We start from the raw sequence: 72,089 nt of genomic DNA, 5'->3' as shown, positions 1-72,089 counted from the left end.
TAACTTCTCCCATACCTAGGAGTGGTGAATCTTCTATCAATCCACCATAGTCTTGATACACTTCTTGATGCAGCCAATCATTACCGTATTGACAGCTCTGAATAGAACTGCATTGGGCTAGTGTCAAACTGCACCAATCGGTGCACAAGACGCTCCAGTGATCTCAAGTCTAAGGATCACATGCACCATCATTCGTTAGAGGATTTGTTCCATAGACACTAGGGTTACCATCCATATAGAATCCTCTGGTGGGTCAGTCTAGTGAACTTGCCTATAGCAAGCACCCATGTGTTGCACTAGGTTGTCACCAAACAACCTTGACAAGTCAGGTCAGTCACTGCCTTTCAATAGAGTCATTCAACACTATGATAGTCTTACCGTATTGTCTATGCCCTCACTTCAACATAATACTAGGGTTACGAACGTTTCTAGAATGGCCACCATATGTGCTCATAGAGTTCTCACTATCAAGATTTGAAACACTTGATACCCTCGTCACGGTTCTACCATTCTAAGGACATATATCAATACATACAATGATGATTTACGCGATATAGAATAAAATGTCTTTTATTGATCAATGAATATTATTATAAATAGTCAATTCTACAATAATTAATTGGCTCTAGGACACCTACTCTAACATGCTTATGAAAACTCATATAAAGCTCATGCAAATATTGAAATGATACTTGGCTTATTTATTTTCCCACTTTGTGTGCGTGTAGCACACTTGCATTGGCTTACCGGTCCACTTCTTGTGAGCTGCACACCTGCACGGGCCATAAATCCTATACGCACGAACAGGATAAGTAACTGACACCCATGTTTAAACATAATACATTGCATTCTCATCCAAGATATGCTCATGGTAATAGGTAGGAAACCATATGAATGCGATCTTAGCATTTAAACACTCATATTAATACATAGGAAACCATATAAATGCAGAATTTTAACACTCATATTAATATATAAGAAGCCATATGACTGCAGAATTTTAACACTTAAAGCAAAACTAAAGAACAACTTTCCACCACCACGGCATTCAAAAGAAATGCCCAACAATTCCAGCGATTAGCATGCCGCGGCACTGCAGTTTCTTTGCCGCGGCAATGCTCCATTTCCAGCCAAATTCTGGGTTTCTTCAACCCAGCAATTTAACCACTAACCCCTCTTTCCAGTCCACCCAAAACCAAGTATATTAGGCATGTAAATTCAGCAAAAGTTGCCAATATAATTTCCTCAACATGCATCAATCACTCACACACAATACATTACCAAATTTTGCTACACTCCATCATCAATTGGTAACCAAACCACACAACAATAACACTCCAACTAAATCCACTTCTATCCAATTCAAAATTTAGCACCAGCCCCACCATATTGGCTGGATTTTTTCTCCACCAACACAATCAAACCAAAAACATCACATGCAAATTCCCAACCCAACTCTTAAATCAAAACACATGCACATACATATATAAATCAAAATTTCAATTTACTTGTATACAATTATACACAAACACCATAAATATACCTTAAACATGATCACCAACATCCCACCAACCATTTCCAGCAACAATCTTCAGAGAAAAAATATCTATATGGATATATTAATCATGAAGGTAAGGTATAAACATAATTTGATATACGCCACTCACCCAATTTAAAGGCAAATCCGCCAACACCACATTTAATTCGACATGGTTGAAAAGTAATTTAGATTAATAAGCTAAGGAAAAATCACATGAAATTTTTATAAGGTAAATACCAAAATCAATCAAACATGGCAACATGCAAGCTTAAAGAAAAAAATTGTCATCATGTAACCAACCTTATTTTTAATGCATTCAACCATAGTATTTGCAAGAAATTGATAAACAGTTAACTCAAGGAAAAGAAGAAAAAGGACATGCAAGCTAGAATCTCATTCAATTGAAATATTTTTATGCATTTTTCCACTCAACAAAACAAGCTACAATTTTAATGGGTCAGTTAGACACGTATATGTTGATCTAGTACTATTTTCAAACCAATTCAGAATCAGAATCTATTTAAAACATAATTTTCTTTCAACCTCTTTAAACTGCCAAACTATTTTCCAAAATTGATGTTTCTGACTTCTAAAATTCATATCTATTCACCCTTAACTTGAAAAATCCGAATTAAACAAGACACATAAAGAATTTATCAGAACTTAAAATCACTCATTTCGGATGAGTATAAGTATATTAAATCAGTTCCTAAAAATGCATGCTCTGCAGAAAACATAAAATTCCAGGATTACAGAGCAGATTTCAAAAATTCATAAAAATTTCAGCACATCCAAATTTTGGGTGAAATGAATTTTCAAACAATCCTCAAGAAGTCTAAAACAAAATATCTGAAATTTAGCTTCAATTGAAAACCCAAAACATATATCGAATTTCCGGAAGTTCAGGCTGTCAGAATTTCACAGCATAACCTTTTTATAACCAAAAACATACTTCACTAACTCTTGATTCTTTAAGATCAACATATATGCTCTACCCATATAAAACTATTGTATTAATTCTCCAATTTCAGTCAACAACAATTGCCAAAACAATTTCTACTCAATAACCTCTTCAATTATACATCTAATTCTAACCTTGATTTAAAAGCAAAAAATAAACCATTATCAATTTTAATTCAAACCATTTCAGCCAAATTAAAGTAGAAAGCTGTACCTGGACATGCAACCTTTGAAACTCAAGCTTAAAAATACACTTATCGAAGATCATATATTCTTCTTAATGAAAACCATGCATTATTAACATAATAATTAATTTCAAGATCACAGGGGTGAATGTGCAATTTTATAAACATGTTTCAAACATGACAGATTCAACCCAATTTCGTTACTCCTTCGACATAACGCATATAAACATAAGAACTCCATGAAATCATGCACTTCAACACTTCTCAAGCTTCCAAACAAGACAATAAAGCAAATACATGTTTAAAATCTATACAAAACACATTTAATCCAAACATCATCTCAAAAAATTGAAAAGATTAACTCAAAAAAATCATGCGAGACTTAAAATTTTAACTTTGTTTAGAGAAAATTTAGTTTTCCCACTCACTATTTTAACTCAATCCGACAATTGGAAGCAACGTCAAGCACTTTCTTCCTCCACATCTATTAACAAAACCACTCCTAAATTGAAGAAAGGAAGAAGAATTCATCAACCAAACCACATGCATGTGTTACCCGAAACCAAAATTGAGTGATCTGCTCCAACATTTCTCATCTCCATTTTTGCTTCACTTTCACTCTCACTCTATCTCTCGGCCGAACCCATTCTTTCTTCTCTTCTCTTTTTCTTCTTCTTCCTTGTCTTCTTTCTCTTCTCTCTCTCTCTCTCTCTCTCCTCTTTTCTTCCTTTACTTTCTCTTCTTCATTTTGGCGAAATCTGCCCTTTTATAGTTTTTCTGCTAAATTACTGTCCCCCCTGATTTTGTACATAAATCTAAAAACTCCCTGCCACATCAGCATTTCTACTTTAGTTGGCTCCAAAATTTTTTTTTTCAGTTGCTAAAAACCCAAAAGTCTCACACCTGGACTGTAACTTTAAAATCTGACAGCAGCACCCTTACAATACCCCCTCCATGATACAATCTTCACCAACACATTCAAATTTTCCTTTTTACAAACATGTCAAAACACACAACACACACTATAAAGAATTCAATTACGGTTGCACTAAGAGATACACACTGATTCAAGAGATTCCAGAATCCATTCTAAACTTGTCGAACCTTGAAACTCTGGACTTATTCGATGATCATCAAGTACCGGGTCTCATTCTTATTCTACCAACTGAAATTTGTAAGCTGCAAAACTTGAAACATCTGATTGGATACTTGAGAGGGCAATGTCTGCGGATAGACAATATGACAAACCTTCAGACTCTTAAGGTGGTAGAAATTTCATTTATTATTACATTTTATATCATTTGGCGTCAACATGACAAGTTGAATGCAATAACAGATATAAAAATCCTTTAGTCTATACCACGGCAGTTAAATATTTATACTTATAACAAGTAATACTGCAAAATCCAAACAAAATCTTAAGCAACAATAACAAAACCTTCAGACTTTGAAGAATGTAGAAGATAACACTTGGACTAAAACAAATCCTGAAACATTGGTTAATCTTCGAGAGCTAGACCTATCTATGTGCCATGAAAGAGAGAAGAAGTTCACTTTCGATTCTATTGCCAAACTGAAAAGTATTCAAATTTTATCGGTCTTCTTATTAAATGATCATTTTTTTCCTACATTGCAACCAGTCTCTCATTGTCGATATCTCCGACACTTGATATTGGATGGGAAGATGGAGAAACTACCAGGAGAAATGCATGTACTTTTGCCAAATGTAGAAAGCCTATTGTTAAAGAACTCCGAACTCGTAGATGACCCGATGCCAATATTGGAGAAGATGATGAACCTCACAGAACTTGAATTAGGCCGCAATTGTTACAGTGGAAAGAAGATGGTGTTCACGGCAAAGGGTTTTCCCCGGCTTGAAATTTTGACACTTCATGCGAAAGTTTTAAGGGTGTGGCAGACAGAGGAAGGAGCTCTGCCTGTGCTTGGAGGTTTGAGGTTAGAAAAGCATAGCCAATTAAAACTTCCAGAAAGATTGGAATCAGTTCCTCTCCTACCTTGGTGCTGATTGTAGTGCTTGTACTGTTTTTTCTTTCAAATTTAATTTGTCTTTTGGTCATCATTTGGGTTCTTTATATTGTTTCAGTTTTAAATAAATGAGCCTCTTTACTCATCAAATTACCATAATACTTCTTGGTAGTGGTATCAGCTTACAGAGAAACAGAAGTGCAGTATCAAATACTAAGTATTTGAGAAATTGTGAATATTTTAAAAATAAGTTTAAAATTATATAGAAAGGATTAATACGAGAATCAGATTACTCTGGGTGGTTTTTGCACCTAAGCTTAGAAAATTTGAGTTTAATCCCTCTTCCAGCTGAATGGGAAAGAAAAAAAAAATATTAGACAAGTATTGATAGTTGAATAACTCAAATATTGATAATTAAGCTGATACAAAGAAACAATTTGGCGTCAAGGTTGAGCATAATAACCTATAATTATCGTATCCGAAACAATAAAATGATAAAAAAGGAATATGAAACTGCTGCTCTAAAACTGAAATTTTCTGGAAAAATTTCAGCTAAAGGTAGAGGATAAACAGGGGAACAAAGAGAAGGCTCAATAGAATTTTGTCAGCTTTGTTACAAAAAAAGGTGCTCAGTAGTAAAAGTTTCTGGCTGGATTTCTACTACTATATATTAAGAAATGTTATATGAATGGCCAATAAATGCAAAAAAATTCAAGAACCAATCAACGCGACAATATTAAACTACTCAGAACTTTTAGTTGAGATTTTATGCTAACTTCAATATTTATTGACCCAAATAGATTCTTTTGGGGAAAACCCAAATAGCAGAAAGTTTTGCTTTATTGAAAGGAAATGTTAGCAGTTGAAGATGAGACTTTGGGTCCAAAGGGCCCAAAAGTAAAGAGTTGATAAAGTTCATAAGAAGGAAGATAACACTACCCAATAATATTTGACTAGTCAAAGTTAGTCAATTGGGCCTAATTAAGCCCAAACACAGAATATGAGACAAGAATACAATGGGTCAATGCAAAATAATGAGCCCCAACCCAAATTGTTATCACAAACCGATGAGAAATAATTACTTTGAAAAAGTAGAATTTCATTACAAGATGGCTATCTCAATTACATGTGCCCACCGCCATAGCAGTTACCTATGGTATGCAAACCAGCAGACGTTAAGGGCTGGTTATTGCCAATTTTGGCCACCACATGAGGGTTACAAAACATTATTAAGTAAACTTCAGAGTCAAGGCTCTATAAAATCCTAGGAGCAAGCCAAATGCCAAGTGTGTTGAATGAGGTGAACACGTACATTTTACTCCAAAACATTACTCCAACATCCTATACACTAAAATTTGATAGTAATTGCATACTTTCTCAAGTACATATGATTGACTCAAACAGAGAGAGGTTATGTTGAGTCTAACTGGGCTTAGAGTCATGCATGGCTAATTCGAGGGAAGCCTTGGACATAGATAAAATATTCAAGAGTCAGTGTATTTTAGTATTTTGGATAGAATTTTTGAAAAAGTAAGAGTTGGGTGGTAATAACGAGGTAAAATTTAAAAATTATAAAAACAGCCCCTAAATTTGTTAATCTAATAAACACTCTTGTAATTTAATCAATAGAAATAACAACTATGATGTTACCTACCAATGAAATTTCCCACAACTTGCTGTGAAACCAGCTGGAAACTTTACCTAGTGAACACGTTTTGTCTATGAATTAATTATCTGCAAATTGCATTTTATGAAGCATAAGAAAAGAACAAATACAAAATTAGATTTTAAAGCGAATATCAACCGTTTATCCTCTATCCCCGAAGCACAAAAACTGAAAGAAAATTAATTCTTTTCCCTTAAAGCTAACATTTCCAAAGGGAGAGATCTTTATTGAAAAAAAAAAAAAAAAAAACAACAGTAGCTTGGAACCATGGTGGATGCAGTAGTCTCATTTGTGGTTAACAGGCTTGGAGACAATCTAATCCAAGAAGCAGCCTGCTTCCGAGGGATAAGAAGTGAAGTGGAATCACTGAAAAAACATCTAGAATGGATGAATTGTTTCATTAGCGGCCGGGGCAGGGAGACCTCTATTTTTGTCCCCGCCCTATCCTCGGGAGCGGGAAATTTTCCAGTCCCCGTCCTTGTCCTCGTCCCCCATTTTTTGGTAGGAGGGGAAGTGATTTTTGAATGACTGATGCTAATTAAGCTGCACTAAATCTGTTTGAGGCCCATTTTATATAATTTCATTGTTAACTATTATTTGATAAAATATATCATAATTTATTCCAAAATTGCCCTTTCTATTAATACAATAAAACTTCTCCATAGTCATAATGGTGAAATCAACTAATTTTATCACTATAAAGAAATTATAACTTAATAGAAATGTAGTTACAAAAATTATTATTTTGATTTTTTTTTTTTATAAGTCATGTTTTAGTAATACAATATTAGGATTTCAATTCATATTTTAGTAGTATTAGAATTTCAATTCAACGTTTCAATTGTTTACTTTTAAAACGGGTAGAAAATCATGTCTTAGAACCAACAAAGATAAATATCATTGATGGAACTGCAAATATATATAGTTGATGCATGGTCAATTGATATGTAACCACAGACAATTGTCAATGGTTTTAAGTACTACAAAATTAGGACTCCCGATGTCAATGAATTGCAAGTTACAAATAAAGTGGATGAGAATAATAAAAGAGTCATTGCAGAATTGAGTGATCAAATTCGACAATTTCATTACACCAATCAAATGAATATTAATTTCTTCCTCGATCATCCAAATGAGCAATAAATCGTGTATGCTTTAATTGAAGAAGAAATCATTGCTGCAATTAAACAAGAAGAGAAATGAAATAATTCTGAGGATGATTGTACGAAAATATAAAAAATTTCGTACCATAAAGCTCTAACCATGCTTGAAAAGTTAAAAATATTTTGGTTTTAACAAGAATGTATCCATACTAGCGAGTTATTACGTATTCGCAAGTTAAAATATATGGTAAGAACTCTAAAACATAAATTATTGTCCCAAACAATTTTAGATAATTATTTTATTTTATCTTAAACCTTTAATATAATATAAAATATATATTTTTGTAATATACAGATAATTGTCACTATGTGGAGGTGGCTTTCCTTAAAGTGAAAATTAGAAAAATTATAACATATAACAGTATGAAGTTTATTCTTATCTATAACTATCCCAAATTGGGATTAGAATTTTTTATGATTATGTAGAGTTTATTTCTATATAGAATATCATTATAAAGAGGTTTTACTGTAATGATCTTTTTAGTAAAGAATTTAGTGTGAGAATATGTAACCTAATTTTAGGATTGAAGTGAACTTAATAATGGTCTTTAAGTCTTTTTAGTCATTTTCTATTTAAAATATCAGTTTTAATTTAAAATAATAATTAAATTGTAAACATATTTTACACAACAAACAAATCTGAATCATCATCTCTGAGGACATGGATTAGATGATCAAATGATGCATGAACTTCAAGAAAAAAATAGATTCAAGAAGCACATTAGACACTTAATCTCGCAGTTTTCAATGATAAGATACATATTATTAAAATAATTATAAAATCCAATCTTGTATGTTCGACAAATTATAATTAAGAAAAATTAATAAAATAAAAAGCTTGTTTTCCCTGTATCTTTCTCTCTTTATAAAAAGACCTGCTAGTCAATCAAACTTTATTACAAAATAAAAAGAGGAGAAGGGTGATTATGTTTCTTTTACTTTTTTTTTTCTTTTTCTCTTTATTAAAGTTTCAATTGTTATGCTAATTAGTAGTTTCCGTGAACAGAGGAGAAGGCAAGGAAGCCCAGAATACTTTACACTGGTCTCCCCGCTATTATGTTTCTTTTACTTTTTCTTTTTCTGTTGAGTAAACGACATATTCCCACCCAAGGTTTGACGAAATCCCAGATGAGTACCACAGGTTTAATTATTCCAGATTCCCACTCTTAAAGTAACAGTGTTATAAACTTTTAGGGTTTAGAGCGTGCAATTACCATAATGCCCATAACCCTAAATTAATAAATTATGTTTTAACCCCTAATTTATTAGAATTATAAACTTACCATTTTATTTTCAAATTATATCAAAAACACCCTCGGTCACTACACACCCTCATCGGAAACAGCCCGATCTAGGCTGTTTCCGACGACGTCGAACGCCCTGGTCACTCCATCACCTTCCCTGTAGTCCGGCGTCCAAAACCCCTCTGGTTCCCGACTCATTTGCCCCTCCAATCGCCGGCACCGTTAGGCTTACTGTTTCGGTGTTCTTCACCGGATTCCGGTCGATTCTGACGGTGAAAATCCAATTAGACACCACCAATGAAACCATCGTATCTAGATCTATAAAATCCCCATGTCCCCAGCAGCTGTTTCGTCGTCATTCGCCGGCCAAGAGTTCGTGTTCTTCGGCCGTTTTTCGATGAAATGGTGGACAGCAAACGGTCAGCTGTCGTGGCTGGAAAGGTTAGGGGTTTTGTAGGGGAGGATTCGAGGAGTCAAATGGTGGTGACAAGGGTGATTTTGGGTGGAAAAATCGCCGAAAAAAGAGCGAAAAACGTTTACCCGCGGTGGTCTGCTAATGTACGCCAGAGGACTGTTACAGGCGGTGGTTTGCTAACGTGAGCCGCCCATGTAAAATGACCAATTTACCCCTTTACTTAGCTTGCTGTTTACCAAAGATATAGGCAAGTTGATTCACTTGAAGTACTTTGGATTAAGTGACATGACCGTCCCAACCCTCTCTATCCCATAGGCTCAAGGTGCACCCATGGACTCAGGTGATCAAGACGTGCCATGTGAAAAACCATAAAATCTTTTTCTGAATATACTTCTCATAAAAACATAATATATAAATATAAATATTTGAAAATCTGAAAATTATCACATTCATTTTATAAACTTGAAAAACATGAGGTATCAAAGTTTCAAATCTTACAATCAGCAAATAGATAAACATCTGAATAAACATAATTTTGCTCGGAATAACATGACATTTTTACACATGTGAATACGAGGATGTGCGGGCCCACCTCGATAGGAATCACTCCTCGTTATGATTTTTCTGAAAGCAATGTTTCTAGTAATCATGCTACAGCTATCCAATCATCACTCATGGATGCTTTGTTAGGAAATGATCATACATGGCACGCGAAACAAAAATTTAACCTTATAGATCGTTCCTTAAACCAAGATCAAGGCACAAAAATTATGTTTAACAACATATTAAAATCTACAAGAAAACAGCTCAGTTGAAAAACCATACCCACGTTTGAGCTCCTCCAACTTGTCTCGGAATGGTTTCGCTACTAATTTAATGTAGGATCGAACCAATGTAGTCCACATGAGACAACCTCGAGGAATTAAAGAGGGATTTGCTAAATCCTCTTTAGCCTTTAAGAACCAAGAAGAAAATCAAATGAAATATTGATTCAAGCAAAAGTAATCTGGCGTGGGAGAGAAGAAAAAGGAGCTGGAATATTTTTTCAATGATTGAATGAATGAATAATCTTTCTCACAAAGTATTGCACTTATATAGTGCACACTTTGCCATATTCCATCATGAATAGGCTGGACACCAACCCAAACACCCCTTGTATCCAAACAGTCCCATTAGATATTTTAATAATTATTATTGTTATTTCAATTAAAAATCAATTAATTATATATTATATTTCTATATTAACATTTAACAATAACAATAATTTATTAATAATGCGAACACATATTTAAATATATTTCACTTATTTAATTTAATTAAAAAATTAAATAAAAGCTATGACCTCAACAAATTTAATTGCACTGTGAAATTACCAAAATACCCTTTCGCCTAAAAAGACAAAAACGCCTTCTTACAAATTGGTTCTTAAATTATCTTTTATGTGTATGACACGTAGGCTCTTTACTATCGACAGTGTGTATCGCGATTAACAAGCAATTACGTCTCACTACACACAGACCAAGATTGGCCCCTAGCAAGACATCATGGCCTCCCGTAGTTCAAATTCAGTGAAGCAACTACCTATCAACGATATGGTTACTGTGCATCCAATCCTTTCATCAATCGTATCTTGACAAGACCGAGGCATAGAAATAATATCAACCTCGGTTACTCTCGTATTATGTATTCGTTACTAGACCAATACCTGAATTGTAAACTAGATAGAGACAACAATTCAATCCCACTGTGGCCACAGTTTTAGTGTCATTGTCATTTACTGAATTGCGCCGTGAGATACTTCTCCATACCTAGGAGTGGTGAATCTTCTATCAATCCACCATAGTCTTGATACACTTCTTGATGCAGCCAATCATTACCGTATTGACAGCTCTGAATAGAACTGCATTGGGCTAGTGTCAAACTGCACCAATGGTGCACAAGACGCTCCAGTGATCTCAAGTCTAAGGATCACATGCACCATCATTCGTTAGAGGATTTGTTCATAGACACTAGGGTTCCATCCATATAGAATCCTCTGGTGGGTCAGTCTAGTGAACTTGCCTATAGCAAGCACCCATGTGTTGCACTAGGTTGTCACCAAACACCTTACAAGTCAGTCAGTCACTGCCTTTCAATAGAGTCATTCAACACTATGATAGTCTTACCGTATTTCTATGCCCTCACTTCAACATAATACTAGGGTTACGAACGTTTCTAGAATGGCCACCCTATGTGCTCATAGAGTTCTCACTATCAAGATTTGAAACACTTGATACCCTCGTCACGGTTCTACCATTCTAAGGACATATATCAATACATACATGATGATTTCCGCGATATAAATAAATGTCTTTATTGACAATGAATATTATTATAAATATGTCAATTCTAAATAATTAATTGGCTCTAGGACACCTACTCTAACATGCTTAGAAAACTCTATAAAGCTCATGCAAATATTGAAATGATACTGGCTTATTTATTTTCCCACTTTGTGTGCGTGTAGCACACTTGCATTGGCTTACCGGTCCACTTCTTGTGAGCTGCACACCTGCACGGCCATAAATCCTAACGCACGAACAGGATAAGTAACTGACACCCATGTTTAAACATACATTGCATTCTCATCCAAGATATGCTCATGGTAATAGGTAGGAAACCATATGAATGCGATCTTGCATTTAAACACTCATATTAATACATAGGAAACCTATAAATGCAGAATTTTACACTCATATTATATATAAGAAGCCTATACTGCAGAATTTTAACACTTAAAGCAAAACTAAAGAACAACTTTCCACCACCACGGCATTCAAAAAAATGCCCAACAATTCCAGCGATGACATGCCGCGGCACTGCAGTTTCTTTGCCGCGGCAATGCTCCATTTCCAGCCAATTCTGGTTTCTTCAACCAGCAATTACCACTAACCCCTCTTCCAGTCCACCCAAACCAAGTTATTAGGCATGTAAATTCAGCAAAAGTTGCCAATATAATTTCCTCAACATGCATCAATCACTCACACCAATACATTACCAATTTTGCTACACTCCATCATCAATTGGTAACCAAACCACCACACAAAACACACTCCAACTAAATCCACTTCTATCCAATTCAAAATTTAGCACCAGCCCCACCATTTGGCTGGATTTTTTCTCCACCAAACACATCACCCAAAACATCACATGCAAATTCCCAACCCAACTCTTAAATCAAAACACATGCACATACTATATAATCAAAATTTCAATTTACTTGTATACAATTATACACAAACACCATAAATATACCTTAAACATGATCACCAACATCCCACCAACCATTTCCAGCAACAATCTTCAGAGAAAAAATATCTATATGGATTATTATCATGAAGGTAAGGTATAAACATAATTTGATATACGCCACTCACCCAATTTAAAGGCAAATCCGCCAACACCACATTTAATTCGACATGGTTGAAAAGTAATTTAGATTAATACTAAGGAAAATTCACATGAAATTTTTATAAGGTAATAAAAACAAAATCATCAAACGGCAACTGCAAGCTTAAGAGAAAAAATTGTCATCATGTAACCAACCTATTTTTAATGCATTCAACCATAGTATTTGCAAGAAATGATAAACAGTTAACTCAAGGAAAAGAAGAAAAGGACATGCAAGCTAGAATCTCATTCAATTGAAATATTTTATGCATTTTTCACTCAACAAAACAAGCTACAATTTTAATGGGTCAGTTACACGTATATGTTGATCTAGTACTATTTTCAAACCAATTCAGAATCAGAATCTATTTAAAACATAATTTTCTTTAACCTCTTAAACTGCCAAACTATTTTCCAAAATTGATGTTTCTGACTTCTAAAATTCATATCTATTCACCCTTAACTTGAAAAATCCGAATTAAACAAGACACATAAAGAATTTATCAGAACTTAAAATCACTCATTTCGGATGAGTATAAGTATATTAAATCAGTTTCCTAAAAATGCATGCTCTGCAGAAAACATAAAATTCCAGGATTAAGAGCAGATTTCAAAAATTCATAAAAATTTCAGCACATCCAATTTTGGTGAATGAATTTTCAAACAATCCTCAAGAAGTCTAAAACAAAATATCTGAAATTTAGCTTCAATTGAAAACCCAAAACATATATCGAATTTCCGGAAGTTCAGGCTGTCAGAATTTCACACATACCTTTTTATAACCAAAAACATACTTCACTAACTCTTGATTCTTTAAGATCAACATATATGCTCTACCCATATAAAACTATTGTATTAATTCTCAATTTCAGTCAACAACAATTGCCAAACAATTTCTACTCAATAACCTCTCATTATACATCTAATTCTAACCTTGATTTAAAAGCAAAAAATAACCATTATCAATTTTAATTCAAACCATTTCAGCCAAATTAAAGTAGAAAGCTGTACCTGGACATGCAACCTTTGAAACTCAAGCTTAAAAATACACTTATCGAAGATCATATTTCTTCTTAAGAAACACATGCATTTTAACATAATATAATTCAAGATCACAGGGGTGAATGTGCAATTTTATACATGTTTCAAACATGACAGATTCAACCCAATTTCGTTACTCCTTCGACATAACCTATAACATAAGAACTCCATGAAATCATGCACTTCAACACTTCTCAAGCTTCCAACAAGACAATAAAGCAAATACATGTTTAAAATCTATACAAAACACATTTAATCCAAACATCACTTCAAACAAGTGAAAAAGATTAACAAAAAAATCAAGCAAGACTTAAAATTGGAACTTGTTTAGAGAAAATTTGATGAAGTGTGATAATCTGCTGGAAAGGGACAACCTTTCTGCCGAATATTCAATATGTTTTGGAGGCAAGTTGCAGCTCAAGTTTACTCAAGTTTATTTGTTAAATCTGCGGTGGTTGTGGAGCAGATATCTAGCCATTTAAATGCAGATTTTGTGTCTTGTTTAGTTGAGACTAAGACTTGGTTAGGTGCTTGGTTTCTGCTGAAGTTAATTGTAATAAGTTTATTATATTGCAGTAGGTAATACAGTGCAAATGTTTGTAATGACTCTGTTCTCATGAATGAAAAAGTCAGACTGGAAAGTGCCTTTTTGCCGTCTCCTCTCATTGTGAAAACCTTTCATCCTTTGTTTGAACTTCTCTTTCATACAACAACAATTTAGCTCAATCCGAAAATTGGAAGCAACCTCAAGCACTTTCTTCCTCCACACCTAAACCAAAGACAAGTTATTAACAAAACCACACATAAATTGAAGAAAGGAAGAAGAATTCACAACCAAACTAATGCATGTGTACCCGAAACCAAAATAGAGTGATCAGCTCCAACATTTCCACTCCTTTTTGCTTCACTTTCACTCTCACTCTATCTCTCGGCCGAACCCATTCTTTCTTCTCTCTCTCTTTTCTTCTTCTTCTTGCTTCTTTCTCTTCTCTCTCTCTCTCTCTCTCCTCTTTTCTCCTTACTTTCTCTTCTTCATTTTGGCGAAATCTGCCCTTTATAGTTTTCTGCTAAATTACTGTCCCCCCTGATTTTGTACATAAATCTAAAAACTCCCTGCCACATCAGCATTTCTACTTTAGTTGGCTCCAAAATTTTTTTTTTTCAGTTGCTAAAACCCAAAAGTCTCACACCTGGACTGTAACTTTAAAATCTGACAGCAGCACCCTTACAATACCCCCCCATGATACAATCTTCACCAACACATTCAAATTTTCCTTTTACAAACATGTCAAAACACACAACACACACTATAAGAATCAATTACGGTTGCACTAAGAGATACACACTGATTCAAGAGATTCCAGAATCCATTCTAAACTTGTCGAACCTTGAAACTCTGGACTTATTCGATGATCACAAGTACCGGGTCTCATTCTTATCCAACTGAAATTTGTAAGCTGCAAAACTTGAAACTCTGATTGGATACTTGAGAGGCAATGTCTGCGGATAGACATATGACAAACCTTCAGACTCTTAAGGTGTAATTTCATTTATTATTACATTTTATATCATTTGGCGTCAACATGACAAGTTAATGCAATAACAGATATAAAAATCCTTTAGTCTATACCACGGCAGTTAAATATTATACTAAAACAAGTAATACTGCAAAATCCAAACAAATCTTAAGCAACATAACAAACCTTCGACTTTGAAGAATGTAGAAGATAACACTTGGACTAAACAAATCCTGAAACATTGGTAATCTTCGAGAGCTAGACCTATCTATTCCATGAAAGAGAGAAGAAGTTCACTTTCGATTCTATTGCCAAACTGAAAAGTATTCAAATTTTCGGTCTTCTTATTAAATGATCATTTTTTCCTACATTGCAACCAGTCTCTCATTGTCGATATCTCCGACACGGATATTGGATGGGAGATGAAACTACCAGGAGAAATGCATGTACTTTTGCCAATGTAGAAAGCCTATTGTATAGAACTCCGAACTCGTAGATGACCCGATGCCAATATTGGAGAAGATGATGAACCTCACAGAACTTGATTAGGCCGCAATTGTTACAGTGGAAAGAAGATGGTGTTCACGGCAAAGGGTTTTCCCCGGCTTGAAATTTTGACACTTCATGCGAAGATTTTAAGGGTGTGGCAGAGAGGAGGAGCTCTGCCTGTGCTTGGAGGTTTGAGGTTAAAAGCATAGCCAATTAAAACTTCCAGAAAGATGGAATCAGTTCCTCTCCTACCTTGGTGCTGATTGTATGCTTGTACTGTTTTTTCTTTCAAATTTAATTTGTCTTTTGGTCATCATTTGGGTTCTTTATATGTTTCAGTTTTAAATAAATGAGCCTCTTTACTCATCAAATTACCATAATACTTCTTGGTAGTGGTATCAGCTTACAGAGAAACAGAAGTGCAGTATCAAATACTAAGTATTTAGAAATTGTGAATATTTTAAAAAAGTTTAAAATATATAGAAAGGATTAATACGAGATCGATTACTCGTGTGGTTTTTGCACCTAAGCTTAGAAAATTGAGTTTAATCCTCTTCCAGCTGAATGGGAAAAAAAAAAAAATATTAGACAATTTTGATGTTGAATAACTCAAATATTGATAATTAGCTGATACAAAGAAACAATTGGCGTCAAGGTTGAGCATAATACCTATAATTATCGTATCCTAAACATTATGATAAAAAGGAATATGAAACTGCTGCTCTAAAACTGAAATTTTCTGGAAAAATTTCACAAAGGTAGAGGATAAACAGGGGAACAAAGAGAAGGCTCAATAGAATTTTGTCAGCTTTGTTACAAAAAAGGTGCTCTAGTAAAGTTTCTGGCTGGATTTCTACTACTATATATTAAGAAATGTTATGAATGGCCAATAAATCAAAAAAATTCAAGAACCATCAACGCGAAATATTAAACTACTCAGAACTTTTAGTTGAGATTTTATGCTAACTTCATATTTATGCCCAAATAGATTCTTTTGGAAAACCCAAATAGCAGAAAGTTTTGCTTTATGAAAGGAAATGTTAGCAGTTGAAGATAGACTTGGGTCCAAAGGGCCCAAGTAAAGAGTTGATAAAGTTCATAGAAGGAAGATAACACTACCCAATATTTGACTAGTCAAAGTTAGTCAATTGGGCCTAATTAAGCCCAAAACAGAATATGAGCACAAAATACAATGGGTCATGCAAAATAATGAGCCCCAACCCAAATTGTTATCACAACCGATGAGAAATAATTACTTTGAAAAAGTAGAATTTCATTAAGATGGCTACTCAATTACATGTGCCCACGCCATAGCAGTTACCTATGGTATCAAACCAGCAGACGTTAAGGGCTGGTTATTCCAATTTTGGCCACCACATGAGGGTTCAAAACATTATTAAGTAAACTTCAGAGTCAAGGCTCTATAAAATCCTAGGAGCAAGCCAAATGCCAAGTGTGTTGAATGAGGTGAACACGTACATTTACTCCAAAACATTACTCCAACATCCTTATCACAAAATTTGATAGTAATTGCATACTTTCTCAGTAATATGATTGACTCAAACGAGAGAGGTTATGTTGAGTCTAACTGGGCTTAGAGTCATGCATGGCTAATTCGAGGGAAGCCTTGGACATAGATAAAATATTCAAGAGTCGTGTTTTTAGTATTTGGATAGAATTTTTGAAAAGTAAGAGTTGGTGGTAATAACGAGGTAAAATTTAAAAATTATAAAAACAGCCCCTAAATTTGTTAATCTAATAAACACTCTTGTAATTTAATCAATAGAAATCAACCTATGATGTTCCTACCTGAAATTTCCCACAACTGCTGTGAAACCAGCTGGAAACTTTACCTAGTGAACACGTTTGTCTATGAATTAATTATCTGCAAATTGCATTTTATGAAGCATAAGAAAGAACAAATACAAATTAGATTTTAAAGCGAATATCACCGTTTATCCTCTACCCCGAAGCACAAAAACTGAAAGAAAATTAATTCTTTCCCTTAAAGCTAACATTTCCAAAGGGAGAGATCTTATTGAAAAAAAAAAAAAAAACAACAGTACTTGGAACCATGGTGGATCAGTAGTCTCATTGTGGTTAACAGGCTTGGAGACAATCTAACCAAGAAGCAGCTGCTTCCGAGGGATAAGAAGTGAAGTGGAATCACTGAAAAAACATCTAGAATGGATGAATTGTTTCATTAGCGGCCGGGGCAGGGAGACCTCTATTTTTGTCCCGCCCTATCCTCGGAGCGGGAAATTTTCCGTCCCCGTCCTTGTCCTCGTCCCCCATTTTTTGGTAGAGGGGAATTGATTTTTGAATGACTGATCGAATTAAGCTCCCTGAAGCATGGGCGAGCCTCAAAAGAGCTTTTCCGGACAACAAGAATGGCAGCAGAGTAATTATTACCACTCGCATCAGAGATGTTGCTGAGCGTTCAGATGAAAGAAATCATGTACATGAGCTTCGATTTTTAAACCAGGAGGAGAGTTGGCAGCTATTCCGTGAGAAGGCTTTTTGGAATTTAAATATAGATGAAGGATTGGAGAAGTTGGGAAGAGAAACGGTAGAAAAATGTGGAGGTCTACCACTTGCCATTGTTGTGTTGGGCGGTTTACTGTCAACAAAGAAGCCACAAGAGTGGAACTTGGTATGTGATAATATTTGGCGGCATTTAAGTAATGATTCCATTCAGATAACACAGTTATTGGCTTTAAGCTTCAATGATTTACCTTATCAATTGAAGTTGTGTTTTCTCTACATAAGTAATTTTCCAGAAGACTTCGAAATCAAAACAGAGAAACTAATTCGCTTGTGGGTGGCTGAGGGTTACATACCGCATGATGAAGAAATAATGGAAGATGTGTCTCTCAATTACTTGAACGAGTTGATTAACAGGAGCCTTATTCAGAAAGGACAAATGCGGTTGGGGATGGTTACAACATGTCGAGTCCATGATCTTTTGCGGGATTTAGCAATTCAAAAGGCAAAAGAACTCAATCTTGTTCAAATTTATGACGAAATCAGAAACCCAGCTCACTCTTCAAAGGTATCATGTCGACGACAAGCTATATATTCTGGAATGAAAGGGACCTTGTGGCTTCAACAGTGTAATCCGCTCTTGCGTTCTCTTTTGTTCTTTGATCTCTATGGAGAGAGTCCTAAGGTAGAGCAATTCATACCGACTGTGTGTAAAAGATTCAGGTTCTTAAGAGTACTCGAGTTTGAACGTTTCAGTGGGGAATTTAGCTGGTCCTTACCCAAAGATATAGATAAGTTGATTCACTTGAAGTACTTGGGACTGAGAGATACACTGATTGAAAATATTCCGGAATCGATTCTCAACTTGTCGAATCTAGAAACTCTGGACTTAGGCGAGGATCTGTGGGGTGCTGATGCCTTTCTACCAACCGAAATTTGGAAGCTGCAAAGTTTGAGACATCTAATTGGACCCTTTACAGGGCATTATTTGCAGATAGACAATATGACAAACCTTCAGACTTTGAAGCTTGTAGAAGATGACACTTGGACTAAAACAAATCCTGAAAAATTGGTTAATCTTCGAGAGCTAGAACTATCTGTGTACCGTGAAAGAGAGAAGAAGTTCAATTTCGTTTCTATTGCCAAACTGAAAGGTATTAAAATTTTAACGGTCACGTTATCAAATGATCATTTTTTTTCTACATTGCAGCCACTCTCTTATTGCCGATATCTCCGACACTTGTGTTTAAATGGGAAGATGGAGAAACTACCAGGAGAAATGCATGTACTTTTGCCAAATGTAGAAAGCCTATGGTTAGGGAAATCCGAACTCGTAGATGACCCGATGCCAATATTGGAGAAGATGGTGAAGCTCACAGAACTTAAATTAGGATATGGTTGTTACAGTGGAAAGAAGATGGTGTGCGCGGCAAAGGGTTTTCCCCGACTTGAAAGTTTGACACTTATTATGGCAAAGGATTTAGAGGAGTGGCAGATAGAGGATGGAGCTCTGCCAGTGCTTAGAGGTTTGCTGTTAGCAGGCCATGGCCAATTCAAACTTCCAGAAAGATTAAAATCAGTCCTTCTCCCTTTGTGGTGATTATTGTGCTTGTACTGTATTTTCTTTCAAATTTAATTTGTCTTTTTGCTATCAATTGGGTTTTTTATATTGTTTCAGCTGTAAATATGTGAGCCTCTTTACTCATCAACGTACCATAATACTTCTTGGTAGCGGTATCGGCTTTCAGAGAAACAAAAGTGCAATATCAAATACTAAGTATTTGAGAAATTGTGAATATTTTAAAAATAAGTTTAAAATTATGTAGAAAGGATTAATACGAGAATCAGATTACTCTGGGTGGTTTTTGCACCTAAGCTTAGAAAAACTGCATTTAATCCCCCTTCCAGCTGAATGGGAAAGAAAAATAATATTAGACAAGTATTGATAGTTAAATAACTCAAATATTGATAATTAAGCTGATACAAAGAAACAATTTGGCGTCAAAGTTGAGCATAATAACCTATAATTATCGTATCCTTCAACATTAAAATGATAAAAAAGGAATATGAAACTGCTGCTCTAAGACTGAAAATTTCTGGAAAAATTTCAACTAAAGGTAGAGGATAAACAGGGGAACAAAGAGAAGGCTCAATAGAATTTTTTTCAGCTTTGTTACAAAAAAAAGGTGCTCAGTAGTAAAGAGTTTCTGGCTGGATTTGTACTACTGTATATTAAGAAATGTTATATGAATGGCCAATAAATGCAAAAAATTCAAGAACCAATCAACACGATAATATTTAACTACTCAGAACTTTTAGTTGACATTTTATGCTAACGTCAATATTTATTAACCCAAATAGATTCTTTTGGGGAAAACCCAAATAGCAGAAAGTTTTGCTTTATTGAAAGGAAGTGTTAGCAGTTGAAGATAAGACTTTGGGTCCAAAGGGCCCAAAAGTAAAGAGTTCATAGGAAGGAAGAGTAACACTACCCAATAATATTTGACTAGTCAAAGTTAGTCAATTGGGCCTAATTAAGCCCAAACACAGAATATGAGGCAAGAATACAATGGGTCAATGCAAAATAATGAGCCCCAACCCAAATTGTTATCCCCAACCCATGAGAAATAATTACTTTGAAAAAGTAAAATTTCATTACAAGGTGGCTACCTCAATTACATGTGCCCACTGCCATAGCAGTTACCTCTGTCACGCAAACCAGCAGACGTTAAGGGCTAGTTATTGCCAATTTTGGCCACCACATGAGGGTTACAAAACATTATCAAGTAAACTTTAGAGTCAAGGCTCTATAAAATCCTAGAAGCAAGCCAAAGGCCAAGTGTGTTGAATGAGGTGAACACGTACATTTTACTCCAAAACATTACCCCAGCATCCTATACACTCACATTTGATAGTAATTGCATACTTTCTCAAGTACATATGATTGACTCAAACATCAGAGAGGTTATGTTGAGTCTAATTAGGCTTAGAGTCACATATGGTTAATTCGAGAGAAGCTTTAGACATAGATAAAATATTCAAGAGTGAGTTTATTTTAGTATTTTGGATATAGTTTTTAAAAAAGTAAAAGTTTGATGGTAATAACAAGGTAGAATTTAAAAATTATAAAAACATCTTAATTTAATAAACACCCCTGTAATTTAATCGATGGAAATGACAACTATAATGTTACCAACCCATAGAAATTTCCCACAACTTGCGATGAAACCAGTTGGAAACTTTACCTAGTCAACACGTTTTGTCTATGAATTAATTAACTACAAATTGCATTTTATGAAGCATAGGAAAAGAACAAATACAAAATTAGATTTTAAAGCGAATATCAACTATTTATCCTCTATCCCCGAAGCACAAAAACTGAAAGAAAATTAATTCTCCTCTTAAACTACAATTTCCAAAGGGAGAGATCTTTAGTGAAAAAAGAAAAAGAAAAAACAACAGTAGCTTGGGAACCATGGTGGATGCAGTAGTCTCATATGTGGTTAACAGGCTTGAAGACTATCTAATCCAAGAAGCAGCCTTCTTCCGAGGGATAAGAATTGAAGTGGAGTCACTGAAAAAACATCTAGAATGGATGAACTGTTTCATTAGCGGCCGGGGCGGGGAGACCTCTATTTTTGTCCCCACCCTATCCTCAAGGACGGGGAATTTCCCAGTCCCCGTCCTTGTCCGCATCCCCCATTTTTTGGAATAAAGGGAAGTGATTTTTGAACGACTAATGCTAATTGAGCTACACTAAAACTTTTTGAGGCCCATTTTATATAATATCATTATTAACTATTATTTGATAAAATACATCATAATTTATTCCAAAACTATCTTTTTTATTAATATAATAAACCTTTTTATAATCATAATGGTGAAATCAACTAATTTTATCACTATAAAGAAATTATAACTTGATAGAGATGTAGTTACAAAAATTATTGTTTTGATTTCTTTTTTTTATAAGTAATACAATATTAGGATTTCAATTCATATTTTAGTATTATCAAAATTTCAATTCAACACTTCAATTGCTTACTTTTAAAACTGATAAAAAATCATGTCTTAAAATCAACAAAGATAAATGTCATTGATGGAACTGTAAATATAACTGATGCATGGTCAATTGATATGAAACCACAGACAATTGTTAATGGTTTTAAGCACTACAAAATTAGGACTATCGATGTCAATAAATTGCAAGTTGCAAATGAAGTGAATGAGAATAATAAAAGAGTCATTGCAGAATTGAGTAGTCAGATTCGACAATTTCACTACACCAAACAAATGAATATTAATTTCTTCCTCGATCATCCAAATGAGCAATAAATTGTGTGTGCTTTAATTAAAGAAGAAATCATTGTTGTAATTAGATAGGAAGAGAAAAGAAATAATCCTAAGGATGATACTATAAAAATATAAAAAGTTTTGTACCATAAAGCTCTAACGATGCTTGAGAAGCTAAAAATATTTTGATTTCAACAAGAAGGTGTCCATGCTAACGAGTTATTACGTATTCGCAAGTTACAATATATGATAACAACTCTAAAACATAAATTATTGTCTCAAATAACTTTAGATAATTATTTTATTTCATCTGAAACCTTCAATGTAATATAAAATATATTTTTTTTGTAATATAAAGATAATTATCACCATGTAAAGGCAGTTTTCCTTAAAGTGAGAATTAAAAAAATTATAACATATAACAATATGAAGTTTATTCTTATTTATAACTATCCCAGATTGGGATTAGAATTTTTTATGACTATGCAGAGTTTATTCCGATATAAAGTACCATTATAAAGATGTTTTAATGTAGTGATCATTTTAGTAAAGAATTTAGAGTGAGAATATGTAACCTAATTTTAGGATAGAAGTGAACCTAATAGTGGTCTTTTTAGTAATTTTTTATTTAAAATATCAGTTTTAATTTAAATATAAAATAAATTCTAAACATATTTTACACAACAAACAAATCTGAATCATCATCTCTGAGGACAGGGATTAGACGATCAAATGATGCATGAACTTCAAGAAAAAAAGAGATTCAAGAAGCACATTAGACACTTAATCTCGCAGTTTTCAATGATAAGATACATATTATTAAAATAATTATAAAATCCAATCTTGTATGTTCGACAAATTATAATTAAGAAAAATTAATAAAATAAAAAGTTTCAATTGTTATGCTAACTAGTAGTTTCGGTGAACAGAGGAGAAGGCAAGGAAGCCCGGAATACTTTACACTGGTCTCCCCGCTATTATGTTTCTTTTACTTTTTCTTTTTCTCTTTATTAAAGTGCTATTGTGGTCACATTTTCCTATGTGCTCTTTTTATTTCATGAGTGATAATCTTGTAACTAATAATTGAAGTTAGATTGAATGTGAATATAATCAACTTTCAAGTCAGTTCCAGAGTGCTAAAGCTAGGCATACATGGCCCTAATATCGAATAAAGCTTCACTAGCTAAAGCGAAATTTAATCAAAGGAAATATAACAAATCATGACCTTACCCTACCAATGAATTTTCCCACAACTAGAGGCGAAACCAGCTGGAAACTTTAGCTACTGACCCACTTTTTTGCCTGTGAATTATCTGCAAATTGCATTTTACAAGGATAAAAAAAAACAAAAAATTAGAGTTTGAAAGCGAATAAAACTGTTTTCATCTGTCTCTGAAGCACAAAAACTGAAAAAGAAATTAATTCTCTCTCTCAAACTTCCATTTCCAAAGAAGCGGTTGGGACACCAGGGCGATGCAGTTGTCTCATTTGTGTGAACAGCTTGGAGACTATCTGGACTATCTGAAACAAGCAGCACTTTCTTACAAGTGAGAATGAAGTGGAGTCGCTGAAAAAAGATCTGGATGGATGCTTGGTTTCGTGAAGGATGCTGAGGAAACAAGTCGACAACTCTTTGGTAAGCGATGGGTGTCTGATATCAAAGATATTGCTTATGATTCTGAGGATGTCCTTGATAAATTTATGCTCAAAGTCCGAGATGGAAGATCGCGCCAGAGCTCAAAGTGAAAGAAGAAGCATCTTCTAATAAGCAAAAGATCATGACTTCCATGAAAAGCCAATTGCTAAATTGTCTCGCAAGGCCAAGGAGACGGTGACTATGTACAACATAGGCAAGAAGATTGAACCTCTGAAAAAGAGACTCAGTGCCGTTTTGGTAGATGTGTATCGTATGGCCTAGAAACTCAATATCAAGACGGACGAAGAGAATCATGCTCTTAGAAGAATGACAGCTGAGAAAAACCACCTCCTTTTCGTTAGAAAGAAAGTTGTTGGCTACGAGGACGAGACCAACGAACTGGCTAAACTACTTGCCGATGAGCCAAGGCGTTGGTGATCTCTATTTGGGCCTGGTGGCTTGGGTAAGACAACTCTTGCTGGAAAACTTTAAACATAAAACAGTGAATAAAAAAAAATTTCGTTGTGCTTGGGTTTCTGTCTCTCAGGATTACAACATGAAATCTTCTTCGAGGTTATAAATATTTTGCTTTTTCTGGAAGGATGGATAGAATGAGTGAAGAAATTTGGAGTATCTTAATAAAGTTTGGAAAAATACTCGTTTGGTGGTATTGATGATGTATGGCACAAAGAACATGGGCAGCCTCAAACGAGCCTTTCCAGACAATAAGAATGGTAGCAGAGTAATTATTACCACTCGATACAAAGATGTTGCAGAGCGTTCATGAAAGAACTCATGTACATGAACTTCGATTTTTAAAGCCAGATGAGATTTGCAGTTATTCTGTGAGAGACCTTCTGGAATTTAAATATAGATGAAGGATTGGAGAAGTTGGAAAGAAAATGGTATAAAAATGTCGCGGTCTACCACTAGCCTTGTTGTATTAGGTGGTTTGCTGTCAACAGAAGCCACAAGAGTCATTCGGTGCGTGATAATACTGGCAAAATTTAAGTAGGATTCCTTGGATATCACGTATTTTATTTCTCTTTAAGCTTCAAAGATTTGCCCTATCAATTGAAGTTATGCTTTCTCTACCTAAAGCCATTTTCCGAAGACTCCGAATCAATACAGATAATTAACCCCCTTGTGGGTGGCTGAGGGTTACATACCGCATGATGAAAAACAATGGAAATGTGCTTCCAGTTACTTGTATGAGTTGATTACCAGACCCTTGTTCACAAGGAAAAAATGCGGTTTAGGACAGTATGACGTGTCGAGTTCATGATCTTTTAGGGATTTTGCATTCAAAAGGCAAAAGAGCTCAACTTGATTCAGATTTATGATGAAACAGAAACTCAGCCGGCTCTTCAAAGCTATTATGTCGACAACAATTCATTTTATTCTGGATGAATAGCAGCTCGTGGCTTCAACAGTTTAATCCGCCCCTGCGTTCTCTTTGTGTTCTTTGATCTCTATCAGAGCATCCTACGGTAGAGCAAATGATACCAACTTTGTGCGCAAGATTCAGGTTTTTAAGAGTGCTCGAGTTTGGATGTTTCAATGGAAGATCAAGGTGGACCTTACCCAAAGATATAGATAAGTTGATTCCTTGAAGTATTTGTGGATTAAGAGATACAATGGTTCAAATTATTCCACCATCAATTCTCAACTTGTCGAATCTAGAAACTCTTGACTTACTCGATCAACGAGGTCTGGTGTCACTCTACCAACTGAAATTTGCAATTTGCAAATCTGAGACATCTAATTGGGAATTTTGGAAGGCATATGTTCCGGATAACAATATGACAAACCTTCGACTTTGAAGCAATAGGCGATGACACTTGGACTAAAACCAATCCAGAAAAATTGGTTAATCTTCGCGAGCTGCATGTATCTTTTTACCGTGAAACCAGGACGAGATCACTTTTGATTCTTTTGCCAAACTGAAACCTTCGAATTTTGTCGGTTTATACAACAAATAACTTTTTTGCTTCACTGCAACCACTCTCTCATTGCCGACATCTCCTACACTTGAGCTTAAATGGAAGATGGAGAAACTCACCAGAAAGAATGCCCGTACTTTTGCCAATCTCGAACTGTGAGTTGTCGACTACTTCAGCATTAATGGGTAACGAGACGCACTCGGGGTCCCGCTGCCCGGTCAGCGGCGGGTGCCCCGCTCCCGGTGAGCGGGCGGGGGTCGCGGGGGCACCGCCCCCGAGCCCGTAAGCGGTTTTGGGCTTTTCCTGTATAACCGCTGTAGGATTCTTTTAAGTTATTAATTCCTTTTTGGGTTGGGCTTAAGAATAGGAATTCTTGTAAAACTAGGTTTAATCCCTTAAACCTAGTATATAAACTACTTTTCTCTTGTTTAGTGGAGAACAATTCATCCATTGTAAACGAGAGATTGAGGCATATTGCAATATATTGACTCAGCTGACGTAGCCTACATTGTGAACCAGGGTAAATCCGCGTATTACTCTTTTTTGTTTACTGTTTGTTTTGTTTAACTATTTTTTTGTTCCTGTGCTCCTATTTCGTTCACGAACGCCTATCGATGTGGAGCTCCAAGCTGTAGATGACCCGATGCCTACATTAGAGAAGATGCTGAACCTCACATACTTGATATGGAACGATTGTTATTTGGGAAAGAAAAGGTATGCACAGCAAAGGGTTTTCCTCGGCTTGAAATTCTTCTTCTTGATGCAAAAGATTTGAGAGAGGGCAAGTAGAGGAAGTGCTATGCCTGTGCTAGAGGTTTAAAGATCATAAACAACTTCCGATTCAGAATTCCAGAAAGGTTGACATCAATCCCTACCCAGATGAATGGGAATCCTATAAAAGTTACGACGGCGACTCGAGATAATTAAAAACCTCCAAGGTATTCTTGTTCTTAATTTAATTTATGTTATTTTTATCTTTCAATTTGTCATTTGTCGGATATGAAGAATGTTATTGTCTCCTACTTGCAATCTTTTCATCATTTCACCTTCAATATCTGTTGTGGATGTTGTTCATACTTTACACGGGGTTAACTGATTATTGGCAGACATCGACGCACTCGGGATTCCCGCTCCCCGGCGATGGGAGCGGTCCCTATAATACCCCATATTTTATGAACTTTATTTTTGTTCTCGGGTGGAAAATGTGAGTTTCTAAATTTGTTGGGGCATTTTGCAAGAAAAGCTTATGTGCCTGGGTCGGGGTCGAATTAAATAATTTTTGGGGCAGTTTCACAATTTTACTCTAATTGTTGCAGATTGTAGCAATGAAGAGATTTTCTAGCTCTAACTTTATTAACAATAAAAATTCCTGTTATTTAGGAACTTCAAGAAATTTGTTACTAATCTTACATCTGAGATTAATGTTATTATCTCTTCTTATTAAAAGAAGAAAGTAGTTAAACAGTAACAATCACAAGCTCGAGCATATCAAAGGATAAAGACATCACAAACGTCAGTTTCGAGGGAAGAGTACAATCTAACGGTCCATCCTTTCAGACCACGTTAATATGAGCACCATGTCATCGTCATCCTATCACACACCACCTCTCTTCTAGGTTACGATGTTGCCATAGTTCTTTCTGGAAATCCAAACTTTAATCTCTTAAATAATTTTGGTAACTGTAAATCATGCTCTCAACAAAATTCAAATCATTCCATCAAAAAGCTTGATAGTCCATTTTATTTCTATCTCCATCTTTAATTTTAATTTTTCCAATCATATAATAAAAAATTATATATAAATTACTACAATTTTATGACTATAATACCCTGTGATTAAACTCAAAAAGAGTTACTTGCAATTTTTTTTTTTTTTCCAAAAGGATTACTATAAACTCGTTTCCTCATTAATATCTGAAATAGCAATTAATCTTTTACCTTGCTATTTTATAAGGATTTTGGTGTTTAATTTAAAGTTCAAAGGTAATTTGTATAATACGACAAAAAATAATAAATAAATAAAAAAAAAAAAAGGTAGTCATTATCAAGGGTGGAGCTACTTTCATTCTCTCTCTTAAACCTACCTTTCAAAGGAGAGATATTTATTGAAAAAAAAAAACAAAAAACAAAACAGTATACATTATGAAGATACATATATGTATTATCACATAATTATGAAGATACGTTGGATTATTCTTATAATACATACATACCGGATCCAGAAATCTCTGTTAGAGTGGACTAAAATAAAAACTAATTACACATTAATATTTTATTAGGGTGGACCAAAATCTGAAATAATACATATTAGTATTTAAAAAAAATTGAGGATATGGACCATGGCCCACCCAAAACTAGGCTGGATCCAACCCTGAATACATATATGTTATGGTTTCAATTAATGTTTTTTGAAGCCTTTGTGGCAATGATGAGCCTCTACCGGTTGCGATTTCATCTAGTTTAAGCTTTTATCATATATTCATTCTCTAAGCATAATGTATTCTATATTTTGCACTTCAAATGACGATGTATTACTAGTATGATTGTCATATATATATATTTTTTTTATCTATAATGTGTAACTTTAAATCAATATTACATTATCTATAATGCAAAATTATGCGAGAGAGTTGACTCAGTGTATTAGGACACAAAAATACTCCCTCCTTTCGTTGGGCAAAATTAATTACTTGCGAATAACAAAGCCTACAATAGTGACTAAATATTGAGTCATGCTAATTCACTAACTTTTTGAATGAAGTTTTAATTTTACTTAAATAAAATACATGATTATGATTAAGAATATGCTATATATACAATATTTATGGCAAAAGATGATGTGGTGAAATTTTATTTTAATTCAAAGTTTTTTTTTTTTTTTTTGGTTGAATGTGAATATGATGAACTTTCAAGTCAGTTTCAGGATGTTAATGCTGGGCATCCGTGGCCTAACCTCAAAACTTTTGACTATATGATAAACTAGAATCGGAATTTAATCAATGGAAATAACAACTATAAAGAAGAAGTTCTTTCGATTCTATTGCCAACCTGAAAAGTCTTCAAATTTTAACGATCCTTTTTTCAAATGATCATTTTTTCCTACATTGCGACCACTCTTCATTGCCGATATCCTCCGACACTTGATATTACTTGGGAAGATGGAGAAACTCAAGAGAAATGCATGTACTTTGCCAAATAGAAAGCCTAATGTTATGGAACCCAAACTCGTAGATGACCCGATGCCAATATTGGAGAAGATGTTGAACCTCACAGAACTTGAATTAATCTGTTGTTACCAGTGGAAAGAAGATGGTGTGCACGGCAAAGGGTTTTCCCCAGCTTGCAATTTTAAGACTTGCTACGAGAGATTTAGAGGAGTGGCAGATAGAGGAAGGAGCTCTGCCAGTGCTTGGAGGTTTGCAGTTAGCAGACCTAGCCGATTCAACTTCCAGAAAGATTGGAATCAGTCCCTCTCTACCTTGATGGTGATTGTTGTGTTTGTACTGTATTTTCTTTCAAATTTAATTGTCATTTGGCCATCATTTGGGTTTTTTATATTGTTTCAGTTGTAAATATGTGAGCCTCTTTACTCATCAAAGTACCATAATACTTTTGTAATAGTATCAGCTTACAGAGAATCAGTATTTGAGAAATTGTGAATAGTTTTTTAGCCCGGGATTTACCCAAAGATATAGGCAAGTTGATTCACTTGAAGTCTTGGGATTAAATGACATGACCCGTCCCAACCCTCTCTATCCCATAGGCTCAAGGCCACTCATGGACTCGGTGACCGAGACGTGTCATGTGAAAAACCGTAAAATCTATTTTCTGAATATACTTCTCGTAAAAACATAACATATGATATATAAATATTTGAAAATCTGAAAATATATCACATTCATTTTATAAACTTGAAAAACATGAGGTATCGGAGTTTTCAAATCTTACAATCAGCAAATGAGATAAACATCTGAAATAAAACATAATTTTGCATTGGAATAAACATGACATTTTTACACATGATGAGATGATGATGTGCGGGCCTAACCTTGACAGGAATCACTCCTCGTTACGATTTTTCTGAAAGCAATGTTTCTAGTAATCATGCTACAACTATCCAAATCATCACTAAATGGATGCTTATGAAAACTCATATAAAGCTTATGCAAATATTGAAATGATACTTGGCTTATTTATTTTCCGCCTTTGTTTTCAGTTTTTGTTGGATTGAATGTGAACATGATCAACTTTCAAGTCAGTTTCAGGATGCTAAAGCTAGGCATCCGTCGCCCATTACTCAAAACTTTTGACCATAATGAATAAAGTGAGAATCGGAATTTAATCAATGGAAATAACAAGGATGTTGCGGTGAAACCAGCTGGAAACTTTACCTAGTGAATACGTTTTGTGTGTGAATTAATTATCTGCAAATTGCATTTTATGAAGCATAAGAAAAGAACAAATATGTATATGACTAAAGTAGAAATAAATTGTTTGAAATTGTTTTTCTTGAGTGAAAGATTCAGAGTTTTGAAGGTTCCATGATATTTCAAGTTGAGAATTCCGGAAAGGCTACTGTGTAAAGGAATTTTTTTTAAAAACTGTAGCCTCCTTTCTGATTTGATCCTGGAAATTGTTAAATTTGTATTGTGTTTTCTATTAATATTATTTTTTGTTTTGCATTCAATTCTATTATGATTTTTAACATCACATATAAATTACTCCTGGTCATCTTTTCTTGTGTGTTCTTTCTATTTCATGAGTGAAGTTTCCGCAAAAGAGCTAGGAAATTTCCCATGCCTGACCTTTGATTTTTTTTTTCCCTACTTTATTAAGGTGCTGTCTTTTCCACCCTTTTTTTCAGTTTTTGTCGTGTTAAATGTGAATACGATGAAGTCGGTTTCAAGATGCTAAAGTTGGACATATTAATAGACTGGTTCTACGGCTACGGAATTTGTGCTCCAAAATTTCTTATCCAACGATGTGGCATCCACTAAGGTGCAATTACGTTGGACAGAAAAAACTGATTTTATGAATGAATGACTATCTATCTTACATAGACGGTCATCCATATATTATGGATAATCGTTCATCACGAATAGACGATCATCTACGAATAAAATCAATGGACTAACGTCCATATTATATGAACGGATGTCCATTTACTACGGATGTACTTCTATATAAGATGAGTGATCCATATAAGATAGATGGTCATCCAAAAAAGTTTAAAAACAAATAATGGATGAGCGTTCATATACAATAGACGGTCATTCGTGTAAGTTGGATGGCCGTCCATACCCAAATTCTAGTTTAATAAAAAAATTTCTTTAAAAATTTCAATTAGAATGTTTAAAAATTTAGGGCTCCCAAAACAGGTTTTAAAAAACAAAAGCCTTCTGCCACTGTTCTTCGTCTCCATCTGCCATCGTTCTTCGTCTTCTTCATCTCCATCTGTTGCCGTTCTTCGTCTTCATCGTCCCTGTCTTGGACTCCGACACTACATTGTGAGTACTTTTTATCTAGTTCTTCATTTCTCTCTTGCTTTGCATTTTTTTATAAATGAAATAAAAATTGTGAATTTAAAAAAAAAAAAAAATTATTTGAGTATGGACGCCAATCCATCTCGTTTGGATGGTTGTCCATTGTATATGGACAGCCATCCTCATCAGATAGACTGGCATCCATACTTTGTACTTTAAAAATCAAAGTTTTTTTTTCTTTTATTTCATCTAAAAATTTTGTGATTTAAAAATGAATATTTCATCTAAAAAATTTGACGCTTATTTGTAGAAGCGTCTTAGACAAACTATAGGTTTTATAAATGAAAAAGAAATTGTAAATTTAAAAAAAAAAATATTTGAGTATAAATTATACGGACAGTCGTCCATATAATGTGGACTACCGTCCATATTAAAGGGACTCTCTTCCATAATATATGGACGGGAGTCCATTGATATTTTCTGAACTTTCGTCAATTCGTGATGAATGGTCATCCATAATTATTGGACGATCGTTCATTCATTGAATATATGTGTTGTGTCTTACGTGGTCACGTCCGAGTTAGATGTCACATAGATCGGTGCAAAATTTCGGTACCAACATTTGGTGTCCATAGCATTTTTGTATTAATAACCTAATAAATATGCGCTCACAGTCCAATTTTACAAACTTTTTTTCATAATTTCGATGTGGCAGTTCGTAATTGAGCAAATAAGAACCAATTGCGAACTGAACCCATTTACGAGCCACCACGTCAAGGTTGTGAGAAAAAATTTACTAGATTGGGTTGTAAATGTAATATTATCCTTTTATTTTAGAGTAATGCTATTGGTTACCACATTTCATACTCATATTAATAGACGCCATTTTTTTTATATATAATTATAATTTTATCCCTTATAAAAATTGCTAAATAGGATATACAATTTTTTTAATCTAAAAATTTTATTTTCTCTTCTAATCATAAACTCTAACCCAAATGCCTTTAAATCATAAATCTTAACCTAATTTTTCTTTTTCTTTTTTGGTTAAATATATCTACAATGGAAAGTTTTTTATGAAAATAATAGAAGTACTAAAATCTTTGGCTTTTGAATTTTCTTCACTTTTCTATTGATCTACGNGCCATCGTTCTTCGTCTTCTTCATCTCCATCTGTTGCCGTTCTTCGTCTTCATCGTCCCTGTCTTGGACTCCAACACTACATTGTGAGTACTTTTTATCTAGTTCTTCATTTCTCTCTTGCTTTGCATTTTTTTATAAATGAAATAAAAATTGTGAATTTAAAAAAAAAAAAAAATTATTTGAGTATGGACGCCAATCCATCTCGTTTGGATGGTTGTCCATTGTATATGGACGGCCATCCTCATCAGATAGACTGGCATCCATACTTTGTACTTTAAAAATCAAAGTTTTTTTTTCTTTTATTTCATCTAAAAATTTTGTGATTTAAAAATGAATATTTCATCTAAAAAATTTGACGCTTATTTGTAGAAGCGTCTTAGACAAACTATAGGTTTTATAAATGAAAAAGAAATTGTAAATTTTAAAAAAAATATTTGAGTATAAATTATACGGACGGTCGTCCATATAATGTGGACGACCGTCCATAGTAAAGGGACTCTCTTCCATAATATATGGATGGGAGTCCATTGATATTTTCTGAACTTTCGTCAATTCGTGATGAATGGTCATCCATAATTGTTGGACGATCGTTCATTCATTGAATATATGTGTTGTGTCTTACGTGGTCACGTCCGAGTTAGATGTCACATAGATCGGTGCAAAATTGCGGTACCAACATTTGGTGTCCATCGCATTTTTGTATTAATAACCTAATAAATATGCGTTCACAGTCCAATTTTACAAACTTTTTTTCATAATTTCGATGTGGCAGTTCGTAATTGGGCAAATAAGAACCAATTGTGAACTGAACCCATTTACGAGCTACCACGTCAAGGTTGTGAGAAAAAATTTACGAGATTTGGTTGTAAATGTAATATTATCCTTTTATTTTAGAGTAATGCTATTGGTTACCACATTTCATATTCATATTAATGGATGCCGTTTTTTTTTATATATAATTATAATTTTATCCCTTATAAAAATTGCTAAATAGGATATACAATTTTTTTAATCTAAAAATTTTATTTTCTCTTCTAATCATAAACTCTAACCCAAATTTTGCCTTTAAATCATAAATCTTAACCTAATTTTTCTTTTTCTTTTTTGGTTAAATATATCTACAATGGAAAGTTTTTTATGAAAATAATAGAAGTACTAAAATCTTTGGCTTTTGAATTTTCTTCACTTTTCTATTGATCTACGCACACTTCTTCAAATATAGATGATTTCTTTAAAAATGGATGAATTCAAGAGTCTATTATAATGATAACAACATATTCTTACCAACTTCCTGAGATTTCAAGTTCTATTAGAAACCTTTTATATTATAATCGTAACAACATATTCTTTGGAAAGAAGAAATTTAAGTACCTACCATGTTTCAAATTGGAAGCAAGAATATAATTACCACCAATTTTTCTTCATTTTTTTTATACGGTGGGCGGAGGAGAAGGCAGCGAACCCATGAAATTTTTTCTGGTCTCGCCAATATTATGTTTCTTTTATCTTTTTTATTTCACTTTATTAGTGCTATCTTTTCCTTCTTTTGTTTTTGTTTTGTTTCTTTAATTTTAGTCGGATTTTGCAGATACTACAATCTTATGGGTTTGGCTTTTGTGTGTTAGAGTACCTTTAGATTTAGTGGAAGGTGGAACATGTGCCAATAATGGCACCGGCCCACACCACCATTTTTCAGGATTTAACATGGAGTTAATGATTTTTTCTCACCAAAATAATGGATTAATGACAATTTTTTCACTTATAGATATTTAAAATATTATTTTATTATCTAAATTTATATTTTAATGACAAATAGAGGGCAAACTCAACTCAGATTATTGGAACTTTTGAAAAAAGAAAGTCAATAAATTTTTTGATAATAAAAGGTTAGATTTTGATAGTTGAGATTGATAAGAATTTAACTTAAAAGGGATGATCGTAAACCTTAATCACTTGATTACCCATGATTAACGGGATTGACTAGAGTAGGATTTAAGGGATTTTGGTGAGTTATAATCGAGAAAAAGAACGGTGATAATATAGAATCGCAATGATTTTAAAATAAAAAATAGAATATAAATTTGAATAATAAAATGATATTTTAAAAGTTTGGTCAGAAAAAGTTATTTACTCTTTATAGTGAAGATAATAAACTTTCGTGAGTGTTAAAAGCTAGCTAGCCGTGGCCACCACACACCAACAAATTGGTGAACTTGATTAATTAAAAGGAAGAAAATAATTAATTAGTTAATTAATTTATAATTAGTGGGCAGGCTTTGTCTAATCCTGACCAGGAAAAATGGGGTGAGATGACACCCATGAACTATGTTTATGATTTTGATATTATTTAAAAGTGCTGTTTTTATTATTTTTTAAAACATTTTTAATAATTAATAACATTGACAAAGGTTTAATAATTATTTTGTAATATATAAGACAATTATAAAAACAAGACATGCTTTTTTTTTTTTTTTTTGTAAAACTTAAAAAATAAAAATAGGTTGATAAATATTTTTCATAACTTTTTTTCACAAACACTGATGTGACAGCTTGCAATTGGTCAGCTCGTATTTGATCAAGTAAGACATATTGTTGGAGAGACATGACACATTACGAGCTAACTAATTATGAATTGATATGTTGTGTTTGTGAGAGAAAGTTAGTGAAAAAGATTTGTAAATATAGTATTATTGAACTTAAAAAATTGTAGATGTAAAAATCTACCGTCATGAAAATAGGGTCTGATCCCGTGAGGTTGAGGCCACTGACAATCCACTAGACCTGCACACATGAAAGGGCAAGCATGAAGCTTTCGAAAAACACCGGAGTAATGTTTGCCGTAGGCACTCCAATGCTCAAGTCAGCAAGGCTGAAAGAGATTATTTGATAAGAATTAAGGAGATGAAGAATTACCAGGGGTCTTTCGGAAGCTAGGACTATGGCGGAGGCATCGGGTTCTTGGGAGCAAGAACTTAGGAGCAAATAGATGGTTTTGAGTAATGTAGATTGACTGTGGGAGATTGCATGCTTAATGAGAGGGCAAACCTCTGTTTTTATAGTGAACCCAAGGGGTTGGAATCCTAATAGGACATTGAGTCCTCTTTTTCGGGAGATAATCCCTATCAAGAAAGAAATATGATTTCTTGACCTTATCAGATTAAGTTTAATAGTTTGAGTAAGTTTGGAATCTTCGTAGAAGAGGAAATAGAATGAGATTCTGATTTCCTATTTATAGACTGTTGCAGGCTAATGGGCTGAAACCCAGTGTAGCTTAACTTATAAGCAGCCTAACTCATAAAGTGGGTAGTTCACAATGTGATTTTAAGCGTAGGCCCGATCGGGATTGGGTTGAGGCCTTGGGCCGTGACATGTTTATTTCGTTAATAGGCCTAGTCAAGCCCAAGACGATTTTTGGCCCTAACAGCTAGCCCCCCACTCTCTAACTTAAAGAGAATTTAGCTTAGAGAGTAGATTTAATCGAATGTGTAAACTTATGAATCGGGTTGGGCCGATCGAAGGTGTAAACTCATGAATCAGGCCAGGCCGATCGAAGGTGTAGAGTTGTGAATCGGGCAGGGCCGATTCGAAGGTGTAAACTCAGGAATCCGGCAGGGCCGATTCGAAGGTGTAACTCATGAATTGGGCAAGGCAGATTCGAAGTTGTAAATCGTGAATCGGGTAGGGCCAATCCGAAGGCGTAAATCGATAAATCAAGTAGGGCCGAGTGAAGGTGATCACAGTAGATGATTCAAAACAACTTCATTTTGTATCTCGCATGGTACAGTTATCCACCATAAATTGAATAAGAGAAGTAATGGCATGCATGTGTAATAGTAGACCAAATCAAGAATATGTTAAATGGAGAAGTAATAAGCCAAACAAACTCATGGCTAAATGGAGAAGTGATTCATGGCATGCGTATATAATAAACCAAACAAATAATAAGTTAAATAGAGAAAGAAATATTATGACTGGGATGCATGTGTTGAACAATAGGTTGAATGGAGAAACAACAAGCCGAATGAAGGTGTTTGGCCGGATGGAGATGCATGAGGCCGAACGAAGGTGTTTGGTCGGATGGACATGCAAGCAACCGAATGAAGTTGCGAATTATCGAACGGGACAAGTTTGGCCGAATGGGGCTCATTTGCATTGAAAGCATGAGATTGAATGGAAATAATAGCATGAAAATGTCTTAGAGGAATAGGTCTTTGCCTAAATCCACTTGGTAGGTCGAGTGGGACTTTCAAAGCCAATTGAGATGAATATTCTTGTGTTGCTTAATTAATGCCCACTTGATAGGGGACATTGACTCAATTCAGCGAGTGAAAAGAAAATCAAAGAATTCCAAATAAAACTTCTAAGGAATATCAAAATCTTATTGTGCAGGAGGTAGAATAGAAAGCTTACCTCTTTAAAATTTTTGACACGTGGCATTTTGGGAACAAGGTGCATTAAATGGCATAAAAAGGTGTTTTAGCCTTTGAAGTTTTGAAATCCTTTTTCTTTCCTTCGTTTCCTTTTGCTTTGAAAGAAAGTTGCCGCAAATTTCCCAGACGCGTTTCTCTGAGATTTCTTTGGTAAAGTTCGTATTCTTTTGCTCTTTCTTTGATTCTTTTTTAGTTCCAAAAGGTGTTGAAGTTTTTTTAGTGACTCTTTGGGAGTTTTGATATTTGTTTTTTAAGGAGGCTGGATGGGTTTTACGAATTTCCTCTATTTTTCCTACAAAGTTTTGTTTTCCAATAATTCCTGAGGTTTTTGAGAGGAATTTGGTGATTTCTGGGGAGGATTCAGAATTGTTCTTGGCAAGTTTTTTGGGGGAATTTTGACATTATTTACGGATGGGGAAAGAGATTTGGAGGCGGTTTTCTTCCAATTTTTTTTTTTTTAATTTTTTTTGGGTTCTTGGGCAGTGTTCTAAGTGGAGTAGGAGATAACCGTTTGCACAAGAATAGTCCGAGTTAAAAAATACCGTTGCTCAGCTCATCCTTTTATGCCCGTGTAGCAGAGCCGAATGAATCCAAGGAGATTTGGGTAGTAGTAGGAGTGTGATATTGGGTAAAGTGACGTAAAGTATTGAAATCAAGGCTTTTTTGAAGATTCATGGCCGATTTTGGTGATCAGAGAAAGAAAGAATGAAGTAGAGGAAAGTTGTCTGGTGTTGTTAAAGAAGAAACAAGTGTTCAGATTGAATTTGCAGAGAGAGAGATTGGTGTGATTATGAGCAAAGTGTTTTGTGGGAATTTTTTAGGTTTCAGAGAAGGTAATGAGAAATCATGAGAACCAAAAAATAAAATAAAAAAGAGAGATGAAGACAGAGAGAGAAAGTTGAGAATGTTTCAAGAAGATAATAAGAAAACGTAGAACAAAAATATCGAAACACGGATTATACACGTACTTGAGAAGAAATCGGAGAGGCGAGTTCACGACCGTCGGAGTCTTCGTATTGATGAACGACATTGGTGTTGTAGAAGCGGGAGACTGAGGTAGCAGTCAGAGTGATGGAGAGACCTAGGAAAGAGAGTTGAGGATACAACTTTCTTGAGAGATCGAGAGGATGCCATTGATGACTTAGGGTAGGTGCTTAGAGACAACTGTGTTTGTAGAGTCACAGCTATTTACTCATCCAGTTTTAAATTTGTATCCGTCAAATCATGCAGTGTGATTCTTTGTAGAGTTCAAGTTTGCTTGACCGTGTGGGATATCGTTTCGCCGGAGCCATGGAGTGGTTTTTCCGTGCTGCTAAATTTCGACAGAGTCAAATGGGAACATTGACTCTAACTTTGGGGACTTAATTAACAGGGACCAGGCAGAGTTGGAAGAGGCTTGGTGGAGTCAAATGATCTTTGTTGAATACTTAGGGAGACTGTAGGAGTTGGTGATCTGGCTATGTGAGAAGGTTCCAGGCTGGTTGGTCCGAGTGATCTTTTGGCAATTCCTACAACAATTAGTTTGGCTATTCTCTATGCATGGGTTTTATAAGATTTTGCATTGGATTGATTGAGACTTAGAATCGTGAGTTAGGTGCTTGTTGGTGAGGTGGCGACTTGGTCTCCAACGTCGATCGAAAAAGGCTCCTTGCTTCCAGTTGTGTAGCAAGTCATTTGTAGTAAGATGATTGTCAAGGCCCCATGGTGGACGTCAAACTATAGATGCAAAAATCTACTGTCATGAAAATAGGGTCTGATCCCGTGAGGTTGAGGTCACTGACAATCCGCTAGACCTGCACACATGAAAGGGCAAGCGTGAAGCTTCCGAAAAACACCGGGGTGGTGTTTGCCGTAGGCACTCCAACGCTCAAGTCAGCAAGGCTAAAAGAAATTATTTGATAAGAATTAAGGAGATGAAGAATTACCAGGAGTCTTGTCAGAAGTTAGGACTACGGTAGAGGCGTCGGGTTCTTAGGAGCAAGAACTTTAGGAGCAAATAGATGGTTTTGAATAGTGTAGATTGACTGTGGGAGATTGCCTGCTTAATGAGAGGGCAAACCTTTGTTTTTATAGTGAACCCAAGGGGTTGGAATTCTAGTAGGATATTGAGTCCTCTTTTTTCGAGAGATAATCCTTATCAAGAAAGAAATATGATTTCTTAACCTTATCAGATTAAGTTTAATAGTTTGAGTAAGATTTGGAATCTTAGTAGAAGAGGAAATAGAATGAGATTCTGATTTCCTATTTATAGACTATTGCAGGCTAATGGGCTGAAACCCAGTTTAGCTTAACTTATAAGACAGTCCAACTCATAGAGTGGGTAGTTCACAATGTGATTTTAAGCGTAGGCCCGATTGGGATTGGGTTGAGACCTTGGGTCGTGACATGTTTATTTCGTTATTAGGCCTCGTCTAGCCCAAGATGATTTTTGGCCCTAACAAAAATGCAAAAACCTACGTAAAATAGTCTCATTACTTCACTGTTTCGATGTGATTAGATCATTATACAAAACTATATTACATGTTGATAGTTTTTAAAACCGACAATTCAATAAGAAGGAAAACATAAGATATATGTTGTTATACATGATATTTTTTTCTCTGAATGGTCTTATCATGTCAAGAAACTACACATCATGGTTAACACATTTGTATAAAAACCTACATGTATATCTAAAATCTCAGCATGTCACTTTGGATGTAAAATTAAAGGAAAAAAATTTAGATGAAACAGTTCCATCACCTTAATTTTTTAACACGATGAGCCCATCAAATAATGTCATATTATAAGGATATCTTGTGTAAATATTTCTCATTACTAGTTTTTATTTTTAATTAAAATTAATTTTCATTAAAAAAAATAAAAACTTGAGAAAACTGGAATTATTGGTCACAAATGGTGGGAAGGATTGAATTATTGGTCACAAATAATGGCACCCACACTATCATTTTTCAAGATTTGGAGCGAAGATAACAGACTTTCGTGATGTTAACGCTAGCCATCCGTGGCCTATCACACACTAACAACAGTGAAAGAGAAAGCAATTATTCATATTACCCTGCCAATGAAATTTCCCACAACTTACGGTGAAACCAGCTGGAATCTTTACCTAGTCAACACGTTTTTCTATGAATTAATTATCTGCTGATTGCATTTTATGAAGCATAAGAAAAGAACAGATACAAAATTAGATTTTAAAAGCGAATATAACTGTTTATCCTCTATCCCCTGAAGCACAAAAACTGAAAGAAAATTATTTCTCTTCTCTTAAACCTACCATTTCCAAAGGGAGAGATCTTTATTGAGAAAAAAAAAAAAAAAAAAAAAGAACAACAGTAGCTTGGGAACCATGGTGGATGCAGTAGTCTCATATGTGGTTAAAAGGCTTGGAGACTATCTAATCCAAGAAGCAGCCTTCTTCCGAGGGATAAGAAGTGAAGTGGAGTCACTGCAAAAAGATCTGGAATGGATGAATTGTTTCTTAAAGGATGCTGAAGAGAAACAAGTTGACAACCCTTTGATACGCCAGTGGGTATCTGACATCCGAGATATTGCTTTTGATTGTGAGGATGTCTTAGATGAATTTATGATCAAAGTCCGAGATGAAGAGATAGCTTCGGATATCGTAAAAGGTGGAGAAGGACAGTCTTCAAAAAGAAAGCGAGGACTCTTACCTACCTTCAAGAAATCGGTTGCTAAATCTTCTCGCAAGGGCAAGGAGAAGGTGACTGTGTACAACATAGGCAAGGAGATTGAAACTTTGAAGAAGAAACTCAGTGTCGTCTCTCAAAGACGTCAGGAGTACGGTCTTGAAAATATCAATGTCAAGAGGGAAGGAGAGAGCCCTGCTTTTTGCAGATTGAAACAACTGAGAAAAACCAACTCCTTTTCATTTGAAGAGAATGTTGTTGGCTATAAGGATGAGACCGGGGAATTGTTGGGTAAACTACTTGACGATGAGCCAAGGCGATATGTGATCTCTATTTGGGGCACTGGTGGTTTGGGAAAGACAACTCTTGCTGGAAAACTTTACAACAACAGTGCAATCATACAAAAATTTAGTTGTAGTGCTTGGGTTTCTGTATCTCAAGATTACAACACTCAAGATCTTCTTGGAAGAATTATAAAGTCTTTCAATTCCGGAAATACACCGGAGAAGTTTGAGAGGATGAGTCAAGATGATATGGAGAGGCATCTTCATAAGTCTTTGCAAGGATGCAGATATTTGGTGGTAGTTGATGATGTATGGCACAAAGAAGCATGGGCAAGCCTCAAAAGAGCTTTTCCAGACAACAAGAATGGAAGCAGAGTAATTATTACCACTCGCATCAAAGATGTTGCTGAACGTTCAGATCAAAGAACTCATATACATGAACTTCGATTTTTAAACCAAGAGGAGAGTTGGCAGCTATTCTGTGAGAAGGCTTTTTGCAATTTCAATATAGATGAAGGATTGGAGAAGTTGGGAAGAGAAATGGTAGAAAAATGTGGCGGTCTACCACTTGCCATTGTTGTGTTAGGCAGTTTACTGTCAACAAAGAAGCCACAAGCATGGAATTTGGTACGCGATAATATTTGGCGGCATTTAAGAAATGATTCCATTCAGATAACACAGTTATTGGCTTTAAGCTTCAATGATTTACCTTATCAATTGAAGTTGTGTTTTCTCTACTTAAGTAATTTTCCAGAAGACTTCGAAATCAACACAGAGAAACTAATTCACTTGTGGGTGGCTGAGGGTTACATACCGCATGATGAAGAAATAATGGAAGATGTGGCTCACAATTACTTGAACGAGTTGATTAACAGGAGCCTTATTCAGAAAGGAGAAATTCGGTTTGGGATGGTTGGAACATGTAGAGTCCATGATCTTTTGCGGGATTTAGCCATTCAAAAGGCAAAAGAACTCAATCTTGTTCAAATTTATGACGAAATCAGAAACTCAGCTCATTCTTCAAAGGTATCATGTCGACGACTAGCTATCTATTCTGGGAAGAACGGAACCTCGTGCCTTCAACACTGTAATCCGCTCTTGCGTTCTCTTTTGATCTTTGATCTTTGTGGAGAGCTTCCTACGTATGAGCAATTCATACCGACTCTGTGTACAAGATTCAGGTTCTTAAGAGTGCTCGAGTTTGAACATCGCAGCCTTTCACAAAGATGCTCCTTACCCAAAGATATAGATAAGTTGATTCACTTGAAGTATTTGAGATTCGAGGGTGCTTTAAAAATTCCGAAATCGATTCTCAACTTGTCGAATCTAGAAACTCTGCACTGTCACTGGGGATTGCTTCCTGATTGTAATTCTCTACCAACAGAAATTTGGAAGCTGAAAAGTTTGAGACATCTAATTGGACGCCTTGTTGTGCCATTGCGGATAGACAATATGACAAACCTTCAGACTTTGAAGAATGTACGGGATAACACTTGGACTAAAACAAATCCTGAAACATTGGTTAATCTTCGAGAGCTACACCTATCTGTGTGCTATGAAAGAGGGAAGTTCACTTTCGATTCTATTGCCAAACTGAAAAGTATTCAAATTTTAACGGTCTCCTTATTAAATGTTCAATTTTTTCCTACATTGCAACCACTCTCTCATTGTCGATATCTCCGACACTTGATATTAAATGGGAAGATGGAGAAACTACCAGGAGAAATGCATGTATTTTTGCCAAATGTAGAAAGCCTATTGTTAAATATCTCCCAACTCGTAGATGACCCGATGCCAATATTGGAGAAGATGTTGAACCTCACAGAACTTGAATTAGGCCGCTTTTGTTACAGTGGAAAAAAGATGGTGTGCACGGCAAAGGGTTTTCCCCGGCTTGAGATTTTGACACTTCATACGAAAGATTTAGAGGAGTGGCAGATAGAGGAAGGAGCTCTGCCTGTGCTTAGAGGTTTGAAGATGGAAAAGCATAGCCAATTAAAACTTCCAGAAAGATTGAAATCAGTCCTTCTCCCTTTGAGGTGACTGTGGTGCTTGTACTGTATTTTCTTTCAAATTTAATTTGTCCTTTGGTCATCATTTGGGTTTTTTATATTGTTTCAGTTGTAAATATGTGAGCCTCTTTCTTTACTCATCAAAGTACCATAATACTTCTTGGTAGTGGTATCAGCTTACAAAGAAACAGAAGTGCAGTATCAACTACTAAGTATTTGAGAAATTGTGAATAATTTAAAAATAAGTTTAAAATTATATAGGAAGGATTAATACGAGAATCAGATTACTCTGGGTGGTTTTTGAACCTAAGCTTACAAAATTTGAGTTTAATCCCTCTTCCAGCTGAATGGGAAAGAAAAAAATTATTAGACAAGTATTGATAGTTCAATAACTCAAATATGATAGTTAAGCTGATACAAAGAAACAATTTGGCGTCAAAATGAGAGGTTGAGCGTAATAACCTATAATTATCATATGAGTCAACATTTTTTTCTCCCTCTAAAATGATAAAAGGGACTATGAAACTGCTGCTCCAAAAATGATAAAAGGTATTGACTAAAGTTTAGCTAGGGTAATAAAATAGTCCAATGGACAACTTTGAATTTGGAAAATTTAGCCAATGTTTAATTAAAGCACCAAATATTTTAAGGTAAGTATCGACTAAAATCAAGGGGCTGTATTATTTTTATTTTCTCATACGTGATTTGTTAATCCAAAACATCTTTTTCTAGGATCTTCATGATCTTAATTCCTAATATTCTCTTAGCATCTTCATGATCTTTTCCTATCATCTTCATGATAATGCGGTAGGTATTTATTGACTACAAAATGATGAAGAAAAATCTAATCAATTTACCCTCCTTAAAGTTTCAGTGAATAAAAATTCCTTCTGATGTTTAAAAAATAACAAAAATCCCCTTGCCATTATGAGTTAACGAATATTGACTTATTACTCTCCCTAAAGCTTATGGTTCATTTACTCATGTTACATATTCATGCATCCAACAATTATATAAATTACATAGTATACCAAATTCTGAAGTTTGAAGTTCAACACAAGTTATTTATTTAATTATTCCGTAAACACGTGCTCATTCTCTAGCTATTGTATGAATAAAACTTAAATTAATTTATATCTACAATAACTTCTCTCTATTTCCTCAGTAATGTTTTCTTTCTCTCCTTGCATTTTCAAACTATCAATTACTGGTTTAGTCTAATCCATACCAAGTGAATAAGGTAGGGTTTTTGTGTTATTTTTCAAACTAAATGAACCTAATTAATTATAGCAAACCTCGGGATGGTTAATTAAAGCACCAAATGGAAGGTTCTCACAAGTTGCAAGCAATATTATATAAATTACATATGTAGTAGTTATTGACGAAATGGATATCAATTAAAATTCCAAATGGAAACATTAATTATAATATAATTATAGAATTAAATATATAGGATAATGCAGTAGGCATTGACTAAACTTTAGCTAGAATAATAAAATAATCAAATTGATAACTTTGAATTTGGAGAATATAGCCAATAATTTTTAATTAAAGCAACAAATATTTTAAGGTAGGTACCGACTAAAATCAAAGGGCTGTATTATTTTAATTTTCTCATACTTGATTTGTTGAGCCAAAACATTTTATCCTAGCATCTTCATGATCTTAACTCCCAGTATTCTCCATAGCTCAATATCACTATAAAAATGATTAAAAAAAATCTAATCAATTTACCCGCCTTAAGTTTCATAGAATAACAAAATCCCTTTGAGGTTTAAAAAATAACATAAATAAAACAATATGCAATCTAGTTATCATTAAAAAACAAACAAAATTAGATTGATTACTTAAGGGGATCCATTAATTTCACCTGTGACTGAAACAGAAAAACTCTAAGAAAGTTCATTCTTCTTATCTTGGTTCAAAAATAAAAAAATAAAAAAAAAATTAAGGAAACAGTTTGTGAAGTATGGTGGATGGAGTTGCCTTATATCTGGTGAAGAGGCTTGGAGATAGACTATCTAATCCAAGAAGCAGCCTTCTTCCGAGGCATAAGAAGTGAAATGGAGTCACCAATATAATAATATGTAGATAAGAAGAACAATTTGCGCAAGTTGTCTATAAACTGCCGACATTTGATAAAATTAAATAAAATGACATGCAATTAAAGCCTCGATCACTAGTTCTCGGTTCAAACCGGTTGAACCGGCTGGGCCGGATTGGGTTTTAAAACCATGATATAAGGACAATATGATATGCTGAATAAATTTACTAACCCCCTCTCATCATTTTTGGGGGTTTTTATCAAATTGTAATTAATAGAGAGAGATAGTTCAAGATTGCAATCAAAGTTGGTTTGTAATCCCGTGATCTCGTGATCGTGCATTGAGATTGCACTGTCAGTGGTGTTGATTTTATCCCTCGAAATATTCAAAGTTGGAGTTATTTTTTATTTTGTTGAACAGTTCTTGGGTTGATCGATCTGGCGAGCTTCACTTGGGTCAAGCTTACTTGAATCGAATTGATTTTAGGTCAAGCTTGTTTTGGATCGAACTATCTTCGAAATCTGCAAGCTCTTAGGGCAAAATCACACACATATCTATAATCTCACGTGACTTTGGATGTAAAATTAAAGGAAAAAAAAAATTATATGAAACAATTCCATACATTATTTTAACTCGATGAGCCCATCAAATAAAGTAATATTATAAGCTTCTTGTGTAAATATTTCTATACTAGTTTTATTTTAATTAAAATTAATTTCATTAGAAAAAAAAAAAAAAAACACCCGTAAAGAGAGATAAATCCTGAGAAAAGTGGAATTATGGTCACAAATGGTGGGAAAGATTGAATTATTGGTCACAAATAATGGCACCCACACTATCATTTTCAAGATTTGGAGCGAAGATGAATAGACTTTCATGATGTCAAAGCTAGCCATCCATGGCCATATCACACTAACAACAGTGAAAGAGAAAGCAATTATTCATATTACCCTGCCAATGAAATTTCCCACAAATTACGGTGAAACCAGCTGGAATCTTTACCAGTCAACACGTTTTTTTATGAATTAATTATCTGCTGATTGCATTTTATGAAGCATAAGAAAAAGAACAGATACAAAATTAGATTTTAAAAGCGAATATAACTGTTTATCCTCTATCCCTGAAGCCAAAAAACTGAAGAAAATTATTCTCTTCTCTTAAACCTACCATTTCCAAAGGGAGAGATCTTTATTGAAAAAAAAAAGAACAACAGTAGCTTGGGAACCATGGTGGATGCAGTAGTCTCATTTGTGGTTAAAAGCTTAGAGACTATCTAATCCAAGAAGCAGCCTTCTTCCGAGGCATAAGAAGTGAAGTGGAGTCACTGAAAAGAGATCTGGAATGGATGAATTGTTTCATAAAGGATGCTGAAGAGAAACAAGTTGACAACCGTTTGACGCCAGTGGGTATCTGACATCGAGGATATTGCTTATGATTGTGAGGATGTCTTAGATGAATTTATGATCAAAGTCCATGATGGAGAGGTCACTTCAGATGCGTCAAGGCGAAGTGGAAGAGTCTTCTAAAGAAAAGCGAGGACTCTCAAATTCCTTCAAGAAATCGGTTGCTAAATCTTCTCGCAAGGGCAAGGAGAAGGTGATACGTACAACATAGGCAAGAAGATTGATCGAAAAAAAGAAACTCAGTGATGTCTCTCGAAGACGTCAAGAGTATGGTCTTGAAAATATCAGTACAGGAGGGAAGGAGAGACGCCTGGTTTTGGCAGATTGAAAGAACTGAGAAAAACCAAATCCTTTTCATTTGAAGAGAAATGTTGTTGGTACAAGAACGAGACCGAGAAATTGTTGGCTAAAACTTGACGATGAGCCAAGGCGATATGTGATCTTATTTGGGGCACTGGGTGTTGGGGAAAGACACTCTTGCTGGAAAACTTTACAAACAGTGCAATCAAACAAAAATTTCGTCATTGTGCTTGGGTTTCTGTATCTCAAGATACAACACTCAAGATCTTCTTGGAAGAATTATAAAGTCTTTCAATTCCGGATTACAACGGAGAAGTTTAGAGGATGAGTCAAGATGATATGGAGAGGTATCTTCATAAGTCTTTGCAAGGATGCTCATATTGGTGGTAATTGATGATGTAGCACAAAGAAGCATGGGGGAGCCTCAAAAGAGCTTTTCCAGACACAGAAGAATAGCAGCAGAGTAATTATTACACTCGCATCAAAGATGTTGCTGAACGTTCAGATCAAAGAACTCATGTACATGAACTTCGATTTTTAAACCAAGAGGAGAGTTGGCAGCTATTCAGTGAGAAGGCTTTTGGAATTAAATATAGATGAAGGATTGGAGAAGTTGGGAAGACAAAAGGTAGAAAAATGTGGCGGTCTACCACTTGCCATGTTGTGTTGGGCGGTTTACTGTCAACAAAGAAGCCACAGAGTGGAATTTAGTACGTGATGATATTTGGCGGCATTTAAGAAATGATTCCATTGAATAAAACGTTATTGGCTTTAAGCTTCAATGATTTACCTATCAATTGAAGTTGTGTTTTCTCTATTAAGTAATTTTCCAGAAGACTTTGAAATCAAAACAGAGAGACTAATTCGCTTGTGGGTGGCCGAGGGTTACATACCGCATGATGAAGAATAATGGAGATGTGGCTCTCAATTACTTGAAGAGTTGATTAACAGGAGCCTTATTCAGAAAGGAGAAATGCGGTTGCGATGGTTTAAAACTGTCGAGTCCATGATCTTTGCGGGATTTAGCCATTCAAAAGGCAAAAGAACTCAATCTTGTTCAATTTATGACGAAATCAGAAACTCAGCTCATTCTTCAAGGTATCATATCGACGACTAGCTATCTATTCTGGGAGAAAGGGACCTTGTGGCTTCAACAGTAATCCGCTCTTGCGTTCTCTTTGTTCTTTGATCTCTATGGAGAGCATCCTACGTTAGAGCAATTCATACCGACTCTATGTACAAGATTCAGGTTCTTAAGAGTGCTCGAGTTTGAACCTCGCCTTGGAGGATGTTTGCACTTACCCAAAGATATAGATAAGTTGATTCCTTGAAGTATTTGGGATTCGAAGGTAATGTAAATATTCCGAAATCGATTCTTAACTTGTCGAATCTAGAAACTCTGCACTTGGACCTTTGAGAACTCTTACCAACCGAAATTGGAAGCTGCAAGTTTGAGACATCTAATGGAGGCCTTACTTGGCCATTGCGGATAGACAATATGACAAACCTTCAGACTTTGAAGATGTACGAGATAACACTTGGACTAAAACAAATCCTGAAACATGGTTAATTTCGAGAGCTAGACCTATCTGTGCCATGAAAGAGAGAAAAAGTTCCTTTCGATTCTTGCCAAACTGAAAAGTATTCAAAATTAACGGTCAAGTTATCAATAGTTCATTTTTTTCTACATGCAACCACCTCTTATTGCGATGTCTCCGACACTTGAGTTTAGAGGGAAGATGGAGAAACTACCAGGAGAAATGCATGTATTTTGCCAAATGTAGAAAGCTATGGGTAGGGAAATCCAAACTCGTAGATGACCCGATGCCAATATTGGAGAAGATGTTGAACCTCACAGAAATTAAATTAGTATACGATTGTTACAGTGGAAAAAGATGGTGTGCACGGCAAAGGGTTTTCCGCCGACTTGAAGTTGACACTTATTATGGCAAAGGATTTAGAGGAGTGGCAGATAGAGGAAGGAGCTCTGCCAGTGCTTAGAGGTTTGCTGTTAGCAGGCCATAGCCAATTCAAACTTCCAGAAAGATTGGAATCAGTCCGTCTCCTTTGTGGTGATATTGTGTTGTACTGTAATTTCTTTCAAATTAATTTGTCTTTGGCTATCAATGGGTTTTTTATATTGTTTCAGCTGTAAATATGTGAGCCTCTTTACTCATCAAAGTACCATAATACTTCTTGGTAGCGGTATCAGTTCAGAGAAACAAAAGTGCAATATCAAATACTAAGTATTTGAGAAATTGTGAAATTTTAAAAATATGTAAAATATTGAAAGATTAATACGAGAATCAGATTACTCTGGGTGGTTTTTGCACCTAAGCTTAGAAAAATTGAGTTTAATCCTCTTCCAGTTGAATGGGGAAGAAAAAAATATTAGTTCAATAAATCAAATATTGATAATTTAACTGATACAAAGAAACAATTTGGCGTCAAATACAGGTTGAGCATAATAACTATAATTATCGTATCCTCAACATTTTTTGTCCTCTAAATGATAAAAAAGGAACATGAAACTGCTGCTCTAAAACTGAAATTTTCTGGAAAAATTTCAGCTAAAGGTGGAGGAGGATAACAGGGGAACAAAGAGAAGGCTCAATAGAAATTTTCAGCTTTGTACAAAAAAAGGTGCTCAGTGGTAAGAGTTTCCGGCTGGATTTCTACTACATATTAAGAAATGTTATACGAATGGCAATAAATGCAAAAAATTCAAGAACCAATCAACACATGACAATATTTAACTACTCGGAACTTCTGGTGGAGATTTTATGCTAACGACACCCGAGAGCAGAAAGTATGCTTTGTTGAAAGGAAGTGTTACAGTGAAGATAAAACTGGGTCCAAGGGGCCCAAAAGTAAAGAGATCATAAAGTTTATAAGAAGAAGAGTAAATACGCAACAATATTAGATTAGTCAATTAGGCCTAATTAAGCCCAAAAACAGAATATGAGACAAGAATAAAATGGGTCAATGCAAAACAACGAGCCCAAACCCAAATTGTGATCACAAACCCACGAAAAAATACTTTGAAAAAGTAAATTTTCATTGCAAGATGGCAATCTCATTTACAGTTACCCCTGCTGCGCAAACCAGCAGAAGTAAGGGCTGGTTATTGCCAATTTTGCCACCACAAAACATTAGTAAGTAAACGTTAGAGTCAAGGCTCTATAAAGGCCAAGTGTGTTGCATGACGTGAAGTCGTACCTTTTACTCCAAAACATTACTCCAACCTCCAACAATATTGATAGTAATTGCATACTTTCTCAAGTACATATGATTTACTCAAACATCAGAGAGGTAAAGAATCTTTTCCTAACACCATTGAAAGAAAATCCAACCATCAGGTTGTAAAAGAAGACAACTTGAGATTAGGTAAGAGTCAGCAGTAGCATTTCCTTCTTTAAAAACATTTGAAATTAACACACTCATATAGCTGCTTTGGCAGAAGGTTCTCACAAGTTGAAGGGAATATAATTTACATATGTAGTAGTTGTTGACTAAATGGCAGATCAATTAAATTCCAAATGAAGGACTAATTATCATATAATTATACAGTTAAATATAAAGGATAATGCAGTGCAGAGTTGGAAGAGGCTTGGTGGAGTCAAGTGATCTTTGTTGAATACTTAGGGAGACTGTAGGAGTTGGTGATCTAGCCATGTGAGAAGGTTCCAAGCTGGTTGGTCCGAGTGATGCTTTTGGCAATTCCTACAACAATTAGTTTGGTTATTCTCTATGCATGGGTGTTATAAGATTTTGCATTGGATTGACTGAGACTTAGAACCGTGAGTTAGGTGCTTGTTGGTGAGGTGGCGACTTGGTCTCCAACGTCGATCGAAAGAGGCTCCTTGCTTCTAGTTGTGTAGCAAGTCATTTGTAGTAAGATGATTGTCAAGGCCCCACGGTGGCCGCCAAACTGTAGATGCAAAAATCTACCGTCATGAAAATAGGGTCTGATCCCGTGAGGTTGAGGTCATTGACAATCCGCTAGACCTGCACACATGAAAGGGCAAGCGTGAAGCTTCCGGAAAACATCGAGGTGGTGTTTGCTGTAGGCACTCCAACGCTCAAGTCAGCAAGACTGAAAGAAATTATTTGATAAGAATTAAGGAGATGAAGAATTACCAGGAGTCTTGTCGAAAGCTAGGACTACGGTGGAGGCGTTGGGTTCTTAGGAGCAAGAGCTTTAGGAGCAAATAGATGGTTTTGAATAGTGTAAATTGACTGTGAGAGATTGCCTGCTTAATGAGAGGGCAAACCTCTGTTTTTATAGTGAACCCAAGGGGTTGGAATTCTAGTAGGATATTGAGTCTTCTTTTTCGGGAGATAATCCTTATCAAGAAAGAAATATGATTTCTTGACCTTATCAGATTAAGTTTAATAGTTTAAATAAGATTTGGAATCTTAGTAGGACACTAAGTCCTATTTTGGGTGATAACCCCTATCATGAAAGAGATATGATTTCTTGACCTTATCAGATTAAGTTTAATAGTTTGAGTAAGATTTGGAATCTTAGTAGAAGAGGAAATATAATGAGATTCTGATTTCCTATTTATAGACTGTTGCAGGCTAATGGGCTAAAACCCAGTTTAGCTTAATTTATAAGACAGCCCAACTCATAGAGTGGGTAGTTTACAATGTGATTTTAAGCATAGGTCCGATCGGGATTGGGTTGAGACCTTGGGTCGTGACATGTTTATTTTGTTATTAGACCTCGTCAAGCCCAAGACGATTTTTTGCCCTGACAAAAATGCGAAAACCTACGTAAAATAGTCTCATTACTTCACTGTTTCGATGTGATTAGATCATTATACAAAACTATATTACATGTTGATAGTTTTTAAAACCGACAATTCAATAAGAAGGAAAACATAAGATATATGTTGTTATACATGATATTTTTTTATCCGAATGGTCTTATCATGTCAATAAACTACACATCATTGTTAACACATTTGTATTAAAACCTACATGTATATCTAAAATCTCAGCATGTCACTTTGGATGTAAAATTAAAGGAAAAAAATTTAGATGAAACAGTTCCATCACCTTAATTTTTTAACACGATGAGCCCATCAAATAATGTCATATTATAAGGATATCTTGTGTAAATATTTCTCATTACTAGTTTTTATTTTTAATTAAAATTAATTTTCATTAAAAAAAAAATAAAAACTTGAGAAAACTGGAATTATTGGTCACAAATGGTGGGAAGGATTGAATTATTGGTCACAAATAATGGCACCCACACTATCATTTTTCAAGATTTGGAGCGAAGATAACAGACTTTCGTGATGTTAACGCTAGCCATCCGTGGCCCATCACACACTAACAACAATGAAATAGAAGAGCAATTATTCATGAGTGAAGTTTCCGCGAAAGAGAGGAAATTTCCCATTCCCAACAATTTTTTTTCCACTTTATTATCAGTTTTTGTTGGATTGAATGTGAATATGATGAACTTTCAAGTCAGTTTCAGCATGCTAAAGCTGGGCATCCGTGGCCCATCACTTAAAACTTTTGACTAGGATGAATAAAGCTAGAATCGGAATTTAGTCAATGGAAATAACCAGGATGTTGCCTTACTAATGAAATTTCCCACAACTTGCGGAGCTTTAGCTAGTGAACATGTTTTATCTGTGAATTAATTCTCTACAAATTGCACTTTATGCAGCATAAGAAAAGAACAAATACAAAATTAGAACTTGACAAGATGAAGATCAGAGTTTTTGTGATGAATTCTGTTATTTTTGAGAAATTAATAATATTTTAAACACATTTAAAAGTGCTTCTGGTTGGGAATTCTATGAAAAGTCCATAAAAATTGCTTTTGAGGGATTATAAGCAAGGTTTTAAAATCTGACCCGGGGAGTGATCCGGTCAGGTTACTGGGTCACCGGGTTGGCCGATCGAACCGGTTTAGCCGTCGGTTCGAACCATGACATATTAAAAAAAAAAAAAAAAAGCAGTTCAACCGCTAGGTCAAACAAATTGAACCGACGGTTCATAACAAAAAATCCAGTTTAACCATAGTTCAAACTAGGTCATTTTAAAATTCTAGTTTTTTAGTCGAACTAACCCAGCTCGATCACTAGTTCTCGGTTCAACCGGTTGAACCGGCTGGGCCGGATTGGGTTTTAAAACCATGATTATAAGGACAATATGATATGCCTGAATAAATTTACTAACCCCTCTCTCATCATTTTTGGGGGTTTTTATACAAATTTGTAATTAATAGAGAGAGATAAGTTCAAGATTGCAATCAAAGTTGGTTTGTAATCCCGTGATCTTCGTGATCGTGCATTGAGATTGCACTGTCAGTGGTGTTGATTTTATCCCTTCCGAAATATTCAAAGTTGGAGTTTATTTTTTATTTTGTTGAACAGTTCTTTGGGTTGATCGATCTGGCGAGCTTCACTTGGGTCAAGCTTACTTTGAATCGAATTGATTTTAGGTCAAGCTTGTTTTGGATCGAACTATCTTTCGAAATCTGCAAGCTCTTAGGGCAAAATCACACACATATCTATAATCTCCACGTGACTTTGGATGTAAAATTAAAGGAAAAAAAAAATTATATGAAACAATTCCATCACCTTAATTTTTTAACTCGATGAGCCCATCAAATAAAGTAATATTATAATGCTTTCTTGTGTAAATATTTCTTATTACTAGTTTTTATTTTTAATTAAAATTAATTTTCATTAGAAAAAAAAAAAAAAAAACACCCGTAAAGAGAGATAAATCCTGAGAAAAGTGGAATTATTGGTCACAAATGGTGGGAAAGATTGAATTATTGGTCACAAATAATGGCACCCACACTATCATTTTTCAAGATTTGGAGCGAAGATGAATAGACTTTCATGATGTCAAAGCTAGCCATCCATGGCCCATATCACACTAACAACAGTGAAAGAGAAAGCAATTATTCATATTACCCTGCCAATGAAATTTCCCACAACTTACGGTGAAACCAGCTGGAATCTTTACCTAGTCAACACGTTTTTTTATGAATTAATTATCTGCTGATTGCATTTTATGAAGCATAAGAAAAGAACAGATACAAAATTAGATTTTAAAAGCGAATATAACTGTTTATCCTCTATCCCCTGAAGCACAAAAACTGAAAGAAAATTATTTCTCTTCTCTTAAACCTACCATTTCCAAAGGGAGAGATCTTTATTGAAAAACAAAAAAGAACAACAGTAGCTTGGGAACCATGGTGGATGCAGTAGTCTCATTTGTGGTTAACAGGCTTAGAGACTATCTAATCCAAGAAGCAGCCTTCTTCCGAGGCATAAGAAGTGAAGTGGAGTCACTGAAAAGAGATCTGGAATGGATGAATTGTTTCATAAAGGATGCTGAAGAGAAACAAGTTGACAACCGTTTGATACGCCAGTGGGTATCTGACATTCGAGATATTGCTTATGATTGTGAGGATGTCTTAGATGAATTTATGATCAAAGTCCATGATGGAGAGGTCACTTCAGATGCGCTCAAGGCCGAAGTGGAAGAGTCTTCTAAAAGAAAGCGAGGACTCTCAAATTCCTTCAAGAAATCGGTTGCTAAATCTTCTCGCAAGGGCAAGGAGAAGGTGACTACGTACAACATAGGCAAGAAGATTGAAGATCTGAAAAAGAAACTCAGTGATGTCTCTCGAAGACGTCAAGAGTATGGTCTTGAAAATATCAGTACCAGGAGGGAAGGAGAGAGCCCTGGTTTTGGCAGATTGAAAGAACTGAGAAAAACCAACTCCTTTTCATTTGAAGAGAATGTTGTTGGCTACAAGAACGAGACCGAGAAATTGTTGGCTAAACTACTTGACGATGAGCCAAGGCGATATGTGATCTCTATTTGGGGCACTGGTGGTTTGGGAAAGACAACTCTTGCTGGAAAACTTTACAATAACAGTGCAATCAAACAAAAATTTCGTCATTGTGCTTGGGTTTCTGTATCTCAAGATTACAACACTCAAGATCTTCTTGGAAGAATTATAAAGTCTTTCAATTCCGGAATTACAACGGAGAAGTTTTAGAGGATGAGTCAAGATGATATGGAGAGGTATCTTCATAAGTCTTTGCAAGGATGCTCATATTTGGTGGTAATTGATGATGTATGGCACAAAGAAGCATGGGGGAGCCTCAAAAGAGCTTTTCCAGACAAGAAGAATAGCAGCAGAGTAATTATTACCACTCGCATCAAAGATGTTGCTGAACGTTCAGATCAAAGAACTCATGTACATGAACTTCGATTTTTAAACCAAGAGGAGAGTTGGCAGCTATTCAGTGAGAAGGCTTTTTGGAATTTAAATATAGATGAAGGATTGGAGAAGTTGGGAAGACAAATGGTAGAAAAATGTGGCGGTCTACCACTTGCCATTGTTGTGTTGGGCGGTTTACTGTCAACAAAGAAGCCACAAGAGTGGAATTTAGTACGTGATGATATTTGGCGGCATTTAAGAAATGATTCCATTGAAATAAAACAGTTATTGGCTTTAAGCTTCAATGATTTACCTTATCAATTGAAGTTGTGTTTTCTCTACTTAAGTAATTTTCCAGAAGACTTTGAAATCAAAACAGAGAGACTAATTCGCTTGTGGGTGGCCGAGGGTTACATACCGCATGATGAAGAAATAATGGAAGATGTGGCTCTCAATTACTTGAACGAGTTGATTAACAGGAGCCTTATTCAGAAAGGAGAAATGCGGTTGCAGATGGTTAAAACATGTCGAGTCCATGATCTTTTGCGGGATTTAGCCATTCAAAAGGCAAAAGAACTCAATCTTGTTCAATTTTATGACGAAATCAGAAACTCAGCTCATTCTTCCAAGGTATCATATCGACGACTAGCTATCTATTCTGGGATGAAAGGGACCTTGTGGCTTCAACAGTGTAATCCGCTCTTGCGTTCTCTTTTGTTCTTTGATCTCTATGGAGAGCATCCTACGTTAGAGCAATTCATACCGACTCTATGTACAAGATTCAGGTTCTTAAGAGTGCTCGAGTTTGAACCTCGCCTTGGAGGATGTTTGCACTTACCCCAAGATATAGATAAGTTGATTCACTTGAAGTATTTGGGATTCGAAGGTAATGTAAATATTCCGAAATCGATTCTTAACTTGTCGAATCTAGAAACTCTGCACTTGACCTTTGAGAACTCTCTACCAACCGAAATTTGGAAGCTGCAAAGTTTGAGACATCTAATTGGAGGCCTTACTTGGCCATTGCGGATAGACAATATGACAAACCTTCAGACTTTGAAGAGTGTACGAGATAACACTTGGACTAAAACAAATCCTGAAACATTGGTTAATCTTCGAGAGCTAGACCTATCTGTGCACCATGAAAGAGAGAAAAAGTTCACTTTCGATTCTATTGCCAAACTGAAAAGTATTCAAATTTTAACGGTCACGTTATCATATAGTCATTTTTTTTCTACATTGCAACCACTCTCTTATTGCCGATGTCTCCGACACTTGAGTTTAGATGGGAAGATGGAGAAACTACCAGGAGAAATGCATGTACTTTTGCCAAATGTAGAAAGCCTATGGTTAGGGAAATCCAAACTCGTAGATGACCCGATGCCAATATTGGAGAAGATGTTGAACCTCACAGAACTTAAATTAGTATACGATTGTTACAGTGGAAAGAAGATGGTGTGCACGGCAAAGGGTTTTCGCCGACTTGAAAGCTTGACACTTATTATGGCAAAGGATTTAGAGGAGTGGCAGATAGAGGATGGAGCTCTGCCAGTGCTTAGAGGTTTGCTGTTAGCAGGCCATAGCCAATTCAAACTTCCAGAAAGATTGGAATCAGTCCGTCTCCCTTTGTGGTGATTATTGTGCTTGTACTGTAATTTCTTTCAAATTTAATTTGTCTTTTGGCTATCAATTGGGTTTTTTATATTGTTTCAGCTGTAAATATGTGAGCCTCTTTACTCATCAAAGTACCATAATACTTCTTGGTAGCGGTATCAGCTTTCAGAGAAACAAAAGTGCAATATCAAATACTAAGTATTTGAGAAATTGTGAATATTTTAAAAATAAGTTTAAAAATATTTAGAAAGCATTAATACGAGAATCAGATTACTCTGGGTGGTTTTTGCACCTAAGCTTAGAAAAATTGAGTTTAATCCCTCTTCCAGTTGAATGGGAAAGAAAAAAAATATTAGTTCAATAACTCAAATATTGATAATTAAACTGATACAAAGAAACAATTTGGCGTCAAAATAACAGGTTGAGCATAATAACCTATAATTATCGTATCCTTCAACATTTATTTTGTCCTCTAAAATGATAAAAAAGGAACATGAAACTGCTGCTCTAAAACTGAAATTTTCTGGAAAAATTTCAGCTAAAGGTGGAGGATAAACAGGGGAACAAAGAGAAGGCTCAATAGAAATTTTTCAGCTTTGTTACAAAAAAAGGTGCTCAGTGGTAAGAGTTTCCGGCTGGATTTCTACTACTATATATTAAGAAATGTTATACGAATGGCCAATAAATGCAAAAAATTCAAGAACCAATCAACACATGACAATATTTAACTACTCGGAACTTCTGGTGGAGATTTTATGCTAACGACACCCAGAGAGCAGAAAGTATGCTTTGTTGAAAGGAAGTGTTAACAGTTGAAGATAAAACTTGGGTCCAAGGGGCCCAAAAGTAAAGAGATCATAAAGTTTATAAGAAGGAAGAGTAACATTACGCAACAATATTAGATTAGTCAATTAGGCCTAATTAAGCCCAAACACAGAATATGAGACAAGAATAAAATGGGTCAATGCAAAACAACGAGCCCAAACCCAAATTGTGATCACAAACCCACGAAAAATTACTTTGAAAAAGTAAATTTTCATTGCAAGATGGCAATCTCATTTACAGTTACCTCTGCTGCGCAAACCAGCAGAAGTTAAGGGCTGGTTATTGCCAATTTTTGCCACCACAAAACATTAGTAAGTAAACGTTAGAGTCAAGGCTCTATAAAGGCCAAGTGTGTTGCATGACGTGAAGTCGTACATTTTACTCCAAAACATTACTCCAACATCCTATACACTCATATTTGATAGTAATTGCATACTTTCTCAAGTACATATGATTCACTCAAACATCAGAGAGGTAAAGAATCTTTTCCTAACACCATTGAAAGAAAATCCAACCATCAGGTTGTAAAAGAAGACAACTTGAGATTAGGTAAAGAGTCAGCAGTAGCATTTCCTTCTTTAAAAACATTTGAAATTAACACACTCATATAGCTGCTTTGGCAGAAGGTTCTCACAAGTTGAAGGGAATATAATTTACATATGTAGTAGTTGTTGACTAAATGGCAGATCAATTAAAATTCCAAATGGAAGGACTAATTATCATATAATTATACAGTTAAATATAAAGGATAATGCAGTAGGTATTGACTAAAGCTTAGCTAGGGTAATAAAATAGTCCAATGGACAACTTTGAATTTGGAAAATTTAGCCAATGTTTAATTAAAGCACCAAATATTTTAAGGTAAGTATCGACTAAAATCAAGGGGCTGTATTATATTTATTTTCTCATACGTGATTTGTTAATCCAAAACATCTTTTTCTAGGATCTTCATGATCTTAATTCCTAATATTCTCTTAGCATCTTCATGATCTTTTCCTATCATCTTCATGATAATGCAGTAGGCATTGACTACAAAATGATGAAGAAAAATCTAATCAATTTACCCTCCTTAAAGTTTCAGTGAATAAAAATTCCTTCTGATGTTTAAAAAATAACAAAAATCCCCTCGCCATTATGAGTAAACGAATATTGACCTTATTACTCTCCCTAAAGCTTATGGTTCATTTACTCATGTTACATATTCATGCATCCAACAATTATATAAATTACATAGTATACCAAATTCTGAAGTTTGAAGTTCAACACAAGTTATTTATTTAATTATTCCGTAAACACGTGCTCATTCTCTAGCTATTGTATGAATAAAACTTAAATTAATTTATATCTACAATAACTTCTCTCTATTTCCTCAGTAATGTTTTCTTTCTCTCCTTGCATTTTCAAACTATCAATTACTGGTTTAGTCTAATCCATACCAAGTGAATAAGGTAGGGTTTTTGTGTTATTTTTCAAACTAAATGAACCTAATTAATTATAGCAAACCTCGGGATAGTTAATTAAAGCACCAAATGGAAGGTTCTCACAAGTTGCAAGCAATATTATATAAATTACATATGTAGTAGTTATTGACGAAATGGATATCAATTAAAATTCCAAATGGAAACATTAATTATCATATAATTATAGAATTAAATATATAGGATAATGCAGTAGGTATTGACTAAACTTTAGCTAGAATAATAAAATAATCAAATTGACAACTTTGAATTTGGAGAATATAGCCAATAATTTTTAATTAAAGCAACAAATATTTTAAGGTAGGTACCGACTAAAATCAAAGGGCTGTATTCTTTTAATTTTCTCATACTTGATTTGTTGAGCCAAAACATTTTATCCTAGCATCTTCATGATCTTAACTCCCAGTATTCTCCATAGCTCAATATCACTATAAAAATGATGAAAAAAAATCTAATCAATTTACCCGCCTTAAGTTTCATAGAATAACAAAATCCCTTTGAGGTTTAAAAAATAACATAAATAAAACAATATGCAATCTAGTTATCATTAAAAAACAAACAAAATTAGATTGATTACTTAAGGGGATCCATTAATTTCACCTGTGACTGAAACAGAAAAACTCTAAGAAAGTTCATTCTTCTTATCTTGGTTCAAAAATAAAAAAATAAAAAAAAAATTAAGGAAACAGTTTGTGAAGTATGGTGGATGGAGTTGCCTTATATCTGGTGAAGAGGCTTGGAGATAGACTATCTAATCCAAGAAGCAGCCTTCTTCCGAGGCATAAGAAGTGAAATGGAGTCACCAATATAATAATATGTAGATAAGAAGAACAATTTGCGCAAGTTGTCTATAAACTGCCGACATTTGATAAAATTAAATAAAATGACATGCAATTTGGTTAAAAACCAAACAAAATTATTTTAATTATTTAAGAGAATATTTCTGTCTCTCTGATGCACCAAAACACACAAAGAAAGTTAATAGAATCACTTGTTAACTTATGTGGTACCATTGATGTGGAATAATTCTAAGAGAAACAACAGTTTTACATTTAAAATTATTGATAATTCTATTATTAATATCTTTTTGTAAATATTAGTTCAATCATAAATTAATGAAGGCTAGATTAATTACATTTATATCAAATAAATAAACTTTATACATCAATATTACCTTGACCAATCACTAAGTAACTTAACGTATAAAAATCTGAAAATTTATAAGTAGCTGTATTCTCACGAAGCTATAGACTATCTGATGAAAAATTGTTTCCTGTTAAATGATTTTTTGTTTTTTCATCTCTTGATAGTACTTATAATTATATGATGTCAAACAATTTTAATATTTCGTAAGGATGGAGTCTCATTGAGATTGACATAATTCGATATTTGGAATACTGTCATATTGCATATAAATGATATGATTAAGATTTTTCGAGCCGGGTTCTCCAAAAGTTTAAAGAATTATAATATGACCAATTGTCACACCGAAACAATTTAAATACCAATTCAACTACACATACAAATAACCACTAGAATGATTAAATAAGATCTATACTCTCTAGCTAATGGCAAACAGGCATTCAGCAGCTCAAAGTCATATAAAACATCAACATCTTTTAATTGAGCATAACAAAATAAAATAAAAGGCATTTGTTATTTAAGGGAATATTTCTGTCTCACTGATGCACCAAAACACACAACGAAAGTTAATCACTTGTTCTTCCCTTAGTTTTGAGAAACAGCTTGGGAACTATGGTGGATGCAGTAGTCTCATTTGTGTTGGAGAAGCTTGGGGACTATCTCATCAGAGAAGCAATCTTCTTAGGAGGGGTGAGAAGTGAAGCAGAGTCGCTGAAAAAAGATCTTGAATGGCTGCTTTGTTTCATAAAGGATGCTGAAGAGAAACAAGTTGATCATCCTTTGATACGTCAGTGGGTATCCGACATCCGAGATATTGCTTACGATTGTGAGGATGTCTTAGATGAATTTATGGTCAAAGTCACTGGTGGAGAGTCATCAAATGTGCTCAAGGTCGAAGAAGCAGAGACATCGACAAGAAAGCAAGGGCTTTTTACTTCAATCAAGAAGTGTTCTTGCCTTGTCCCTAGAACATCCAGTCACAACGCCTCCAAAACATCCAGTCGCAACGAAGCCAACTTATGCAGCAAAGCCAAGGAAAAGGTCAGCCTACATAGCATAGGCAAGGAGATTGAAGGTCTTAAAAAGAGCCTTAAAGAAGTCTCTGATAGATGTGGAATGTATGGCCTCAGAGACATTAATAACAAGTGGGAAGGACAGAGCAAAGTTGTTCGCGAATTCAAGGAAACAAGAAGAACCAACTCTTTTGCATTCGAAGAGAATGTCATTGGCTACGAGGACGATAGAAGAACATTGTTGAGTATACTACTTGACAATGAGCCACGACGTTTTGCAATCTCTATTTGGGGCACGGGTGGTTTGGGTAAAACAACACTTGCCAAAAAATTGTACCACAATTATTTGGTAAGGAATAAATTTCAACAGTTTGCTTGGGTCTGTGTATCTCAAGATTACAACATTGAGGAACTTATTCGAAGAATCATAAATTCTTTTCATTTCATGCCGCCGACGGAGAAATTAGAGGAGATGAAGGAAGAAGCGTTGAAGAGATATCTTTACACATCTTTAAAAGAAAGCTCATACTTGGTGGTGATTGATGATGTTTGGGGAAAAAAAACTTGGGGGAGACTCCTAGAAGCCTTTCCAAATAACAACCATTGCAGTAGAGTAATTATGACCACTCGCAAAGAAGACGTAGCTGATTGTGCAGATCATGTCCATAAACTTCGATTTCTAACTAAAGAAGAAAGTTGGCGGTTATTCTGTTCAAAAACCTTCGGAAAGGCAAATGAAACCAAAGAAATGGTGAAGTTTGGAAAGGAAATGTTGAAAAAATGTGGTGGTCTGCCACTTGCCATTGTTTTATTGGGTGGGTTATTGTCTAAAAAGAGTGCACAAGAATGGCGTTTGGTACGTGATTGCATTTGGCTACACCTAAACCGTGATTCGGACAATCATATATATTATTTATTGTCTTTGAGCTTCAATGATTTACCTTACAAATTGAAGCCATGCTTTCTCTATTTAGGCCTGTTTCCAGAAGATTATGAAATCGAGACAAGAAGACTAATACGACTGTGGGTGGCTGAGGGTTTTATACCTCAAAATGAAGGAATAATGGAAGATAAGGCTCATTATTACTTGAATGAGTTGATTAAAAGGAGCTTGATTCAAAAAGATAAAATGCATAGAGAGAGGACTTTGACATGTCGTGTCCATGATCTTTTGCGGAATCTGGCAATTGAAAAGGCAGAAGAGCTCAACCTCTTTCACATTTACGGGGTAAATAAAGGTTCAACTTACTATTCTAGGACACGACGACTAGCCGTTTATTCTGGAATTGAAAGTAACTTGCAGCTTCAACAATCTAGAGTCTTGTGTTCCCTGCTGTTCGTCGATGTCTGTTACACAGAAGCAATGGAAGAGTTACCAACCGTGTGCTCAAGCTTCAGGTTACTAACAGTGCTCGATATTCAGAATTTGAGTATACAAACAATGCCGCAAGAAATGGGTAAGTTGATTCACTTGAAGTATTTGCGATTTTCACAATCTCCACTTAATTCAGATGTTGCACCATTCATTCTCAATTTGGTGAACCTACAAACTCTGATCATACACCACATTGAGTTGCACCCTGTGCTCCCCACTGAAATTTGCAAATTGAAAGAGTTGAGACATCTAATTGGACGTTTTGAAGGGTATTTCCGGATAGGTGATTTGAAAAACCTTCAAACCATGAAGCAAATACCACTGGAGACTTGGATTAAAACTAATCCAGAGAAGCTGGTGAATCTTCGAGAGCTGGAAATTGTAGGTTATGATGTAAAAGAAAAGTTCTGTTTTGATTCTATTGCCAAACTGAGAAGTCTTCAATTTTTAAAAGTCTACCTAGGAAGATCTGGAATTTCTTCATTGCCACCGCTCTCTCATTGCCAAAATCTGGTAGAGTTGACATTAAGTGGGAAGATAGGGAAACTACCAGAAGAAATGCCTGAATTTTTCCCAAATCTCGAATACCTAAAGTTGGATTTCAGCGAATTTGTAGATGATCCCATGCCTACATTAGAGGAGCTGCCAAACCTGAAAGTACTTTATTTAGGCAGTGATTCTTATAATGGAACGAAACTTGTCTGCAGCAAAGATGGTTTTCATCAGCTTGAAATTCTACTTCTTTTTGAGAGACGTTTACAGGAGTTGCAAATAGAGGAAGGAGGTATGCCTAAGCTTAGAAGTTTCGTCAGCTCAAGTAAAGCATGGAATTTCAGAATTCCAGAAAGACTGAAGAACCTCCCTCGCCCTGAAAAGTGGGAATGCGAAAGTTATATCGTCGAGGAGTACTAGTGGTGTATAGTGGGCTTGTGTTGAATTTTCTTTTGATTCGGTTTGTTTTCTGGCCGACAGTTCAGTTTGATATATCACCATGTAATTTGTATTCCAACTTTTATACTATTTAATTTACTGTTTCATTTTTAATTTCAACTTCTTTACTCATTAAATTTCTACTATATTTCTTGGTTCTGATTCAACTTACAAAGAAGAGCAGCAAATTAAATCTTCATATTATCTCCTGAAAATCCTGACTTTTTAAGAATACAGTTAAAAGTTTTTTTGGTGTCAGAAAATATAAATTTTCTAGAGTAAGAAATAACGTCGAAATTTTAGTGAACTTACAGTGTAGAGGGCAGGGAAGATGCAGAAACAAGGCCATATACTGATCTAGTAACCCATTGCATGCTTACTATTTCCTAATCAGTATTGTTTTACCTTCATTTGTTAGTTGTGATTTCAGCCAATTCTAATACAAAGAAACAAGAATGCAGTAGCAAATATCACGTAAAGTGCAGAAAATAAAATTTGGAAATGTGAAGTGAACAGAGGGGAAAGCAACAGAAATTGCAAGAAAATCTTCTGGGTTCTCCAATCTGACTTTTCCTTTGCCAAGTTTTTATCCAGTTGAATCATTGTTTTTGAAACAAAGATACACATTTACTGAACATAGTCATCAATTACAGGCTTACAATTGGCAATACAATCTTGAGTACTAGACCTTACTCTATATTTTTTGTTGAATGATATAATGTTCCGCCTTTTATTTGAGAATATTTTGTCATCAAATTCATATTTTATTTTTGTTTATCTAGAGAGAGAGGGTGAAGCTACCGAGTGGGAGCAGGGGAAGTTGCAGAGAACTTTTCTGAGTTTTGCCAAATCTTTAATGAAATTCATCTTCTTCAAGTGAAATATTTAGAATGGCAGGTAGAGGAAGGAGGTATGACTATGCAGCTTAGAGGTTTGAAGGTTCCATAATATTTCCAAGTTGAGAATTCCAGAAATACTACTGCAGAAAGTAAAAATATTAACAAATTGTAAGCCTCATTTCTGATTTAATTCTGGTGATTATCATATTTGGTTTGGATTAGGTTTTCCTTCAATTTTTGTTTTGGGTTTCTATTGGAGAATCCTTATTCCTGCTTTAATTTGTTGCTTGTGATCCAGCAGCTTAAAATGAAACAAGAATTCAGTAGCAGAAATTGAGTAGATTACTGCAGGATCCTGATTTCTTTTACTAGCTAATTCAATTCATCAATCATGCTTTTGTCTTTGTACTTTTTTCTGTCTTTTCCATCTTTCTTTTCAATATTAGTTGTTGGTTTGACTTTGACGTGTTAGAATTTCTCTTTAATTTATTTGATTTTAAAGGATTTAAAAATCTCCTGAAGACATTACACCTGTATGAACATGAAGAAAGTTGCGTGGCCTTGACTTAGTGAGACCAACACAGTCGGCCATGTAATGCCAAATTCTCGAAATAGAAAAATCATTCAAGTCCTACGGTCAGCTAAGAAGACCTTTTAAGACCGCCACCGCAACAAGGGTAACGTAAAGTAGTGGTAAGTGTTTAATGTCTTAAAGTATTTTTAAGAGAATGTCAAATCAGTCTTTTTGTTATAATGTATTTTTGTAATCGTTTTTTGTTGAATTCAAGAGTTCTTCCTAAGACTGGGAATATGAAAGTTATATCATAAATGAGTACTAGTGGTGTATATTGGACTTGTGTTGAATTTTCTTTTGATTTGATTTGTTATCTGGCCGACTGTTCAGTTTGATATATCACCATGTAATTTGTATTTTTACTTTTATGCTATTTAATTTACTGTTTAATTTTTAATTTCAACTTCTTTACTCATTAAATTTCTACTATATTTCTTGGTTGTGATTCAACATTTCAACTTACAAAGAAGAGCAGCAAATTAAATATTGATATTCTCTTCTGAAAGTCTTGGGGTGCGTTTGTTTTGTTATTTTGGATAAGATTTTGGGAATAATATTGGGTAGTTGAATATGGTGAGTATTACGAGGTAAAATTAACAAAAAACTCCCTAGGTTTGCTAATTTAACTAAACACCCCAATATATAAAAATTTTATAAAATGACAAAAACACCCCTACCCACCCGCCCACCCACAGTGCTAGATTCTGGCTACCACTGTCGAAATATGGCCGAAAAATGGTGTTACGATGCAGACCAGTCGAATCTGGCTAGTCGTGCGTCAATATGGCCTTTTCCGACCAGATCCACTGTGGATCTGACCGGAAAAGGTCAGATCGGTGAATTACCAGCTAATTTCGGTCATTTCTATGCCATTGTGACAGATTCTGACAACCACCAATGATGGTTGCAGGAATCTAGCAACTATGGGTGGATGCGGGTGTTTTTGTTAATTTTTAAACTTTTTTTCTAGGGGTGTTTAATTAAATTAATAAACTAAAGGGGTCTAAAATAATTAAAAATAGAATAGTATTTCCCAAATAATTAAACAACTAGGTATTTGGGGAATAGGGTTTAAAATAATAACACAAACGGACCCTAACTTTTAAAAAAATACAAATCAAGTTTTTCTGGTGTCAGAGACTCGGAAAATATAAATTTTGTAGAGTAAGAAATATCTACGAAATTTTAGTGAACTTACGGTGTAGAGGGCAGGGAAAGATGAAGAAACAAGGCCATATACTGATCTAGTAACCAATTACATGCTTAGTATTTCCTAATCTATATTGTTTTACCTTCATTTATTAGTTGTGATTTCAGCAAATTCTTAGAAAATAAAATTTGGAAATCTGCAGTGAACAGAGGAGAGTGCAGCAGAAATTGCAAGAAAATCTTCTGGGTTCTCCAATCTGATTTTTGCTTTTCCAAGTTTTCATTCAATTGAATCATTGTTTTTGAACGTAGTCATCAATTACGGGCTTACAATTGGCTATATAATCTTGAGTACTAGACCTTACTCTATATTTTTGTGGAATGATTTAATGTTCAGCCTTTAATCTTTAATGAAATTCATCTTCCTCAAGTGAAATATTTAGAGTTACAAGTAAGAGGAAGGAGGCATGACTATGCAGCTTAGAGGTTTGAAGGTTCCATAATATTTCAAGTTGAGAATTCCAGAAATATTACTGCAGAAAATAAAATTATTAACAAATTGTAAGCCTCATTTCTGATTTAATTCTGGTGATTGTTATATTTGGCTTACGTTTTCCTTCAATTTTTTGTTTTGGCCTGCAGTGGGGTTTCTATCTGAGCATCCTTATTCCTACTTTAATTTGTTGGTTGTGATTCAGCAGCTTAAAATGAAACAAGAATTCAGTAGCAGAAATTGAGTATATTACTGCAGTATCCTGATTATTTTTACTAGCTAATTCAATTCATCAATCATGCTTTTGTCTTTGTATTTTTTTCTGTCTTTTCCATCTTTCTTTTCAATATTAGTTGGAATCTTATTGGTTCGACTTTTACGTGTTAAAATTTCTCTTTAATTTATTCGAAAGTGGGACATGCACCAACAATTTGATTTTAAAGGATTTAAAAATCTGCTGCAGACATTGCACCTGTATGAACATGAAGAAACCAGCTCCAACTACGCTTGCATTAACATCTGTCAATTGACAATTTTCACGTCAACATCTTTTAAATTGGCAGAAAGCCAGGCCTTGATTTAGTGAGACGCACACAGTCGCCACCGCAACAAGGGTAACGTAAAGTAGTGGTAACCTATTTATTAATTCCTCCAGAAGTTCAAAATTCAAAGGAGCTGAGCATTGATGTTACACTACCATTGAATTATTTCTGACTTTTTGGAAGACAATGACGTTAACCTACCGTTGGTTGACATTCGGTTCCATACATTCATATGAAGTTTGGTAGGTTCAACAATCTGAAAAGATAGCATATGAGAAAAGTAAAACAAACACACAGAAAGAAAGAGTAAGATTAGTCTGAAGCACAGAAACTCAAAAGAAATTTAACAATAAAGAGAGAAAAGGCAGCTTGAGAGGAATGGTGGATGCAGTAGTCTCGTATGTGGTGAGGAGGCTTGGGGACTATCTAATCCAAGAAGCAGCCTTCTTACGAGGAGTGAGACGTGAAGTGGAGTCGCTTAAAAAGGATTTGGAATGGATGCTTTGTTTCATAAAGGATGCCGAAGATAAACAATTTGACAATGGTTTGATACGCCAGTGGGTAACCGACATCCAAGAAATTGCTTATGATTGTGAGGATGTCTTGGATAAATTCATGCTCCAATTCCATGAGGAAGGGACTGCCAGGAGAAGGCAAGGACTCTTTGCTTCCATCAAGAAGTACTATTCCTGGATAGTCGCTAGAACAGCCAGTCACAAGGAGCCCAATCTATACAGCATAGGCAAGGAGATTGAAGCTCTCAATAAGAGACTTAAAGAAGTCTTTGATAGATCTAGAATGTATGGTCTTAAAGCTATGGATAACAAGCTGGAAGGAGACAGCAAGGCTCTTGGCAAATTGAAACAACTAAGAAAAACCACCTCCTTTGCACTTGAAAAGCATGTCGTTGGCTTTGAGGATGATACTAGCACATTGTTGGCTAAACTACTTGAAGATGATTCAAGGCGTTTCGTAATTTCTATATGGGGTACGGGTGGTTTGGGTAAAACAACTCTCGTCAGAAAACTTTACCACAGTAGTCAAGTCAAAAGTAAATTTCAGCGATGTGCGTGGGTTTCTGTCTCTCGAGATTACAATATCGAGGATCTTCTTCGAAGAATTATAAAGTCTTTCAATTTCACAGATATGATAGATAAATTAAGTGAAGAAGAATTGAAGAGATTTCTTCATAATTCTTTGCAAGGATACTCATATTTGGTGGTGATTGATGATGTATGGGAAACAATAGCTTGGGAGAGCCTCAGAATAGCCTTTCCAGAAAACAACAACGGCAGTAGAGTAATTATCACCACACGTAATAAATTTGTTGCTGAGTTTTCAGATGAGAGAACTTATGTTCATAAACTTCGGTTTCTAAGGGAAGATGAAAGTTGGGAGTTATTTTGCGAGAAAACTTCAGGGAAGGCAAACGAAGATGAAGGACTGTGGAAGTTGGGAAAGGAAATGGTGCAAAAATGTGGTGGTCTACCACTTGCTATTGTTGTATTGGGTGGGTTATTATCTACAAAGAGATCACAAGAGTGGCGCTTTGTGCGCGGTCATATCTGGCGAGACTTAAGCAGCGGTTCGACTGAAATTGAAAATCTATTAGCTTTAAGCTTCAATGATTTACCTTACCAATTAAAATTATGCTTTCTTTACTTAGGCCATTACCCAGAAGACCACGAAATCCAGACATGGCAGCTAATTCGACAGTGGGTGGCTGAGGGTTTCATACCGCAAAATGAAGAAATAATGGAAGACGTAGCTTATCGTTACTTGAATGAGTTGATTAATAGAAGTCTGATTCAAACAGATAAAACACGAGCAGGGAGGGTAGTAACTTGTCGAGTCCATGATCTTTTACGAGATCTAGCCATGCAAATGGCAAAACAGCTCAATTTGTTTCACATTTACGATGAAATAAAAGGTTCAACCTTGTCGTCGAGTAAATCATCATGTCGACGACAGGTTATTTATTCTGGAGCAGGAGCGTACTCCCAAATATTACAGCGTCATAATCCACTCTTGCGTTCCCTAATCATCTTCAACTTGCGGCAGCGAGACATTCTAACAATGTGCACAAGATTTAAGTTGCTAAGAGCAATCAATCTTTCCTCTGTACTTTTTGAACTGATAATTCCTGAAGAAGTAGGAAAGTTGATTCACTTGAAGTATTTGGTACTGAGATATTCAGAAGTCAAGTATGTTCCAGAGTCCATTCTCAACTTGGTGAGCTTACAAACATTGGACATTATCAGCGGTTCGTGTCCGCAGATGCCAACTGAAATTTGTAAACTGCAAGAGTTGAGACATTTAAGTGGAAACTTTTCTGGGCAATATTTGCGGGTAGACAATTTAACAAACCTTCAGACTTTGAAGTACATAGAAAGCGAGACTTTGTCAAGGACTAATCTGGAGAAATTGGTCAATCTTCGAGAGCTGGGCATAGTATATCACGATGAAGAAAAGGTGTTCAATTTCAATTCTATTGCACAACTTAAAAACCTTCGAAGTTTATTGGTTCATCTACTGGATAATCCCTTTGATTCATTGCAACCACTCTCACATTGCCAAGATCTCATGTACTTGAGCTTATGTGGACGCATAGAGAAACTTCCCGGAAAAATGCATACAGTTTTGCCGAATCTGGAATACTTACGGTTAGAGTTCTCCTACCTTGTGGTGATCCGATGCCTATATTAGAAAAGTTGCCGAACCTGACTGTTTACATCTGGCCTACAGTTCTTACTGTGGAAAGAAGCTGGTCTGCAGGAAATATGGCTTCGTCGCTTAAAAGTCTGTATCTTAATCTGAGGGAATAGAGGAGTTGCATGTAAGGAAGGAGAGCGATGCCCTTGCTCAGCGGTTTAAGCATTGTAAACACTGCAAATGAGATTCCAGAGAGATTGTATTCAGTCCCTTGCCTGGCTGAATGGGAATGCAGAAGAGATTTCTAGAGGAATGGCTATAATCAAATAACTCAAGCTACCTACTCTGATTCGGGAACTGAATGGTGAGTTTATGTTGTGCTTCAGAATGAAATTTGTATTCCGACCTGTTAATTTATTATTAGTGTTTGTATTTCGAGAATGAAATTTATTACTCTGATTCTGGAACTGAATGGTGAGTTTCATGTTCCTTCAATTTGTCTTTCGAGAATGAAATTTGTATTCCGACCTGTTAATTTATTATTAGTGTTTGTATTTCGAGAATGAAATTTATTACTCTGATTCTGGAACTGAATGGTGAGTTTCATGTTCCTTCAATTTGTCTTTCGAGAATGAAATTTGTATTCCGACCTGTTAATTTATTATTAGTGTTTGTATTTCGAGAATGAAATTTATTACTCTGATTCTGGAAGGTTGCCAGAAGCTTTTCCTCCTCTGTTTTCAAATTCAAGTTATTCTGCAGATGTTGCAATCTTATCAGTTTGGCTTTAATGTGTTAAAAGCTTTCCTTTAATTTAGTGGAAAGTGGGACATGCGCCATTACTGACTAATAACAGTGGATAGAAATTATAGTTATATGTATAGATATCGAGATAGAGGGAGAACTTACAGAGTAGAAGGCAGGGGAAGTTGAAGAAAACTTGTCAGGGTTCAGGAATCTGATTTTCTAAGTTTTCATTAATTCAATCATGGTTTTGAAACATTATCATATATTGAGTTAGTAATCAATTACATGCTTACAACTTGCCCGTCAATTTTACCGCCCAAGTTTGCAATTACAGGGATATCGTTACCTCTGTGGATCTAGCCGAGGAATTGATAGTGGTGATTGTTATGTTTTCCTTCAATGGTTTCTTTCGGCTTCAGTCTGGTTTTCTAATTGAAGTGGACAGAAAATATTAAGAAAACAGAGGAGAAGGCAGGGGAAGTGATGAAAATTTTCTTGAATAATACTATGCTTAAAATTGAGTCATATAACCACACTCATGTAAAATGACTACCCTGTCCTATGTTTTTTATCTGATTATATAACTCAGTTATAAACATAGCATTATTCAATTTTCCTGGTTTCTTTAATATGGTTGAATTCTGCAGATGCTGCAATCTCATCGATTTGGTTTTATGTGCTAAAGTTTCACTTAAAGTATGCTAAGGTGTAATTCTAGGTGTTCAAGATTTGGCAAAAATGCAGGCATGTCTTCTTGTAGGTTCAGTGGCAGCCCTTCTAATGTCAGCTCTACTAGATTTGGGCAGTCAGATAGTGGTTTCAGTGAAGGAACTTCATGTATAACAATGGTTTCTATCCACTGTTGTCAGTGAGTGATAGGCAATTGCTAGCATTAGCATCCTAACTTTAACTGAAAAATCAAAGCTTTTAACACATTAAAGCCAAACTGATAAGATTGCAACATCTGCAGAATCAACTTAAATTTGAAAACAACGGAGCAAAAGATAGCACTGAATATTAGAGAAACCCGGAAAGTTTTCGTCAATTCCCCTGCCTTCTCCTCTGTTCACTGAATCACTGCAGCCCAAAATGAAAAATTATAGGAGAACACAACAATCACCATATGATCAAATCAGAAATGAGGCTACGCATTATTCTACTTCGAAAAGTTTCTGGCAACCTTCCAGAATCAGAGTAATAAATTTCATTCTCGAAATACAAACACTAATAATATATTAACAGGTCGGAATACAAACTTCATTCTCGAAAGACAAATTTAAGGAACATGAAATTCACCATTCAGTTCCAGAATCAGAGTAGGTTAGCTTGAGTTATTTGATTATTAAGTAATGGTAAAATTGGAACAAAAATAAAATTACCACGATAATTTTAAAATACCACCATTTGAGTCAGTAATCATATAATCATTTATATCACCTCTTATGTTATCTAATTAACAAAATATTATCAGAATCTTTTATTATCTGTTAAACCAAATAAGGTGATGACCGGATTAAAAGGTAGATTATTGGAGTAATCCTCCAAGCCCCTAATCAATAGCAGCCTTAAATCAAATAGTGTATAATTATTTAAACAAATTACACGGTGAGATAGCAAACTGAACGTCTGCCCGGTCCTATAGCAGGTCCCCTTTGTATTCCCACTTGGGTGGGGGCGGCAGGATTTTGAATCTTTCAGGAATTTTAAAATGTGCCAATAAGAAACTTCTAAGCTCAGGCATAGCTCCCTCCGCTACTTTCAA

The 72,089-nt window shown here is 35.1% G+C and overlaps 5 protein-coding genes and 2 pseudogenes across 5 annotated transcripts in view; 6 read left to right on the top strand and 1 right to left on the bottom strand.

The window, feature by feature from the left end:
* The first annotated feature begins 17,958 nt into the window (after positions 1 to 17,958).
* LOC116114122 (putative disease resistance RPP13-like protein 3) lies at positions 17,959 to 19,719 on the top strand. The gene has a single exon (XM_031400277.1). The coding sequence runs from the start codon at positions 17,959 to 17,961 to the stop codon at positions 19,717 to 19,719; it is 1,761 nt and encodes a 586-aa protein (XP_031256137.1).
* Positions 19,720 to 24,492: 4,773 nt separating this feature from the next.
* LOC116114121 lies at positions 24,493 to 24,995 on the top strand (annotated as a pseudogene).
* A 15,401-nt stretch (positions 24,996 to 40,396) lies between these two features.
* On the top strand, positions 40,397 to 43,024 carry LOC116114120 (disease resistance protein RPP13-like). Its single transcript, XM_031400276.1, has one exon. The coding sequence runs from the start codon at positions 40,397 to 40,399 to the stop codon at positions 43,022 to 43,024; it is 2,628 nt and encodes an 875-aa protein (XP_031256136.1).
* A 10,797-nt stretch (positions 43,025 to 53,821) lies between these two features.
* LOC116114141 lies at positions 53,822 to 56,714 on the top strand (annotated as a pseudogene).
* Positions 56,715 to 60,490: 3,776 nt separating this feature from the next.
* On the top strand, positions 60,491 to 63,451 carry LOC116114142 (disease resistance protein RPP13-like). Its single transcript, XM_031400295.1, has one exon. It carries the CDS (start codon positions 60,626 to 60,628, stop codon positions 63,311 to 63,313), a length of 2,688 nt encoding a protein of 895 aa, XP_031256155.1. The 5' UTR covers positions 60,491 to 60,625; the 3' UTR covers positions 63,314 to 63,451.
* A 3,769-nt stretch (positions 63,452 to 67,220) lies between these two features.
* Positions 67,221 to 70,257, top strand: LOC116114118 (putative disease resistance RPP13-like protein 3). The gene has a single exon (XM_031400269.1). The coding sequence runs from the start codon at positions 67,307 to 67,309 to the stop codon at positions 69,632 to 69,634; it is 2,328 nt and encodes a 775-aa protein (XP_031256129.1). The 5' UTR covers positions 67,221 to 67,306; the 3' UTR covers positions 69,635 to 70,257.
* Positions 70,258 to 71,963: 1,706 nt separating this feature from the next.
* LOC116114145 (disease resistance protein RPP13-like) overlaps positions 71,964 to 72,089 on the bottom strand; it is a gene marked incomplete at its 5' end in the record, with an annotated part of 1,650 nt that continues 1,524 nt past the window's right edge. Inside the window, one exon of the mRNA XM_031400297.1 lies at positions 71,964 to 72,089. This exon is cut by the window's right edge and continues 1,188 nt beyond it. Coding sequence (XP_031256157.1) covers positions 71,964 to 72,089 — 126 coding nt within the window.

The sequence above is a fragment of the Pistacia vera genome, unplaced genomic scaffold (genome assembly GCF_008641045.1).
Source record: "Pistacia vera cultivar Batoury unplaced genomic scaffold, PisVer_v2 Contig700, whole genome shotgun sequence".
NCBI lineage: Eukaryota > Viridiplantae > Streptophyta > Magnoliopsida > Sapindales > Anacardiaceae > Pistacia > Pistacia vera.
The sequence above is the reverse complement of the archived record's forward strand: the minus strand, read 5'-3'. Positions and strand labels throughout refer to the sequence as shown.

Bases quoted from the DNA above. Each gene is read 5' to 3' on its own strand.
- LOC116114122 (XM_031400277.1), top strand. From the start codon at position 17,959: ATGACTGATCGAATTAAGCTCCCTGAAGCATGGGCGAGCCTCAAAAGA.
- LOC116114120 (XM_031400276.1), top strand. From the start codon at position 40,397: ATGGTGGATGCAGTAGTCTCATATGTGGTTAAAAGGCTTGGAGACTAT.
- LOC116114142 (XM_031400295.1), top strand. From the start codon at position 60,626: ATGGTGGATGCAGTAGTCTCATTTGTGTTGGAGAAGCTTGGGGACTAT.
- LOC116114118 (XM_031400269.1), top strand. From the start codon at position 67,307: ATGGTGGATGCAGTAGTCTCGTATGTGGTGAGGAGGCTTGGGGACTAT.